Source organism: Neltuma alba, unplaced genomic scaffold, assembly GCF_004799145.2.
Source record: "Neltuma alba isolate B1F8T4 unplaced genomic scaffold, ASM479914v2 tig00007144_pilon, whole genome shotgun sequence".
NCBI lineage: Eukaryota > Viridiplantae > Streptophyta > Magnoliopsida > Fabales > Fabaceae > Neltuma > Neltuma alba.
This window is the reverse complement of record NW_021634688.1, coordinates 21,574-87,153: the sequence shown is the minus strand read 5'-3', so window position 1 is coordinate 87,153 and position 65,580 is coordinate 21,574. Positions and strand designations below refer to the sequence as shown.

The 65,580-nt window shown below is 32.1% G+C and overlaps 2 protein-coding genes and 2 pseudogenes across 2 annotated transcripts; 1 reads left to right on the top strand and 3 right to left on the bottom strand.

Annotated features, from left to right (window-relative positions):
- Positions 1 to 5,391: 5,391 nt before the first annotated feature.
- On the bottom strand, positions 5,392 to 17,428 carry LOC114751874 (cold-responsive protein kinase 1-like; the record flags this gene model as incomplete). The annotated part of the gene is made up of 9 exons (XM_028940562.1): positions 5,392 to 5,634; positions 5,731 to 5,881; positions 6,206 to 6,437; positions 6,551 to 6,764; positions 7,064 to 7,191; positions 7,366 to 7,482; positions 7,952 to 8,352; positions 10,817 to 10,857; positions 17,399 to 17,428. Coding segments are annotated over 9 exons (1,557 nt in total), but the record flags the coding sequence as incomplete, so codon positions are not given.
- Positions 17,429 to 17,431: 3 nt separating this feature from the next.
- On the top strand, positions 17,432 to 21,399 carry LOC114751873 (cold-responsive protein kinase 1-like; annotated as a pseudogene).
- A 12,757-nt stretch (positions 21,400 to 34,156) lies between these two features.
- On the bottom strand, positions 34,157 to 38,396 carry LOC114751872 (cysteine-rich receptor-like protein kinase 2). The gene is made up of 8 exons (XM_028940561.1): positions 37,972 to 38,396; positions 37,276 to 37,679; positions 37,010 to 37,150; positions 36,764 to 36,891; positions 36,370 to 36,583; positions 35,484 to 35,715; positions 34,995 to 35,151; positions 34,157 to 34,387 (listed from the first exon to the last, which is right to left on the bottom strand). The coding sequence occupies exons 1-8, from the start codon at positions 38,394 to 38,396 to the stop codon at positions 34,157 to 34,159; spliced, it is 1,932 nt and encodes a 643-aa protein (XP_028796394.1).
- Positions 38,397 to 63,320: 24,924 nt separating this feature from the next.
- The window catches only part of LOC114751876 (cysteine-rich receptor-like protein kinase 2), a 16,124-nt pseudogene continuing 13,864 nt past the window's right edge, over positions 63,321 to 65,580 (bottom strand).

The window sequence follows — 65,580 nt, the reverse complement described above, 5'->3', positions numbered from 1 at the left end:
AACGATTAAGGTACCAAATGATTGTGTATTTGTCGAATGCCAGGACCAGGTTACAAAGTTCCACCAATGCTTGTTTGTTTCCAATATAAGCTCATAAAGCTCTTCCTGAAACATACAAAAGGCATGACATTGGTCTGAAAGGTAATTTTAACCAAAAGACGGAGACAAATGATGTTATGAGACTAGCTTAGAATTAAGGCATGTGTAGCTTGGGTGGCTTTCATCTCAAAATTCACTAGGCATGAATGAAAAACAAAGACTTAGGCTCTGTTTCTCATCACGATTGAAATCACTTATAAGCACATTTCACGTAAACCGAGACAAAACTCCTCTCACATATTTACCTCGTATTCTGTAAATCACTGACAAACTCAATTATTTTTATATATTTTGGTATCTTTTATATGAGTTTTGTCAGCTTAATTGGTCTCTTTTTGCCTTAATTGATTTATTTTATTTTATTTTGAATTATTATTTTATAGGGGCAAAATTGTCATATTTTGGTTTAATTGTGAGTAATTGGTTTTTTTTAGGACAATTAATGCTACCTTACTTTTGAATTTTGTTTCAGGGTTTTTGGAAGATTTAAAAAGAAAAAAATATAATTAAATAAAAAAAGAAAAAAATATAATTAGAAAAAAGAAAAAATATAATTAAAAAATTAATATATAATATAATAAAAGAGGGAGCAAAACGTTGTGGTTTTGCTCCCCCAACCTAATATACTATAATCCATCATGGGCGGGAGGAACTCACGAGCTGGAGGCGGCGTGAATTGAAGAGACCAGCGGCGAGGAAGAGAGAACGAAGGACCATAGCTTCACGGCAAAATCACTCCTGCAGATTCCATCTTCATTGTTCTTCATGGCTGAACCGAATTGGAATTTTGGTGGAGCTGTGGTGATGGTTAGGAGTAGCTAAATCCTTCCAATTCTCTAGAGCAATGGTTATGGCTTGAACTTAGAGCTTCAAAGGGGAGTTTCAACTCTTCTAATCTTTACTTCTTTCATTATAGTTGTGATTTCTAGGTCTTAGAATGAATTTTATAATGTTTGAATGGGCTGTGATGATTTATATTTGTATTGAGATTGGTTGTAGTTGTTGGAATCTTTGATTAGCATTTAACATTATGCTATGATTAGCTTTAATTTCTTTACATTGTACTGGGTCAGACTATGTTTTGAAATTATTGTGAACATTTAGTGGTAATTCAAGGTGGCTTGGTTATTGGACTAAAAATGTTAATTGCTTTTCTTTGATTTTCTTTTTGGCTAATTGTGCTGAAACAGTTTAATTGTGAGTAATTAATATGCAAGGTGGCTTGGTGTTGATTATTCTAATTAAACCAAGTCTAAGGGGTGGCCCTTAGAGTCTTTTGAATTTAGTTAACTCCCAAATTAATTGAAGTAATGATAGCCTAAATCATTGTACTAGAGAATTGCTCTTCCATTTACTGTCACTTGTTAATTCACTTTGCTTATTTCATTCATATCCATTTTATAAACTAAAAATCCAAAAATTATTTACTCATTTTACATCCTTTTAAATTTTGCCAATTAGTTAGTTTAAAAGAAAATCAATCCCTTTTCAACTCAATTCTTTGTTTTTGATATTTAGTTGCTTAGGATTTCAAATAAAGGCTCCTCAAAGTGAAACGACCTGAGTTTTGCACTATATTGCATTGCTTGGATTTATTTTTGATTGGGAACCCCAAGGCAAACGACAAAGGCTCTCATCAATCACAATTGAAAAACTACTTATAAGCTATTCCAAACAGTCCCTTAGTAGTTTTCCCTGCATCCAATCAACAACAATACAAGGTAAGCATATCATAGGTGCTTGGTTTACATCAAAAGCACATTTGAAAAGAAATTCACACAAACCGAGACAAATCTCATCTCACATACTTATTTTGTATACTATAAAATCACTTTTAAAATAATGGTTTGGTTTTCATCTAAATACCTATTAAGCAAACTTCATCCATCTCATCAGCTTGCTTTGAATGAATATGGGGCCCATTCATCACCAACTGCCTGCTGATAAAGCTTATTTCTTCAAGTCTTGAAGCAGAGAATGTCCTCAACTAAGTGTAAGCACCCAATTACCAATCAATTTAAAGGTCTCCAAACTTCCCTCTATTATGCTCCAATAGCTTTAACTGCTATCAAGCAACAAGTGATATTAAATGGAAAATAGCAAACCATGTGCTAATTCTCAAACGAAGACAGGTTGGAATCATGCTGATTCTCAAATGACTTCAAGATTTCACACCAGCAAGAAACTTACAGTAGCAATGGCTAGGCCTTGAGAAGAATACTTAACAAAGTATCATGCAATCTCAAGAAGTTTATAGTAATGCCAAGAATGAGGAACTGAAAAGTCTCTTAACAATTTAAAAGAAGCAATCACGCACGCCCCAGCAATGAAACAACTAGTTGATATAAACATTCTGAAAATCAGAGCAGAAGTACAAGGGAGATTGACACTCCATATAACTTAACCTTTCGATCAGGGCTTCAATAGGCAATATTCATTCTTATGGTCTCGAATTGATGCCAAAACAAGACCCAATGGCTAATCCATGAAATGGCTATTAGAGATGCGAAAAGTCACGTGAAAAAGATGGGATTGCATAAATAATAAACCAAACTTTTAAAGAACTTCCTAGGATGATAAAGAAAATGAGATAAACATTTATTCAGTGAGACTGCAATAAATAGAATTGATTAAAAAAACTGGTTATTCTTGCCTTGGCAGACAAAAAGCTACCACAAGGTGGCCAAGTGCAGGTAAGGTCACTGGTATTCCCATGCAACTCACAACCAACATCCATCAAAACAAGATCTCCACCTTCAATCTGCCAGGCATGTGGTACAGATTCAAAAACAAGAAAAACCCACAAAATCTCCATCTTCAATCTGCCAGGCATGTGGTACAGATTCAAAAACAAGAAAAATCCACAACCAGGTGATCTCGTTTAGAAAGTGACTGACCTTTTGATCATTCCTAGAATAATGTGTAATACTTCCATTTGGTCCGCCACCAACCACAGGATTGAACCTGGGAAAAAAAATAGTTGGAAAAAAGTTGCGCATGAACAGAAGCGAATAGCAAACAAAAGTCAAACACCAAGAATTTGAAATTTAAAGGTCGAATTGTAGAATAATAAGAAGCTTACTACATTTGCTGAGTACCTCTCATTTTGCATTTATGTTCGACCCTTGCAGCCAGCATATTCAAAAGGGTACATCTTCGAGTGCAACATTGTCGAATGTAAACAGAAGAGCCTACCAAGACCAAAAGATATTAAGAATATCTCATCACAACTCCAGAAAGATTTCTTACTTGAAACGCCATTAGATAAGAGCATCCACAATCCTATAAAGTGGTTGACCATTGACGTCCAAGAATCCTCAAGCTGCCTAGTATATAGGCATGAAAAAGTAGTTGCAGATATCACATTCATCACACGTAGTTCAAAGTACCTGGCATGCAATTGATGCAGATTCCTTCATCATTACTCGATCTTTGCAGGTGACTTTATCCATCGTAGTTGATGGCTATAAATAGATAGATCCGATCCCTCGCATTGCTAGAAGAAAATAGCTTTTGGAAGGCTTCCAGATTGGTATATGCTGGAATTGCAGTCTGGACATTGTGAAACAATTTTGAGGATCCCCTTAACATATCTGAAAGAGTCAGATTACATTACTTAAATATGTTGATAAAAATATATTTTTGAAGAATAAAAAATAACTGTTTCACCTGGGAGATAAAAATATTTCATAAAAAAGTAAATGGAAATTCATGTTAACCACAAGCCAAAATGGAAGGTGTCACATCACGTTCTGGTGCCCTAAGTTTGAGGCACATAAGATATTCTTCCTAACTCTTACCAAGCTGCAGTGGAACTCTGATAATCAAATTTCTATACTTTGCACATTGATATCAAAGAGATAGTTTTGCTATTAATTAGCTATTTGTATCAGTATAAAAAAAAATGTTTAGCTAGCTGAATTTTGGAAACACTGAATGCAAGAAAATTGTGAATCCCAAAAAGCACTAAAAAAATACTTTCATGTAAGATGAGACAAAACTTCTCTCACGTACTTAACTAGAACTTTGTGAAATCATTTTTAAAAGCTAATCCAAACATGCCCTTCGACATCTATCTAATATAAAATCAATTATACTTTTTAATTTTTAGTAGTCAATGATACGCATGACTTACCTCATGCAATTTTCTCATAGGATATGCCATGTCAGCCTTGAACGCGTCTAATGCTGCATTAACTCCAGCTATTCGCCCTTGCCAAATCATATCCTACATAAATTGATGTTACAATTACTTTACATTAAAGAGTAGGTGCTTTGTCATTCTACAATTGTAAAAGAAGCCACAAAAGGAAAATCATATGGGGTGTCACAATGTTATCCGGAAATCACATATACTATTCACACCAGCCATTAGAGTTGTCTAGGACCCCCTTATATAGCATCATGGACCCTTCCTGAAAGCTACTAACTGACATAACAAGCCCTTATAACTAACTTCCATAACTACCTTACTAATATACTACCATGACATCTTAGCACAGAGGACAACTACATGCATGATGGAATATCAGTATGCATTCTCATTTGATGAATAATTGAGAAGGCTACATAAATTTCTATAGATGACGTACTAGTAATTAGGTAAACAAAATCATTATTTAAAAAAAAAACAACTGAAGAAGGTTACATGCAAATTTTTTTATAAAACAAAACAAGTTACGTACCAGAATTTGTGACAAATTAACAACGAATTAGTAAAAGAATAAAATTCCATCATTATTTTCCTCTTTTTTTATGTGCCGAAAGACTTCCAAGAGAGAATTCCAACAAGTGTATAAGCAAGTTGGACATCATAATTATCTAATAAGATCCAACTAGAAAAGGAGAGTGAAATCTTTGTTATTTTATAGTTTATCAGTATTTACTAGGCCTATATATTAAGTTTTTACTCCTTTGATCACCACAGGTAATATTCTAGCTCCGGTATTAATTAAGGATCTCCATATCTGATGGATAGATGCAGAGCTTACCTGCGACACAAAGTGTGGAAGAAAGAGTTCAAATATAGAATGGTTCTGTAAAATATACGGATCAAGATATTCGTGGGTAGACTCACAGTAGGTAAGACTATTAATTTAGCGTTTTAACACACATAATTCACAGTCTTTACTACATCTACTAATTTATTTTACATCACAGGCTCAAATGGCCACTATTTTACATAAACTTTCCTGATTACAGAATTTATGTTTCATTTTGAACTCAAATCTTCAGTGATAGAATGAAGGAGAACTAATTAAAAGATGAATTATTAGACTAAAATTTTCATCTTCATGGCCTCAAATTAGGATCGACATAGACAGGCATAGTGGGTCGCTTGTGATCTATCAAGCCACCCTTGCTTTCCAGCATATCAACAACTTCAAACATTGTTGGCCTTGCTGCGGGAGATGCTTGCGTGCAAAGCAATCCGATCTCTATGGTTTTCTTCACTTCTTCTGCATCGTACTCGTTTGGATCTAAGGTTTCATCCACAAACTCTATGTGCATTCCTCTCTCATATAGTTTCCAAGCCTTCCAAGGGACATCAAAGTGATAAAAGATAGAAAAAAAATTATTAAAAAGAAAATACTAAGGAAATAGGTATGTTAGTTTTGAGAATTTGCTCACTCTTTGAAGGAGGAATTGGCCTTCATCATCATCCTTCAATTCACCACTCTTCTGCCCACTTATGATTTCTAAGACCACAACACCGTAGCAATAGGTATCAACCTTCTCAGATAATTGTCCATGCATTATATACTCTGGTGCAGTGTATCCCCTATATAACAAAGGCAAATGATAAAAATTTAACATATATATGGCGTGAGACACAATAATGCATGAAAATTCATAGGGACAAATGATAAAACAAATTTGAAATGTTCATGTGAAACTTTTAAAGTGTTGTATCATATTTCTAGTGAGTCATAAATTGACACACAAGTCTTCATGCTTTGTCTAAACAACTGAACATGTGAGAAAAGATCTAGTTGTTAAAGTAGTGTCCCTTTTGATCAATATAAGGCTTCTGTTACAATCTTTTGTGTTTGTATGATATAAATTAAGTGCAGAAACTTGAATAGTTACATAAATTGTGACTTACATTGTTCCTGCAAATTTTGTGTTGAGATGAGATTGGTCCCTTGGCAAAAGCCTTGCCAACCCGAAATCAGCAATTTTAGGTTGGAAATCATCATCCAAAAGGATGTTGCTAGGCTTTATATCTCTATGCATAATGCAAACGTGGAACCCCTCATGAAGATATGCCAAACCCCGTGCAGTGCCTAAAATTATACCATAACGTTGCTTCCAGTTGAGTGAGCCTTTATGTTCACCTGTTTGCAACGCTTTAGATAGTAAGAGAAAGGGGACCAAAAAATAGAGAATAGAGGAAGTAGATTATTTTCAACTATAGAGGAAATTTATTCAAGTCTTTAATTGAATATACCAAATAAGAATTGGCCAACGTTGTTGTTCTTCATATACTCATAGACAAGAAATCTCTCTTGACCCTTACTGCAACACCCGAGAAGTCGAACAAGATTTCGATGATGAACATTACTTATTAGCTTCACTTCACTTTGAAAATCTTCTTCCATCTTTTTGGATTGCTCTAAATCCAATTTCTTTATAGCAATTACTTTTCCATTTTTCAGAGTACCCTGTTCAATGAAAAAGAAATCAGACTATAGAGCATGCCTGTAGGAAGTCCCATCTTTTTATAAGAATTAGACACATTTTTGTGTGTATTTTATGGAATCTAAGAAATGAATTGTGCTATTTACGACGTGTGAACAATAAAGTGGAACTATATATATATATATATGCTGGCAAACAAATTCTATTTTAACATGCTCACCTAAATTGAATTTAGACAAAAAGCCCTCTATACGAAAGTGTCTCTTGAATAGTGTATCTATTGCAATAATAATAAAAATGACCGTCTATATATATGACCTACCTTGTATACATCTCCAAAACCTCCTTCTCCTAATTTATTCTCTTTACTGAAATTTTTTGTTGCAGACTTCAGATCTTTATACCTATAGTTAACCGGGCCTTTCAACTCTGTTGCTCCCAAAATGTCAACTGCAATAGAAACCAGTAGAAATCTCTTAGTAAGTATGAAGCAGTTAGGGGTTCATCCCTTTAAAATTAAAACCGTAATATTTCCTTTGGTAGAAGAAATTAAAGGTAAGTCTAGCGCATCATAATGAATCATTATTTGAAGCTGAATAATAAAGATTTTTCTAGTTATCTTACCTCTATGGACCCTTCTGGACAATGATCGACTATACAAAGCAAATAATGCAAGGAGAACCAAAATAAAAGATGCACCACCGACGACTCCACCTATAATGGCCTTCTTGCTTGAATCTCCTACAAGTCACAAGACAAAAAGTTTATTTTTTTTTGTTATAATCTTGTAATTAAGCAACAAATCTCCTTAAACGTATCGATATATGATGAGTAAATGTATATTTCAGGTTTTTATAATCCAAGCGCATGTAAAATATGCAAGAGCTATAGCTATTTAACTACGAGAGTAGAAGCACTTCGTTCTTAATTGAGTGATTTGAATCTAAATAATTTGAAGTTTAATTGCACTATATCTGTTTATCTCAATTGTTAGTTTTAATCCCTCAAATTTAAAACCAATAATTTTAGTCCTTGAAATTTGATCTCATTTTGGTTTTGGTCTTTTTTTGGGGAACCAAAAACTCTATTTCCTTGATCAAAAATCTTAAGACAGACCAAAATAAAGTTAAATTTCAATGACTAAAATCACTAATTTCAAATTTCAGGGAGGTGGCTTAAAAATAGTATTATGCCAACTTTATAATTGTACCTGGTTTCAAGATGCGCTTGATATTAGTGGTCTGATTAGCAGCAAAAAATGCAGAAGTGGAGTATCTCATGAAACAACCAGCATAAAAAATCTTAGCATTTGAGCTGGGAAGACAAATTTGAAAACTTGTGAACCCAGATTCCAAGCAATCCTGGCAGCCACTTTGAGTGAGAGTCTCGAGACATTGAGCAATGGCGTAAATATTTGAATTATTACTGTTAGGTACTGGGGTTATAGTGGCTGCGAAGAAACCAGGTATTCTTGGTATTGCTTCTACCAGATTCTTTAGCACTTTCTGCACAGTTGAAGCAAGTTCTGTGGAGTTCTTAGCCACACGATTCCCACACACAATATGGTTCCCACCGTCTGTGGACTGGTCGAAGAAAATACTGCTCTCATACCTTGGAAAACACACGCAAAAGTACGTCATATGTAATAATTATGGGTCTTTTTTAAATGTGACTTTTATGATCCACCACATGAATTAAGGGATATAATTATGTGAAACAAGGAGAAAAATCAATAAATTGGGGGAGACAAAAGAGGAAATTAGGAAAGAAAGGGAGGCAGTAGAGAAAACTAAGAGAGAGTTAGTAAAATTCAATTGTATAACACAGTTTGACTACAAATGAAACCCTAATAATGTTTTATAACCTAAACCAATAATAAATAAAAAAATTAATAAAAATCAGAAAATAAGTAGTAGAAGAGTGGGGTTAAGATAATTGCCCACTAAGTCACTAATCACAAAATAAATAAATAATTCAGATAAACTGAATAATAAAAATGAAAATGAAAAATAACAGAAAGTCCTAGATATTTGCATCACATACACTACAAAAAATAATACACATGGATATGTGAAAATATATTACATTAATAAAAAAATTATTGCAAAAATATGATGGTTTTTTTAAAAGAAATTCAAAAAGAAACTGTCGCCATTGAAAGTGCTTTCCAATAGCGACTTTATTTTGTCTCCGTAAGTTTTGGCAATGGCATATGGTGTTATTGCTGAAAGTAAAATCCTTTAGCAGCAATACGAAAAGTTACCACAGAAAGTAGAAATTTTTGTGGCGACTACCTATATCACCACTAAAAGTCATTGCTGAAAGTCATATCTTTTGTAATGATATCGGTTACATGAGATGTTATAGATGTGATGTAATTATTTTATGGTTTACAAACTCTGCTGTGGAACCGCTTGAAGAATTTTATGAAGAGAAGTAGAGCAACTAGGAATTTTAAACACAACGACATTGTACTTTATATGTATAGAGTGCTTCACCTCCTTTATGCTATTAATCTTATGCCTTGAAGCATGAAAATTATTTATTTTAATTTATATTATTTACAAAATTCATAAAAAAGTGGTGATAATAACATATAGATTTAAAGATGTATCAAATATGGTATGCCAGGAAAATAAAATTTTGGATAAACTTTTAACAACTAAGATTACATATTCGTCTCTTGGTAAATAATTGAGATTGCGAATGAGAAAAAGTGTGTGATATTTTAAGAAGTTTCCATACCATTATTATTCCGCATACCTAAGTTCAAAAGGTAGTTAAACTAAATTTTGCAAATGTATTTATGTGACTTTATATATATTAATATGAATTTTGTATAATTTAACCAGAAAAAACTTATAGAAACTCACATCATTCATAAGTCATAAATATCATAACTAATATATATTTTCTTAAAACGTGGGATTATAAGTTTCCTAAAGTGAAGAGAGCAACAAACTTATAATAATAGTATATCAACTTCTGACACATGGGGCTATGTTATCACTTTTCTCAAGTAATTAGTAAAATAATTCTAAGGAATTTAATGACCTGTCTTTTTTTGACCAAAATTTAATGACCTGTCTTGAAAGTGTATGTATGGGTCTCATATTTTAGTTTCAATGAGATTCTTAATAACGACAAATTTTACAAAGGAAGATTCGAAATAAGTTATCGATGAAAGATAAAATAAATGGAGGGGTAACTCCCCAGTTCATTAAATACACATCTAAATTAAATTGATAATTATATTAATAACAGGGAGAACAATATAATAAGAATTTTGAAGTTATACTGACCAAGAGTCCAAGACCCCCTGATATATTGATTTTGAATAATCCTACTCAAGTGCTACAATATCTAGGTGGGATTTTCAATTCAGGAAAAAAACACAAAAGTACTGTTCATTTAAAACATAATAGTTATTTTATATCTTATTTTATAATATTTTAATTAAATAATTTGTTTCGTCATAAAAAAAATTTTAGAATTCAAGAGGTGATGAAATTAAACCCCACCTTTACCATTTTACCCCAAAATCAAATCCCTGTCACTGACGAAACCAATCTCGGCGTTCAAGTTTAATATGAACTACTAAGATTTAATTATTTTTATATTTTTTTAAAATTTTTTTATAAGTACATAATTCAAAATAAATATAATCTTCTAATTGTAGGTTTTTTTAAAAATAATTTTTATTTAAAAATTATTACTTAAAAAGTTTAAATTTAGATGATTAAAACTGTACTTGAATGATGTAGATTCCACTACAATAATAAGCATCGTAGTATTCAATACTATGTGATGGGTACCAAAACTGAGTCCGTCGTCAACAGGGACTAGCCACCGACTGCTGGTAGGGTAACCAACGAGGATGGCTAGCTAATGTGACTTTAATTATCATTTTTAAGTGAGGAGCATTTTCATCGCTTTTTGACCAAATTTCAAAATCCCATTACTATTTTTGGTAATTTAAAGTTCTTTTACTATCATTTCTCCTCAATAATATTTTCTAATTGATAAATATTTTTTGTTTTTGTTTTCCTGAAAAGAGGTCAAAGTTGGTCAGTACCTGAGGAAGCAACCTTCGTAAATGACACGGGCACCGGTGGCAGCGACGGAGCAGTTATTTTTTATTTGGAAGGCGGCGAAGTCGAAGCAAGCGAGGCAGTCTTTGATGGAGAGATAGTTCCTGCACTGAAAAACGCCGTACGCCGGATTGTTACCCTTCACTGCCTGCGCCGTGGCGAAGTATTTGCTCTGGTTGCTGACCTGCTCTCTCAGGCTTCGCATCGTCACGTTTAGGTTCTTGTTGAAGATGGTCACGTCACTGACGTTATAGGGGCTGCAACCTGATTTCACTTCACTGAGCTGTGGCTCTGAAACGACGCCGTCAAGAGTCCCCCATGACCAGATTGTGAAGCTCAACAAGAAGGTGAGGAACAAGGGGTTTTGTTGCAGCATGATCGAAGTTTAATTATTAGAAAAGAAAAGGAATTTGATCACTTTAAGGTTTCTGTTGTGATAATTCAAGCCACACTGAGAAGCTGAGCCTCTGGTGTTATATTTATATATCCAGTACAAGATGGTCAACAGAATAATATACGCTACAGCAGCCTAGCTACTAATTACAGGATTTATTATCTTAATTAATTAATTATATGCTTTAATAAACAAAACAAGAGTTGACATTGGGAGTGATAATTAAATAAGTTAATAATTGAGAAATTAAGGCATTATGTAATGTTAAATTGTGAAATTATGCACTCCTTCGTACAAGTTACGTTGTCAATTAGCCGCCTCATATCAATTTTTCTGGCTATATTAATTAATCTTGCTTATTTTTCCATTTCTGTAATAGTAATAATGTGTTGTCAGTTCACTAAATTATATATAAATATTAAATTACGAAAAGATCTAAATATTTTTGTTTATAAATGATATTAAGAATAAGTGAGATTCGGCTGCTTCCTTATGAACAGTTAGTCCACCAACAAGAAGTTTGACTTTCTTGTTTTAATAACAGAGCATCATGGAGATAAGGTATTTCTTAGGACATCCTCTTAATAAGTATTGTGACCTGGAGAGTAGAGGCAGCAGCCAGGTGGCCTTTTCAATTTCTTTAGGGATAGGGATGTCCATGAGACTTTAACCTTGTCCTTAATGTATGTTATGATTCAGAGTGATATTGACTATCTTTTGTTTTTAAATTTTTTCAACATTCATAATATGAGGACTAAGTCTAGTATTTATATAATTGTTTGTCATGCTAACTGATGATTAAGAATTTTGCAAAATCTCAAGTATCATTTTTTTAAAATTTTCATCAGGAGTAAGCTTAGTATTTTTGTTTTTGAGAAAATCGCCATGAGAGATTTTTAAAAAAATGATGATATGATTATAAAAAAAAATTTCAATAACAAAAGAGTAGCATGAACTTTGTGTATCAATTCTTGCATCGAAACTTGTTTTTCACTTATTATGAATCTTTTTGGTAATATATTTTTTTCCCAGAATACATAGTTATTTTCCAAAAATTTTTATGATACTTAACCACGAAAAATTTGGCCTTGATGAATGGGTTTAAATATTAGATTTTGAAGGTACTGGCTGCATTTGATCGCTGCATGGGGGTTCTTTGGAAGGCAGCCAACCTATAGATAAACAAAATGTATAACATTTGACAATTTTGTACAACAACCGTTAAATTGAAGCACATACTTGACTGTTAAAGCACTTAGCTATCAAATATGGCCCCGAATATTTTATGGTCACTTATTAATAATGATCAAATAAAGCTTCTTCCAAATATAATACGAAAAAACTAAGCTAAAGGACTTGTATTTGACGATTGTCTAAAAATTGTCAAATTTCTTGAGATTATTTTACGGTTAGAAAACCATCAAATAAGAGGGGGCCCATAAATGACATTTCATAACAATCATTTATATGGTAATTTAGTCGTCATTGTTGTGCTTTTTCTGTGATACTGTTGAACCAAATCAATTTATCTGATGGTTAATTATTTTTTTAATATTAATAATTTTTGTAAATAACCATCAAATAAGCATTTTTCTCAATCTCAGCCTCAATTTATATGAATTTTTTTTATATTTTACTGTTAAGAAACAGCAATCTGGACTTTTTTTGGAAAAAAAAAAATCAATTTTTTTGCCTCTTCATTGGTTCATCCTCCTTCGTTGTAACATCCATATATATGATTGCCTCCATCTTCTAGTCTCCGGCCGCTTTAAATCAGCCTTCTCAACAAGAGCTTAAAGCCTCTCCTAATCATGCCATCGTTGTGGCAAATCCTAGGGTTTTTGAACTCTTGACAAATTTGGTGGTGTTTCGTGGTCAATAATCGACAATTCATTGTGATTTGGGGTAACAACACATGTTTTTTTTTTAATAGATTTGTATAATAGCTGTATAACCTCTACTCCAATCTTATTCAGAGTATTGGTTGATTTACCATTCTTACTAAGTGTATTCAGTTATCTTCTTTGAACATGTTCGAACCATTCAAACGATTTTTTACTCTGTTTTTTTTCCCCCCAACAGTAGATGTCAAGCCAACTCTTTCGTATGTATGATCATTACAAATCTCTTTTTTTTTTTTTTTGGGTATCACCATAACATCCTTATCAGGACTATTCTCATTTTATTTGTATGCTATCCTTTAAAAGTCTAACATTCACTGTCATATATATGATATTGTTAGTCTAATATTTTCCTTTTACCTTGTTAGTTACTTCCCGATCACAAATAACTTTGATATGTATATATATAGTTTTTTTCCATTTAAATCACTCAATTTGAATTCCTAAAACTTATTTGAAAATAATATGAGAAAATTAATTCCTAGTAAAAAAAAGTAGGACATAGTGAAGAGAAGCTCGACATTTCAATTCTTTTTTAATGGCCAGAGACAGCTATATTTGGACATTAATTTATAGTTAATGATGGTGTATTATCATAAACGCATCTTAAATATAGGCAGCTCGGATGTGAGATGAGGATGGTCAAGTTAATAGAATATAGGTGCCAACGGCCGAGAATGAGATTCCACCCACTTAATAATTGGGGAGTGCCTTGATAATTAAGGGACGTAATATACCACTTTATTACTATTTATAGATCACTTGTTCCCCAAACTCGCAAATTAAAAAATACATTACTCCCTCAATTCCTTCAATTCAAAATATAAGCTAAACTTTATTTATTTATGTTTATCAAGAAAATCAGTTAAAATTAATTTAAAACAAGAAATACGTAAGGCATATAATTTTTTTCCCCTCAAATATGCCTTTATTAACAAAGTTAATGAGTAAAATGTGCAATACGCTAATCAAAGAGGAAATAAAATATATAGGAGCGATATTGAAAAAAAGAAGCCCCTCCACCTCCAAATTCCACATTTGTTCTCATTAAAAAAAAAGTATTAGAAATGTTTTGTTATATTTCCTCTTACCTATGTATTTATTTTTTACGTATATATTTATTTTTATCACTTTCTATATTTATGAAATCAACAGGTGAAAATAATAAAAACTCATTAATTACCCTACAAGTAACTTATATTTAGAAACAATTTTTTCTCTATAAATAATTTATAAATAAGATCAGAGTGCCATATGAAATAAAAGGCTACAAACGGATCGGATTAGCTTTACGTGTGATTATGAAGCTCAACAAGCAAACAATAAGCACGGCTGCAAATCTGACTTTTAACTTCAGTTAATGCAGGATCGTAAAAACAAGTGACATAAGTTTTTAAACAGTTTAATCAACGCAAAAACTCTATTTTTTACCCCATTTTTTAAAAACCTGATATACAGAATTTTTTTGTTTTTTTAAAAAAATCTCGTATTTTTATTTTCATCTTCCTTTATGAAAAATACCAAAACAAAAAAGAATCGAAACTCAAATGTAAAAACACAACATTCAGGAAAAGGATTCGTGCTAATAACTGTAGAAACACACTACCTCTTCGTTCCTTAAAAACACTTGCTAATTATGAATATTGGTTAGAATTACTATTTAATGAAACTCTTAACATGTATAACTGTTACAAAAATTATTTTAAAAAATAAACAAATATGAGAGACAAAGTGTATTAGACTCTTTTATTTAGAACTAAATTGAATATTAAACTAGATATATAAAGGACAAGAGGTAGTATATTACAAATAATATGATCCAAAATTGTGATTGCCTAGTGCTTTTTTGGCATTACTTATACAAGCACTTATAAGTAAATTTTGCGTGAGTTGAAACAAAATTCCTCTCACATATTTTTTTTATGTTTTATAAATCATAATTAAAAAGTTGTTTATTACTCATTTTAGACGGGCTGCTAGAGAATCTTGACGGGTACGTTACACTCAACATGTGCAGTACAAGATCAGCCTAATAATATAATATACCGTACAGCTGTACTTTATTACAGGATTCACTTTCTTAATTCTCTGATGTAACAAATAAAAAACGAGTTGACAATTGGGGTACTAATTAAATCATCTTTCAAGTTAATAATTGGGAATCGAAATTTGAGGCATCACGTGATGTTATGCCGGGACTTGGGACATTACAAGTTGTCATCCGCCTCATATTAATTCTGCAAGCTAATATATACTGGCTCTACTTTTTAATATAAAAGCTACTCCTCTTGTCCCACTCATAAGGCAGAGAAAAAAATGCATGTTTTGGTCCTATTTACAGTGTATTGAGAAAAAATTTTTTTGTATGGATATACAGTGTTAACCTTTATTTATTATTATATTGACTTTATTTACATGAGGTATAATATATATTGAATAGGGATAAAGTTAAAAGTTGTTGAATTTTAAATGAGAGCTAATAAAGTTTAAGGTTTTTATTGGTCTGTGTGAAATATATTGAAAGTAACTTATAAATAAAACCACAAAAGTATTTAACTACTTTGACTCGATTAAAAAAGTTATTTTAGTTAGTTATTTGTAATAAATAAATATTGTCTTATATAAAATATCCTTACTAATCATATACTCCTCTGGTTCTTAATATAGGACCTAATTGTTGAGTTAATTTTGGTCCTTAAATATGAGACTATTTCTCATATTTATCAATTTTTTCTAAATTACCCTTATGGATACTCCTTCAACTATAATCAAGTGGAAGAGGGAGGAAGGATATTAAGAAAGATGATTGTGATATTTTAGGAAAAGCATGTCATATTTTTTATAATTAATTAACTTACCTAACTTTCTTAATCTAATCAAATTAGTTAAATAGGTTTTATATTAAAGACCAGAGGAGTATGTTAGCTAGAATTACCATTTGATGAGATATTTAATATGTACAATTACTACAAGAACTACCTTAAGAAAAAATAGATAAATATAAAAGACAAAGACGACTGGGATTTTATATTTAAAACTAAATTAGATGTTAAACTATCTTTTATATTAAGAACAAGAGATAGTATTAATTAATCTTATTTTCTCATCCCTTTCCATAATTTTTTCCGCGCCCTAAGTTACCATATATATAATCAAATCACAAAAAGATCTAAATATTCTTTTAAGAAATGACTACATCAATTATATTTAGTAGGATTCGGATGCTTCCCCATGTACAATCAGTCCAACAACAAGCTTGACTTTCTTTTTTAAACAACAGAGTATATTTCTTGGGACATCTTTCTAATGAATATTGTGACATAGAGACAATGATATAAAAGAAAATAAATATAAACAGAACAAGCGAAAATAACATCTAAATTCCTTTATGACCCACTCACGGCATATATGATCACAAAACTTAGAATTCTAAATCATATGAAAATTTAAAATTCCTAATTTATATTATAAGAGATGATATAAAAATTTACACGTATTCATAAATGAATTTATAAGCATACATAATATTTTAACAACTCACAATAATAAAATAACAACTGCGATTAAAAAACTTGACTCAATAAATATACTTAACCGAATAAGTTTTGTCCTAATGTTACGCGTACCGATGTAGAAAATAATCAAAATAGGCGGATTGGATGTGATGGTAGGCGGCTAGATGCGAGAGTAGTATTGCGAAGTGAGTATGATTGGGGCTTAAAATAATGGTATTTGAATTTTTTAAATGCTTATATATGGCGAGATTATATATAATAACCCTTATAATTTGAAGGTATTAAAAAAACGGCGGCAAACAGAATAAATTCAATTAAGATATTCAAAACAAAGATATTATTGAAACACAACACCATGTTTATTTATATATATCCCCTCCCACTACTTTCCTTCCTTCCTTCATCTCTCATCTCTCTCTCTCTCTCTGAAAGTAAGAAAACATCATGCTGCTTCGCCTGCAACAGAAGCCCTTCTTCTTCTTCTTGTTGAGCTTCACAATCTGGTCATGGTGGACGCTTGACGGCGTCGTTTCAGAGCCTCAGACGATTTTTGTGAGGATAGGGTGCAGCCAAATCAACGTCAGCGATGTGTCCATCTTCCAGAACAACCTAAACGCAACGTTTCGAGACATGAGAGCGCAGATCAGCAACCAAAGCAAACACTTCACCACGGCGGAGGTAGTAAAGGGTGACAACCCCACTTATGGGCTTTTTCAATGCAGAAACTACCTCTCCATCGCCGACTGTCTCTCTTGCTTCGACTTCGCCGCCGTCCAGATACGCAACTGCTCTGCCTCCGTCGACGGTGCCCACATCATATACGACGGCTGCTTGCTCCGGTACTTGGCCAATTTCAGCTTTTCTTAAATCGCTTATGCACATAACACATTATAACTCATTTGCTATTATATATTTGAAGCATAGATTAGCACATCTAAGTTTGCTATGTAATTATCCTGGTTTATCACTAGTATAAATACATTATATTAATTAATGTAATACAAGAAATTCAGTTTCCCAAATATTCCATCACAATAAAATATTTTTGTTCCTCTCTTGTGTTTTATGCAGGTACGAGAGCAATACCTTCTTTAACCAGTCCACAGACGCAGGAAACAACATTTATTGTGGGAATGAAACAAGAAATTCAACTGAACTTGCTTCAACTGTGCAACAAGTGATAAAGAATCTGGAAATAGCCACCCCAAGAATCAATGGTTACTTTGCAGCCACTAAAACGAGAGTACCTAACAGTAACGGCTCAAACATTTATGCCTTTGCTCAATGTCTTGAGACTCTCACACAAAGTGGTTGCGACAATTGCTTGAACATTGCCTTGAGAAACTTTCAGATTTGCCTCCCAAACTCGAATGCCAAGACTTTTGATTTTGGGTGCTTCATGAGATATTCCACCACTGCCTTCTTTGCTGATAATCAAACCACTAACATCAATCTCTTCTTGAAAGAAGGTGGGTTATAATAAACTTTTGAAATGGCTTCCATATTTTGCGTATATATGCTCCGGTGAAAATTCGCTGGGTCAACATTTTTCTTCGTGACTTTTAGGAGATGCAAGCAAGAAGAAGGCCATTATTGGTGGAGTCGTGGGAGGAGTATCTACTATTTTGATTATCCTTGCATTATTTGCTTTGTATATTCGAGCAAAATCATCCAAGACGGTTCCTACAGGTATGATAACTGAAAAGGTCTTCATTATTTAATTTGAAATGATTTAATGTCATGCTTTGATTTTGTTGAGAGATTTGTCCACTTTGGTTTTCCTTACAGGTGATATTTTGGAAGCAACTGAGTTAAAAGGCCCGGTCAATTATAGGTATAAAGATCTAAAGTCAGCGACAAAAAATTTCAGTGAAAAAAATAAACTAGGAGAACAAGCCTTTGGTGATGTATAGAAGGTAAATCTTATAAATTAAAACATTCTTTTTCCGTATTTCAATGACATATCATTTAATGGTATAAATATAGGCTTGTTAATATTTGTCATACACTATGCTACGATTTCATCATACGATATCTGTAATGTTTTATTTAATATATTTTCTTCTTGTATGAATTCACCTCATGAAAGAAGCAAAGGTTGATCTTAGACAAAAAAAATACTATCCTTTGCTTGATAGTTAATGTGTATCGTTAAACATCACATTACTTCAAACAAAGATAGAACTTTCTATAAGCATGTTCTACCATCGTTAAGTATAGTGTCTTTGTTGAACAGGCACTACAAAAAAATTGACTTTCAGCGGCGACAAAAGTCGCCGCTGAAAGTACAAAAGTCGCCGCCAAAAGTTTTTTGCGGCGACAAGTCGCCGCTGAAAAGTCGTTGCCGTAGCAGCCGTGGCTGAAAACTTTCAGTGGCGACTAAAAAGGTCGCCGTTAAAAGATACTTTCAGCGGCGACTTTTAGAAGTTTTAGCAGCGACAAATGTCGCCGCCGAAAGTGTTTTCACCTTAAATGTGTCTTCTTCCAGGTTCGAACTTGTGACCGCCTCCCTTCGTGTCCAACCTTCTTGCCGCTGAGCCAGATTGAATTTGTTTATTAATATTGTAAAATAAAATATATATTATTATATTATACTTTCAGCGGCGACAAAAAAAGTCGCCGCTGAAGGTCCACTTTCGGCGGCGACAAAAAAAGTCGCCGCTGAAGGTCCATTTTCGGCAATTTGTTTATTAATATTGTAAAATAAAATATATATTATTATATTATACTTTCAGCGGCGACAAAAAAAGTCGCCGCTGAAGGTCCACTTTCGGCGGCAACAAAAAAGTCGCCGCTGAAGGTCCATTTTCGGCAATTTGTTTATTAATATTGTAAAATAAAATATATATTATTATATTATACTTTCAGCGGCGACAAAAAAAGTCGCCGCTGAAAGTCTACTTTCGGCGGCGACAAAAAAAGTCGCCGCTGAAGGTCCACTTTCGGCAATTTGTTTATTAATATTGTAAAATAAAATATATATTATTATATTATACTTTCAGCGGCGACAAAAAAAGTCGCCGCTGAAAGTCCACTTTTGGCGGCGATAAAAAAAGTCGCCGCTGAAGGTCCACTTTCAGCGGCGACACTTTTGTCGCCGCTGAAAGTCTTGGTTTCAATGGCGAACTTTCAGCAGTGACTAGAAAAGTCGCCGCTGAAAGTCCACTTTCGGCGGCGACACTTTTGTCGCCGCTGAAAGTTTTGGTTTCAGCGGCGACTTTTTGGTGTCGCCGCCGAAAGTGGACTTTCAGCGGCGACTTTTTTTGTCGCCGCCGAAAGTCGTCGCCTAAAGTCTATTTTTTTGTAGTGAGGGTACTCTGAAAAATGGAAAAGTAGTTGCTATCAAGAAATTGGTTTTAGGCCAATCCAAACAGACAGAGAAAGAATTTGAGAGTGAAGTGAAGTTGATAAGTAATATTCATCATCGAAATATTGTTCGGCTTCTGGGATGTTGCAATAAAGGCCAAGAGAGATTTCTTGTCTATGAATACATGAAAAACAAAAATGTTGGCCAATTCTTATATGGTAGACAAACTCAAACGCCTACATGAATTTCTTCTATTGTTTCAATCAACTTTGATTCCTCTATTCTTCTTTTTCTTTTTCTTACTCTCTGAAGTGTTGGAAATAGGTGAAAATAAAGGTTCTCTTAATTGGACACAACGTTATGGAATAATTTTGGGCACTGCAAGAGGCTTGGCATATCTTCATGAGGAATTTCATATTTGTATCATACATAGAGATGTAAAAACTAGCAACATTCTCTTGGGTGATGATTTTCAGCCTAAAATTTCTGATTTTGGATTGGCAAAGCTTTTGCCAAGAGACCAATCTCGTCTCAATGAACCATTTGCTGGAACAATGTAAGTGAATGCATATACACTTCATCCTATTTTACCCACTTTTATTATGTCAAACAAAAACAAGAGATATTGTTAAAAAAAATCATTTATTGACCACATGAAACCTTGTTACCTTTATTTGAAAACGATGCGTTTCAAATATGATGCAATATTTGAAAATGTGCATAAATTTTCAAATTTATTTTGCGAGTTCATATCTTTCCTTTTCTTTATTGTGTCCTATGTATGTTTGTTGTTGTTTTGAATCCCCATGCCACAAACGATATGTTTTTGCTAGGGGATACGTGGCACCTGAATATGCAATGCATGGACAATTATCAGAAAAAGTTGACACTTATAGCTATGGTGTTGTTGTCCTAGAAATCATAAGTGGAGAAAAAAGTAATTCATTGAAGGTTGATGATAGTGGTGAATATCTCCTTCAAAAAGTAAGTAAACCCTCAAAACAAATCTAATTAGAAAAGGAGTGCTTTTTGTAGAGGGAACTTCATGTGCAGCTCATAATGTATAAATTCAATGATCTAATGAAATATGCCTCACTTAACCCTTTGTTTCATTATATGATCATTTTGTTCCTAGGCTTGGAAACTATATGAGAGAGGAATGCATATAGAGTTTGTGGACGAAACCTTAGACACAAAGGAGTATCATGCAGAGGAAGTCAAGAAAATCATAGAGATTGGTTTGCTTTGCACACAAGCATCTCCTGCAGCAAGGCCAAAAATGTCTCAAATTGTTAGAATGCTCAAAAGAAAGAGCTTAATGGAGCATGACCTGCCTACTATGCCTATTTATGTGCATCCTAGATTTGGATCCAGAAGAGAAACCTCGGTGAATAATGGTTCATCTTCATCAAATGCTACTATGTCCACTTCCACTCTATCGGGAAGGTGATTACATCCCACATGATCATACAGTTAAGGCTCACTTGAAGTTTGACCCTAGCGAGTTTACAATGGTGAAAATGGAAAAGTAAATAAAGTGTTCTCCTTCTTTTTCCATTGTGCAAGAGTTATGAGAAATCATGGCAACTTGGCATTTGGTGTAAAATAATTTATTGAATATGAAAGCCTTTGAATCATGATTGTACTATACTATATGTGGTATTTGATATCCTAAAACTGCCAAATGCTGACGTGTGTTTGATTGTTTTCTGCTTCTATTAATATTATGAACTTAGGTTCGTTAATCATAGTTCATTGAAAGATAAAGAATTTTTCCATAACTATGCATCCTTACGCATCAAGTATTTTGAAGGATTTCAGGGCATACCAAAAATCTAATGTGTTGGTTTGCCCACGTAATGTGGAATCACCACTGCTAGAAAAAAAAGCTTTTAACAGCGGGTAATTAAGGTTTTTCACGTTGGTTTTAGAGGTGAAATGGATACTGTCGATATTGAAAGGAGAATAAAACATGACAGTTATTAATATAATCGCCATGATAAATGTTTTTAACGGCGGTTATACAAATAACCATCATTAAAAACTCAATTTTTTTAAAAAAAATACTACGAGAATTTCTTTTACTACCTCACTGCAGTTTACAGACCCAAATCAACTAGCAGAGCAGAAGAATATGCAGAACAATTTCAAGATGACTATATGAACACTAACATCCAATTCTTATTGAATCACCTAATATATCAACAAATAATCAACTAGTTAATAATTAAACAATGAATTAAAATGTAAGGAATTACCTAACTATTTCACATTTTTAAAATTCTGTAGCAATGTTGTTGACAAAGTACCCTTCATCAAGTTGATTTCCTCCATATCGTATGGCGTAGCATTTTGGAATGCTTGTAAATAAAAAATAACATAGTCATCAGTCAACTTGATTAAAAATGTAAAAAGAATTGAAAAATTACATGCAATGTAACCTATATTTACCACGTTTAATTTCTCAGTCACCCATGTCTTAATGATATCATTCATGTATCAGATGACATAATATCCACATTCAACACTCCTAGGTTGACAAAGGTACTGACAAAATAAAATATAAAATTGAATATCAGACTTTGATTATAAACATTAATTTTGATTATTGAAAAGATTTATAAGCATATATTTAGCTCAAAATAATATACTTGTGGGAGAATCCATCTTCGTGGTTGCCTATTTTGCTACTTAGCCACAACATTGAAACTATGAAAAGCCCTATCAGCAATAAAAAAAATGATATTAGAGCACGATTTTATAAACTTTACACATAATAAATATATAAACATAAACTAACATGTCAATGACATCTCTGGTTTATTTGGTTGGACTTCCACGGAGGGAATCGATCCAGTAGACTTTGTTATCAAAAGGAGTACAAACAATTAGGGTCCAATAATAACTACAAAATACAAACTATGTTAGTTATAATCCTAAATATACAACTTGTGTATCTCAAATACAATAATATACTTACCCTTCCATGTAAGATGCAAAATATATTTTCTTTTTCGTTTGAGTCATTGTAGTAATAATGTAGACCGATCTCGCTTCCACAGTATTGACTATTTTCTACACCATTTGAGGACACATAAAAGCCATATGTTCCTTCTAGTCCTCCCTACCGACAAATTTTAGTAAAATGCCTGTTGTTTAAATAAGAAACACTGGAACGTGTATAAGTATAACATGAAATAAGAAAATGATAATGTAACTTACAAAATAGCCAGCTACATGAAGACTATCTCTAGCTTCTCAAAGTTGAGGAACTGAATGAGGTCCTTCTTATCAATGGTGAAGTCGTATGTTACATCTGAACCCACAATCCCCAATAGTATCTTGAAAGTAAGGGACTTCTCTATGTTTGCTACCATGGAATAAAGAAGCGCCAAATTGGAATACATAACCACAATATCATCAGAAGGGGCAGGAGGACAGGATCTGATAATGCGCTCTTTGTCACCTTTTTTGTTGTCATCTTCTTTGTTGCTGGCTTTCCAACAAGTCTCTTTAGCCACAAAATGAAATATCCTTTAGCCTGAGCCAATAGTCGAACCTCATCAGGAAGGTTGGGCACTGGTGTACCGCCTTGACCACTATGGATTCTATCCACCGTCACCCTTACTTGATCCTTTGGAACTTTAATGCCGTGGATCATTGTGCCTGAGAATGCTTGATCATTAGCGACATGAATAGATGAATCTTCAAAGTCCACATAGAGAGCACACGGCATTCTATTGTCTTTGGCAAGGTCAAGGCTAGGGTCAGGGTCAGATACTGTCAGCTGCTGCATCTGATTATTGCTGCCCTTCTTAGTTTTCATCATAGGTGAACCCTGAAACATAAAAAGAAGTTAGTTAAGGCATATTAAATAAGTTTGAATGGATGAAATGAACTTTTAGAAGATTTAAGAAGATGTGTCATTATTACTTGGGAAGGTTCAGACACTCAGGGCATCTAGAATCCGATTATGCCCACCATCATCATAGCCTGTTGAAACTTTGTATCAAACTCCTCACGCATCTTTTGCCTCTCCGCCTTGTGTTCTTCATTGAGTTAAGATCGAACTCTCTGTTTCTTCCTATAATCACTGGTCGAGCTCCTCTTTAGATACCATGCTAGCAAAGGATGATCCAGTGCTTCTTTGTGAACTGGGGCTAAAGAACTGTTTAATGACAATCCCTTTAGGTGGTCCTCTGACTCTGTAATGGTCTGCCTTTCCAATGGTAGTGGCCAAGATATCCATTTATCTATGAGGAACAAATATACCTTAGGATAATTGCTCCTTAAGTGTATCATGTAACATTAAAAGAAAAAAATTCAATTTAAGATAATTGAAAAAAGTAATTAATAAAGCATAATGCATAAATATTACTTATAACCCTCTCAGTAACAGTAGCAGACTCTGGAGTGATATATTGACCCCTTTTAACCCTCACTGCCTTCCATTTTTCTTAGCGAGAAGGACACTCAATGGGTAAAATATAGCCAATAGGATTTGAAGCAGCAGCCATCTGTGCATTCTTTTTCTACTCCTCCATCATACTTCTTTCCCACCCACCGTACCCTGCACGAGACATGGTATGTGGATGCACATTCTGCTCAGATATTTGCTTATTCTTCCTACTTAATGCCTATGACAATGAAACAAATTCAGCAAAGTTAGTTTAGTTAAATAAAATATAAATTCATTAAAAACTAAGTTTGAAGAAACCAAACTTGAAATGCAGGGTCTTGACGTTGTTTCACAAACCTCTCCCATGCCTCATCACTAACAAAAGAATATCGATCCTTAGGATGCTCACCCTTTCTTTTTCCACGAAGATACTCTCTTGTAAGCATAGATTTAAAATCCCCCTACTTTTCATCGAGTTGCTTAAATAGATGGTCTCTCATTTCCTCAGTTACAAGAATATCAAATGTCAGCTGCAATACAATACAATAGAGTTACAAGTAAATAAGCAATTATAATTGAAACAAATAGAGAAAAGAATTCGTAATGTACCAAAATATTCTCCTAAATGGTTTGCTTCAAATCTTTGTCTACCATCCTCCAATTAGGAATGTTAATCCCAATCTTACTATATGCGGAATAACCCACATAACTAGTAAATTGAGCCATTTCGGGACCTACAACTTTCAAATCATCATTAAACTCTACTGTAATCCTCATGGACTATGTGGTCGCATCACGTAAAGCCAACTTCTTCATACGAGTTGGCCCTCTATCCTTTCTCTTGCTAGTAAAGAAGCTGCCATCGCTAGAACCTTGTTGACCAGATCCATCCATTTTATGTTCAAAGAATAACCAAGAAATGTAAGAATAAGAAACATAAAGTAAAGTTAACATAAAACATCAGGTATATTTAACCAAAAAAAATCACATTATGAATACATGATAAATATGAAATGAATTTAATAAGAAACATCAAATAATTTATTTAGGTCTTACAACGATTATCCTCTCAAATTCCTTTACAATGGTCACCTCTAACAACATAGTCATCATCTACCAATTCTAATTCAACTGTTTTAGGTTGAGTAACTGTGAAAGGTGAGGTTTCATCGAGATTAAACTCTGAGTTACTGTCATCTCTACCAACTCCTTGCCTCTTACCTTAGACCATAATAGACAACTTCTTCTTTGCTAGATCGGTAACATACAATACTTGTTTCGCTTGACTTGTTCAAATAAATGGCTTATCTCCATATCCAACACTCTCAAGATCGATCGAAACAAATCCAAATTCTTCATCTACTTGCACATCATTACTATTAACCCACTTAAATTTGAAGACGGGAATTTTGAACTTGATATAGCTAACCTCCCATATCTCTTCTATTGCTCCATAATAGGACATTGATACCAACGTTGGGTTTCTATCTTTTGAACTAGCAAAATGCATAGCTTCAGCAACTAACATCATCCCACTATTTTGCATAGTACTCTTATCATTTGAGGTTTCTATATAAAATAAATAACCATTTATGTCATATCCACCCTAACACATAACCTCAAAACAAGACCCTGTGGCAAGCTGTTGTATTGTCTCAGAAGGATTGCTATCTTTAACACTTTTTGCTTGAACCACTTTGCAAATGACTTGTTATGCTCATTAGCTAGTTACATATCATTCTTTCTTGGATTCAAGTTCTTCAGCATATTCTTGTGAGCATCCAAGTAAGGCAAAACTTCCTTAGTGTTATTTAAAATATATAGATGTGATTGCATTACAACTTCTCTTGGCATAGACTTCACTACGACACCCTGTGTTCCCTTGCTGCTCCTCTGATTATGTCAAGATTGAGGAAGTCCAACTATCTTTACCCTATCAAGATATGCATTACAAAACTCAACTGTCTCCTTAACTATATATCTCTCAACAATTGATACCTTAGGTCGATAAGCATTCTTAGAGTACTTTTTTAGGATTTTCATGTATCTCTCAAATGGGTACATCTACCTTAAACACACAGAGACACAAAGTCTTATCTCTCACATAAGAAGAGCTATTAAGTGGACCATAATGTCAAAAAGTGATAGAGGAAAGTGCATTTCCAATTGGGAGAGGATCACATAACCTTCATTTTCTAATTCATCTAACTTAGTAGGATAATGACTTTGCTGCAAATGGTATTGAAAAACATACAAAGTCTTGTAATAGTGCTTCTCATATCATTTTTCACAATACCTCGAATAGCAACTGGAAGTAATTGTTGCATCAACGCATGAGAATCATAAGACTTTGTCCCCGTTATCCTCAAATCTTGTATTGAAACAAGTTTGCTCAAATTAGAGGAATAACCTTATGGCATCTTAATGCTATTAAGAAAACCACAGAAACTTGTTTTCTCTTCTTTTGATAATGTGTGTATAGCTGGATGTAAATAAGCCCTCTTACCCTCTCTTTCTTTGGGTGGAAGAGTTCTTTTATTTCAATTTTGACTAAATCCTGTCTTGTGTTGATTCCATCCTAAATCTTTTCACTTATATATAAAAGTGTATCAACAAGCTCTCACATACATTCTTCTCAACATGCATCACATCTAGACTATACCTCACATTAAGACTTTGCCAATATAGAAGATCAAAAAAGATAGATATTTTTATCCATACATACCTCTCACCAGCAGTCTTCTTCTTCTTTTTACCGAAGACCACATTAATTCTCTCCACTCTCCAGTTAATGGTATTAGAGCCATTTGATATTCTTGTGAGACGTTAAATGCCTTCTTCAACCTAAGGTAAGGGTGGTGCTGACTAAGAAACTTTCTATGACCATGTTAGACTATCTTCCTTCCATGTTTAAGTTGCATGTAGAGAGTGTCTTCTTCACATATCGAACATGTTTTATGTCCCTTAACACTGTATCCTGACAAATTTCCATATGCCAGTGTTAACTCTAAGAAATTCATATCTTTTTTATCATATTTTCCTTCTTAACTTCTTGTTTTAAGAGTTAAATTGTGTATAGAAATAAAGCCTTTAAGGAAAATGTGTTTAGTTTAGCTTTTTAGAACACTCTTGAGATAATTGTGATTATTTAGAGTTGTTTAGAACTTACATATTTCTTTTTTAAGTAGGAGAATGGAGACCAGTGTTTTCAAGCTATGTAAGACACTCTTGAAAAGTAGATTAGCTGGAAGAAAGCATGAAAGAGCTCTAAAGACTAATGTAGAAAACTCTCATTTTTTAATACATTTGTTGTTGGTTTGCCATAGCCATTGCTATAGCAAACACAAGGAAAATGCAGCCCGAGAGGGGTGAAATTTGTGGCGATTCATTGTTGATTCGCCACAGCTAATCCATAGCGAGTGAAGAAAATCTGCTGCAGTGCATTTCAATTATTAACGTACTGTTAGAGTTAAATGGAAGGAGAAATGTGATGGTTTTGGCATTCTGGACTTCTTGGGCACTCTTGAGAGCTTTGTGTGCTAGGGTTTGGGTGTTGGAAGAGTTGGAAGCAAGGGATTGAGCTTTGGAAGAGATTTGGAGCTTCATCTTCTTGGTTTTTCTATTTCTCATCCATTCCCTCTCTTGTAATCTACTATGGCTGTGAATTTCCTTTATATTTATGGCTTGTGGTTGACTATAAATAGCTAAATACTTTGTTCTAGGATTATTTTGAACCCTTGTGTGGATTAACTCTTGATTGCTCCTCTCTTTTTGTGGTTAATGACATGTGTGTTTATTTTACTCTTCTCTTAATGCTTCCAAATGCTTGATCACCATTTAGTTGATTTGTTCACTTGATTGATACTTGAGAAGGTTAGATTAAGTGTAGAACTTGGGTAAAATTGTGCACAAATTTGAAGTTTGCTTGTTAAATGGATGGTTTTATTGGTAAGATAGAGATATACGTACCAACCTTGCATAATCACTTTAGGATTGAAGCTTAAAAATTGGGTTTTATTAATTGTAACAAGAGATTGAGCAATTAATGGAATTAAATACTTGTGCTTGACTTGAGAAAGCTTTTACAAGTACCTTTTGAATTTTAGACCAACACATATTTTCATTAAGAACATTTATGAGAGGAGATAATTCAAAGGTTATGAACTACAAGGGGGATGAATAATTTTGGGCCCTCTTATCCCTTGAAGTTTAAGAATCAATTACTTTTATTACTTTCTAGTTTTAAAAGTTACTTTCAAAATTCACTTTTCCCATCAAAAGAATTGGTTGGCTCAACTTAATTAAATTCACCTAGCCTTTTGTTTGGTCTTGATTTTTATACAAATCTCTGCGGGAACGATCTTTCTCATCACTTTATTACTTGTCACGACCCGTGCACTTGCGGTGCGAACAATGCTACTAAGATTATCATATAAATTAATTCCGTCCATACAAAGTCCTAGCCGAAGGTTTCTTGGCTTACTACCGAATTGAAAATTTTTTTGATCTATTATTTTCTATTGAGAAGAATCTGCTGGGTGACGAAGTTTTCCATCACATATTTTCTCATCAGAATGCCATCTCAAGTTCTTTGCGTCTGTGGCATTAGCAAATACGCTTAAATCATGGTATTATTGGAAGATACCATAGAATCTTCAAAGGAGGACCTTTGGTTATCTCATTATAATCACCATTATCTTTCTTAACTTTGTATCTTGAAGTCCCATATTTAGGGCACTTATTCAACCCTTCATACTCATTTTTTAACAATATACAATTATTAGAGCACGCATGTATCTTCTCATATTCCGAACCCATCGAACATAAGATTTTCTTTGCCTTATATATTCGTTTTGGAAGTGAATTCCCTTTTGGAAGAATATCACTTAATAGTTCAAGCAATTATGTGAAACTAGCATCGGTCTAACCTTGCCTTCAAGTTCATCAATTTCAACACGGTTGTCAATCTTATGTAATCATCTTTACACCCTGAGTACAACGGCGTCTCTGCATCACTACACAAGGTTTCACATGTGGGAGAGAACTGTGTAGAGGACTCAGACCGTATATGTCACAAAACATATCCAAAATTCTATCACTAAAGTCTTAATTCATAACCTTTTTCTTTCTAGATATTGTAGTCTTTCTAATTTCTCCATACCATATTTAATTTGTATATCTCAAATTTATCCCATCACAGATAAGATGCTCTCTTATCTCAGGAATACTCCGCCAACTATTGTTTAAGCATTTGACACAAGGACAATAATACAATCCATCTCTTTTACTAGGGGCATTTCTCTGAGCAAACTCAAGAAACCTTTCAACTCCATCCTCATATCATTTGCTAATTCTTTTAGCTTTCATCCAACTATGATCCATTATTCTACAGAGTCAATGAGCATAATTGCAATTACTTTTAAAAATTAGATTAAATAATTTCTAAAAAAAAAATAGTTACATATAATGAATAAGCAAAAATGTTGATAAAAATATATAATTAGACAAACATATATAAGTTTTGTAAAATAGTTAATAATAAATCATTTTTATTATTTTAATCAAAATCAAAACTATTCTTCATAACATATTTCAACATGCATAAATTTTTATAAAAATTTTAAATTAATTTAATATAATTTCTTTTAGAACACTTGCTTCTAATTTAATGTCATAGAAAAAATAAAATTGGATTTGTATATAAAATTTAGCTTTTTGTAAAAATAAATTAAAACACATACTTAAAGAAATAAATTTTTGTAAAAGTATTATTCCCTTTAGGTCCTTCATTCTAATTTTCCCTATAACAAATCCCAAATTATTTAAAAAATAGACAAATCAATCAACCAACCAAACTAACAATGTAATAAACAAAGACATGATAAATTTGAAGAAATATAACAAATAAAACAAAAGTAACAATTCAATCTCAAACCAATTCAGTGAATAAATATTCTTAAAGCTGAAACTTTTGAATCCAAATTGCGAACCAGTGAACAAAAAACCGGTTCGGACCGGCCGGTTCAACCGGTAAATCAGCGAACCGGTCAATGGACTGATTCGGTTTGGATACTAAACTGAGAAGGAGTTGAACTGACAGAGAACTGGTCAAACTGGTGTGAACTAATGAAAACCGAAAAAAACTTGTGTGAACGGGTAATAAACCGATTTGAGTGATTATGCTGTTATTAATCGTATTTTTTCTCATACAGCTCCTAATATATTAGCCCATATAAATTTAAATGAATTTTAATGATAATTTTGGTATCAATAATTATTAATTTTAATTAATGATGAACCATAAAGATATACATTTTCAATGTTGTGATACTTTGTTATTGTTACAATCAAATTATTGTCATATTTTCTTATATTTTGTTATTAGTGAGTGTTAATGTTGTTTTATTTTGCTATTTTTAATTAAATTATATTATTTTAATATGACTGGTTGGACCCTGAGTTGACCCCAGTCCGACCAACTGACCCTTGAACCACTACCTCAACCGATTTAGTGTCCAGTTTGGTTTTTGTTCCTTGGATGGGAGCACAAATAATATCCATTTACCATGAAATTTTAAACAAGAATTTATTATCAATCAAAGTTCACAATGAAAAAAAAGTTCACAAAACACTGAACAAATTATTTATTAGTAAATTCTCAAGTTTATTATAAAAAAATATCAAATTTCGAAATAAATATAAAAAATTATTAAAAAAAATCAAAAACTTCAAAACTAATCAACTTTAAATATTTACACATGTTTCTAATGTCGTATAGAGGAAGGAATTGAGGTTTTCTAACACGAAATGGCACCAATCAACACCTCAAGTACATAAAAAATACAAAATAAACAATGCAAGACATCTAAAATGTAAAACCAATCAACCTATTTGAAATACAATAGATTTTTATAGTTAAAACATCCAAGAAACCAAGAAAAAATGAAAAGAATGAAAGAAGAGGATACTCACTTAGTAGAGACAATTCAAATGCGAGAAGATGGGCAGCGAAGATGGCGGCAAACAATCACAAGTGAAATGGAGGACTTTAAACAGCAAGAAAGAGGGGGGAATGGCCAGCAATGGCAGTTCAGTGGTGGTGGGAGAGAGGGGGACCATAGTGCGCTAAGGGGAAACTGTGACAATGTGAAAAACTGAACCATATCACGGCATAATTCAAAACTTTCCATGGTGGTTATCAATAAAACCCTTATGAAAAGTGAAGAGCCACAACACTTATTTACAAAAATGCCACCACCTTTTTTTTCGTAGCATTTTTCTTCTTAACTGCTGTTGTTTTGCATCGTTATATGTATTTTTTCTAGTAGTACACATGAAATACCCTACAAGTTACAAAACAAATGTCACCAGATGAAAGAGATGAGAAGCTAACTGAAAGAGAAGTTGTATGAGAGTTATTCACCAGTCTGTCCAAAATTGACTCTCTCAATTAAATCAACAAAAAAAAAAAGACTCTTCAAATGCTCCCATGTCTTGCATATGGCTAGTTGTTAGGATTTAAATTTTAAATAAGGTAATACTTCCTCTCCGGACCCATATATATCGTCATTCATATAGTAGCCTAACTTTTATTGGGTTTAGGCTCTAATACACCAAAAATAAACCAGATATAACAAAACATATTTGAATACAATTCTTAACATGGGAAGATTCAGGCTGCTTTTGAAATTAATTCTAATGGCTCTGAAAAATATTATAAGTTAATTAATATTTTAATTATTTATTATAGAGTGGCTGAAAGGACAAGCTCGCAGTTAAGTGGCATAGCAGGTTGATAGATGTTCTATGGCCTTGAAATTTTATATATATATATATATAAAGGATGATGAGATGGTCATTTAATATTTTCATTAGTTGTTATAGATTTTTGACAATGATGAGATGGTTGCTTAGGGTAACAAAAAGGTTGTGTATACTTAGGGATCTTGAGTTCAAAATTTTTTCTCACTCTTTTCCTCCATTCTCCGCTTACTCTTCTTGGCTCGATATCCTTGCTCCTTCATCTACTCCTTTTCCCTTCTCGTCCGACTTGTCCTTGCTGTCGCCTAGTCGTGCTCGCCATCTCCAACTCCTGGCCGCCGTGGGACCATCGAGAGTAAAGTCATCGTTGTAGGTTGGGTAGCATGGAGGGAGATGAAGAAAAGGCAAAAAAATTTGGGGCCTGGAAAGTAATAAATAAAAACTAATTAAATAAAAGAGGTAGTGAATACACGTTGACATGTTTCAGTAGCTCTTTGTTTGGAGTTTCGTAGAGATATTTTTTTTCCCTTTTAGCATTTAATTCTCTGATATATGAGGAAATTTTTAGTTTAATTTAATCTAAATTCAAATTATTTTTGTATTAAAAAATATGTCCTGTAAATTTTTTAATCTAAATATATTTATTTCATTAAATGTAACTTCTTCCAACTTAAAATAGTTTAAAATTATTGTATTATGTAAATTGGTATCTTTTTTTTTCATTTTACATTATCTAATAAATGTCATACTCATTTTAGTAATTTTATAAACTAAACTTACTTTGCTCAATCATAATAAAAAAAACTTTTATTTTTACTCAATCTAACTTTTTCAAAAGTCAATCCAAATATAAATCATATTATCTAATCTAACTTTTACCTAATTTAACTTTTTTTTTTTTAAAAATCAAATTGAAGAGAAGCTACTTTTCTTTTTATTGCTATTCCAAACTGGCACAATTATGATTTTTAACTTGTCTGGCTTTAGGGTCTGTTTGAATTAGTGGTAGAAAAAATAATTTATTTTCAATTGGAATTTTAGAAAAGTCAAATTGTGTAAAAGTTAGATTGAGTAATGTAATTTATGTTTGGACTGACTTTTGTAAAAGTTAGTTTGTAAAGTAAAAAAGTTGTTTGTATTATAATTGAATAAGTTTAGTTTGTAGAATGACCAAAATAAGTATGATTTTTATTAAATAGTAAAAAAATAATTAAAAATATAATAATGTCAAAGTATTATAATGACAAAAAGTTATATTTAATGAATAAAATATATTTAAATTAGAAATCATAGTAATGTGGAAATTTTTGAACCAGATAATATTACATAATTAATTAGATGATGTACTCTGCCTAATTTATGTTAATATAAAATGAAAAATAATATTAAAAATTAAGAATATTATAAAAACTATTAAAAATTATTTTCACTTAAAAGAATATTAAAAATAAATAACTAAAAATTGATTAAGAAGGACAAAGAATATATAGAGAGAGAAATCTAAGAACAACATAAACATAGGGACAAAAATGCTTTTTAATTCCAAAAGGTACTTTTGTATTAGTCATAAGTTTTATGTTTAAAAAAGCAACTTTTGACCCATGAGTTAGATTAGATAAAAGCTGTGACAAACAGCTCTTAAATTTGCAAACTAACTTATCTCACCTATAAGTTACTTTTTTCCTCCCAATGCCTTAGCCAAAAGATAAGTTACTTTTTCTACTGCTATTCCAAACATGCACAATTATGATTTTTAACTTGTCTAGCTTTAGTTGTCTTTGATGAAATGATACCTTTATACTACTTGCGAACCGTACCCTTGCAGATTAAGCTAAACCATGAACAGATAAGCGTAAAAAGGGGAAAGAAATTAATGTATCAATCCGAATCATCCACCAAGCATGATGTTATGAGTTTTTTTTTTCCCCCCCTCCCTCATTTTTGGGTTCAAAACTTGATCTCGCCTGTAACACCTTCCTACGAGGTACAATTATCTTGCTAATTAATGATATAAAACGAAAGAGTTAAAGGTGGCTTCCGTGTACCTCTACTTAATTTCAATCAAAATAGGCATAGTGGGTCTTATATCCTCTGATAAACATTCTTGTTGGAGCAAAGCAACTACTTCAGACATTTTTGGCCTTAATTCCGCAGATGCTTGTGTGCAAAGTAAGGCAATCTTTATGATTTTCTTCACTTCCTCTGCATCATAATCATTGGGGTCTAAGGTATCATCAATCAACTTTAAATGTAAGCCTTTCCTATATAAGTTCCAAGCCTGCCAAGTGAGATAACAATGAAAAGGATCAAGAAGTGTAGAAAATTAAAGAGAAGGGAAAACTCATAGTAATTTTTTTTAAATATACTCTTCCGGTCCTTAATATAAGGCTTATTTAACTAATTTGATTAGATTAAAGAAGTTAGGTAAGTTAGTTAATTATAAGAAAAATGACATGTTTTTCCTAAAACACTATAATCATCTTTCTTAATATCCTCCCTCCCTCAGTTACTTGATTATAATTAAAGGAATACTATTGGGGTAATTTAGAAAAAATTGATAAATATGAAAAATAGGTTTTATATTTGAATCAGAATTAATTTAAGAATTTGAGTCTTCTATTACGGACCAAATGAGTATATTACCAAGTGTGCTAATAAAAAAGGAACGGCTCTTCTAAAGAGTTAAGATGAGTTGGGATAAAAATTATTATATAGGCCATGAACTTTATCAAAAACTATTATACAACTATTCGAGTTCTAAATATAAAACTCATTTTGTAGTTCAAATTACATTTTAAAGTTAATCTTATATTTTGGACCAGAGAAATACTATCTTTCATATAAGTTTTCTTTACAAAAAATGTGATTTTAAATAGTCATCTTACTTTCTGAAGGAGAAATTCGCCTTCCTCATCACCATCGAGCTTTAATTCACTGTTTCTTTTACCACTAATAATTTCTAGCACCACAACACCGTAGCTATAAATATCAACCTTCTCTGATAATTGTCCATGAATTGCATATTCTGGTGCTGCATATCCTCTGAAAAAATAGATAATATTTTTTACATCATGGATCATCACAATGGATCAAAAAACACACAATATTTGGAATAAACAAAATGTGTAAGAAAGTAAGAACCATCAAAATCTTAAATTGACAGCTACAAAGTATTGCATCAAATCCCACATCAACATGAATTCTTTCTTCATGAATTATTGCTTGTATTGAGGAAAAGTTAATTAAAAACTATCTATCGGTGTAATATGAGTGTTCGACTTGCTTATGCATACGTTGCATAATGCTTCAAAGAATCTGTGAAAATTACGAAAATTACAACCAAAAAAGAAGAAGAAGAAGTTATTTCAACTTACAATGTTCCTGCAAATCTTGTGCTAAGATGAGATTTGTCTTCGGGTAAGAGCTTTGCTAAACCAAAATCAGCAATTTTAGGTTGCAAATCATCATCTAATAGGATGTTGTTAGTCTTTATATCTCTATGTATAATGCAAACATGAAATTCTTCATGTAGATAAGTTAAACCCCTTGCTGTTCCTAAAATTATATCCCATCGATGGTTCCAATTAAGTGAACCTTTCTTTTTGCCTGGGAAAGAAAAAAAAGGCTAAAACTTCAAAGCGATTCACAAAATATTTCAATAGAAAATAGACAATATATTTATTGAGTTCTTCAGTAAAATTATGAGATACGAATCAATTTTTATTAGAGGAGTCAATGATTCATTGTTAAATTGAAATTATCCCATGTCACAGTAATAAGAAAAGCCTAAAGGACAATATATAAAAGGCTTTTTTGGTTGATATATATGAGATACCAAATATGAATTTGTCAACACTGGTCTTTTCCATGTATTCATAGACCAAATTATCCCATGTCACAGTGTTATTAAAACATTAAATAAGAAAAGCTTAAAGAACAATATATAAAAGGTTTTTTGGTTGATATATATGAGATACCAAATAAGAATTTGTCAACACTGATCTTTCCATGTATTCATAGACCAAATTATCCCATGTCACAGTGTTATTAAAACATAAAATAGGAAAAGCTTAAAGAACAATATATAAAAGGTTTTTTGGTTGATATATATGAGATACCAAATATGAATTTGTCAAGACTGGTTTTTTCCATGTATTCATAGACCAAATTATCCCATGTCACAGTGTTATTAAAACATAAAATAAGAAAAGCTTAAAGAACAATATATAAAAGGTTTTTTGGTTGATATATACGAGATACCAAATATGAATTTGTCAAGACTGGTCTTTTCCATGTATTCATAGACCAAAATTCTCTCATCGCCTTTACAGCAACATCCAAGAAGTCGAACAAGATTCCGATGATGAACATTGCTAATGAGCTTTACTTCACTCTCAAATTCTTCCTCCATCCTCTTTGATTGTCGTAAAGTTAATTTCTTCACTGCAACTACTTTTCCATTCTCCAAAGTTCCCTATACATAATGATCTAGAATTTCAATCTTGAAGGTTTTAAATTAGAGGTTCTACCTTTGTCCTTTAAAAAAAAAAAATTTTTACATGACTATGGAAAACTCAATTAGAAGAAACATCCTAGTACGTTTTGGATCATGATCTATGTCAAAATACTGATGAAAACCAAAATGTGTAAATACCTTATATACTGCTCCAAATCCACCTTCCCCAAGTTTATTTTCAATGCTGAAATTTTTTGTTGCAGACTTCAAATCCCTATAATTGTAGTTAACTGGGGCTTTCAACTTACTTATTCCAGTTACATCTCCTGTTAAGGACAACATTAGCCAATGTCTCATCATAAATTTAAAAAATCCTTTACTTTCATAGAGATGATAAGTCCATAACTTTTCTGTGAAAACCGAAGCACTAAATCATTGAAGAACTTTCAAGTTGTTTTACCTTTGGGAACTCTCTTTGGCTTCTTCGTGGTCTAATCCAGGCAAATAATGTCATAAGGAAGATCAAAACCAGCACTAGACTTCCAATAACAATACCAATGATGGCTCCCTTATTGCTTGAACCAGCTGCAGGACAGGAAAATTGTGTAATCAAGCCCTTAATTACATAAGACGTGTGTGTAACAAAAGATTTAGAATTACTCAACAAAATGAAGTCATTGTGTTTTTTGATGTGCTATATAATGTTTTACCTTGTTTCAAGAAGTGGTTGATATCAGTGGTTTGATTACCAGCAAAGAAAGAAGCTGTGGAGTATCTCATGAAACAGCCAGTATCGTAACTCTCAGCATTTGAGTTTGTAAGACAAGTCTGAAATTTTTCTGATACAGATTTCATGCAATTCTGGCACCCACTTTGTGAGAGGGTCTGAACACATTGAGCAATCGCATAAACATTCAAACCATTACTATTAGGAACAGGCGTCTTAGTGGCTGCATAAAATCCACTCATTCTTGGGGTTGCTACGTCTAGATTCCTCAACACTTGTTGTACAGTTGAAGCAAGCGCAGAGGAATCTATTATTGTATGATTCCCACATCTTATGTCGCTCCACTCGACTTCGCTGGCCAGATCAAAATGTTTGCTGCTGTCGTACCTAATCATTAATCAAATATGAAACTGACCAAGCATGTGTCTAGTGTCATTTTGGTATTGGATGGTCCCGAAACGAGATATAATGCAGCCTCTTTTGTGTGTACCTATGGCTGCTGAAGAAGATTAAATTGACATGAACTTGTTTCTCCAAGAAGAACATTTGAATTTAATTTTTTTTACTTATTAGACAAGAATAACGCATGGCCTTATTATCTTATCTCCATGATGCTCTATTATCCAAGATTAAAAAAAAAAAAAAGTCAAATTTGAAGTTGGTGGGTAGCTAATTGTACCTGAGGAAGCAGCCTTCGTAGACGAGACGGGCACCATATGCCGTGGTGGAGCAGTTGCGGATGTTGACGGCGGCGACATCGAAACAAGCGAGGCAGTCGGCGATGGAGAGGTAGTTTCTGCACTGAAAAAGACCATAAATGGGGATGTTAGCCTTCACTGCCTGAGCTGTAGTGAAGTGTTGGTTTTGGTTTTGGATCTGAGCTCTCAGGTCTTGAAGCGTTTCGTCTAGGATCCCCTTCAAGATGGACCCGTCGTTCTTTGTCCAATAGATGGATCCGTCGCCGTCGCCGTCTTGGTCACACCATAGTCGCACTAGATTGGCCTGAGGGTCCGAAACGACGCCGTCCAGAGTCAACCATGACCAGGTTATGATGTTCAATAAGAAGAACAACAGATGCTTTTGTTGCAGTAGTGGTGGCTGCATGCTGTTTTTCTTACTTTGCTGAAGCAAAGAAGAATGAAAGATGAAGGGGAAAGGGAAGCAATGGCGGAACTAGAATAAGGAGAGAAGCCCCAGAAATTTTGCAAAAGTATATTGGAGATCTATATGTACACCGATATATCGTAGTTTGTGTTTGATATTAGTTGTCATTAATTTTTAACGATAACTTTATATTATATTTAAGAGAGAGGTCACCAATATATAATTGAAATTTCAAAGTATAGTTTTGTTATCTGTGCCCAGCTTACCAAATAAGAGTAGTAATAGGATGAGATATTGGTACATGCAAATGTCAAAAGTTCAATTACCCACGTTTCCCGGCTAAAATAAATAAATAAATAAAGATACTCACATTTCGTTAAAAAAAAAAAATTCACACACCCCATCATATATACTAGTTTCCTTCTTAATATAAGAGTTAATTGACTAATTTGAAAAGATTAAAAAAATTTGTTAAGTTAGTTATTTATAATAAATAGGTGTTATCTTTTATAGAATATAATTACTAATCATGCATATTACCTAGAAATATCATTTGATAGAATATTTAATATATACAATTACTACAAGAATTACTTTAAAAACAATGAATAAATATAATAAACAAAGTAAATTGAGGTCTTATAATTAAATGTTAAACTAATTTTTATATTAAGGATCGCAAATAGTATACACAAAAAGGGTCAAACTTGTAACCTCTTAATTAAAATCAAGACTTAAATAAATACTTAATGTGAGTTGAGTCAAGCAGCTCTGACAATAATTATCATATATCTAATATATTAATCCTATACAAAGATTGTAATAAAAAAATTATGAAGAATAAATTAAAAATAATAATGCGTTGAAAGAACTAAACTGTAGACACATACTTCTGCATGTTATCCCAGATGAGTTACTTTATATATAATGGAAAATTGTAATAAGAACCCATCCAAGAGAATTAAATACAAAAAAGTCTTTTGAAATCATCAAATTATTCTGAAGTCTCAAGAGAATTTATTGCAAGAAATTTTATTTGTTTAATTACCAAATTATCCTTTTTTTTAAGTATATATTGACAACTGAAAGAACAGTCGTTAATAAGTTAAGGTCTAATGATTAATAGCTATCATGGCAGTTATTGACAACTCATGTATTATATTTTTGTGATGCGTTAAGAAAATGTGTTGTTAATACCTTAGGTTGTTAAAACCTGTACTTTTAGTTTTCAATATATACTTAAAAAAAAAAAAGATAAGAACAATTTGGTAATCAAATAAATAAAATCTTTGACAATGAGGTCCCTTAAGATTTTAGAATAATTTGGTGATTTCAAGTGACATTTTTGTATTTAATTTTCTTAGGTGGGACAGGATTGCAATTTTCCTATTATATAAATATATTATATATATAATATTTTTTTCAAGTATCATTAAAACCCCAAAAAGTAAAGATAAATAATTCGAATAGAAAATTAAGTTAAATATTTCAAGCATTTCTTAGAATTTTATTTGTTAGTTACATATTTTGTATTGACATTTTTTTATAGCTATGTTTGCTTGTTTCCATCCCATGGAATCCATATCTCAGGCGTCTCCTTTATTATACAAGAATTATCAGTTGAATATATTTTATTATTATACAAGAATAATGTATCCTTCATGTAAGGGTGCAATAAATCAATATAATATATTCTTTTTTTTGGCCAAAATCAATAATATTTTCTAAAAATTGGCATTTATTCCGACAAAATTATATGACTTAGAATTCTAGGTTTTATGATCGTGTGTCGTCTAAATAAAGGACTTTAGATGTTATTTTCGCTTGTTCTGTTTATATTTGTTTTCTTTCGTATCGTTGTCTCGATGTCACAATATTCATTAAAAAGATGTCCCAAGAAATATATTATCTCTATGATATGCTCTGTTATTAAAGAAAAGCAAGTCAAACTTGTTCTTGTTGGCACTAATTATACATGAGTAAGCAGCCGAATCCCACTTAATGTTAATATTATTTGTTTAAAAAGTATTTAGATCTTTGAATTAATTATATATATGATAATTTATTGGGCTAACAACATTATTACATAAATGAAAGAAGAAAGAGGGTGAGAGTAGCCGCCAAACTTAAAGCCTAACCTAGCTTATTTTATGACATTGTGCGTGTATCTTTTAATCATAGAATCATATATTCTATAGAAGTTAATTAGTACTCCATGCCATCTTAAATATAAGTTTGAAATAGGCCAACACCTTTTATAAATTACACTTTGTAACTTGGCTGAAAATTTAATTCACTTATTTTGTTTTTATTTTAATTAATTACATGTCTCTTTCATCTCTCTTTTTATTTATTTTCCCTTATCTATTTTTTACCCATTCTCTCTTAGTCATCCTCTACATAAATAAGTGTATATTTGGAAAATATTATAATACATACCTTTTACATGTTTATTGTCTTTAACCAACTTTTTATCTACATAGTATCACAGTATCTGTTATCCATTGTCTCTACTCTTTATAAGTCTTGTAAAAAAATAAAATAGATGCTTTCTAAATGTTTGCCATCTTTAGTATAAACCTGTATGATACAACAGTCATTAACAAGTGAAGTAGCAATACTCATAACTATCACGGCCTATATATATTGACAACTATCACGGCATATATTGACAATTCTCTCTTTTTAAAGCTTTTCTATCTAAATTACTACTCTTTATAATACATTTTTTTTTTTACATATTTATTGTCCCTAAGAAATATATTACTCTACTCCTATTTATAAGTCACTTGTACGTCAAACCTACAAACTAAGAAATACATCAAATTGAAAATTTTTTTTACATGTACTCTTATTAAAGAAAGAGTATTAATGTTCTATTTTATATTTTCTTTCACTTATTTGCTTTATCTCCCTATACATTTATTAAGTCAATAAGGATCAAATTAGAAAAATCTCATTAATTACCCTACAAATGACTTATATTTAGGAACATATTTTTTTCCTATAAGTGACTTATATTTAGGAATGTTTTTTTTTCTTACAAGTGATTTATAAATAAAAATAGAATGACATTATCCCTATGACGCTCCTTTATTTAAAAAAGAAAGTCAAACTTGTTGGTGGACTAATTGTACATGTGGAAGCAGCTGTATCCTAGTAAATATTAATGTAGTCATTTCTTTAAAAAATTACTCCCTCTGTTCCTTATTATAAGAGACGAATAACCGAATTACGTTGATAAAAAAAAACAGTTAAAATTAGTTAAGAACAATCAATGTGTAAAAAAGTATAATTTTTTTTTCAAAAATGCCCTCATTAATAAAGAGAGAGAGCATGAGAGAATAATTAAATTATTAAAATAGGAAATCAACACAAAAAAATAGAGACAACTTTTAAGTGTCTTTTATACATAGAAACATGTTATAAGTATCAAATGTCTTTTATAATAAGGAACAGAGGGAGTATTATGGAAAGGGAAGAGGACGAAATAAGACTAATTAAATATAGCTTGCAGAATTAATACGAGTTGGGTGACAACTTGGAATGTCCCAAGTCCCGACGTAACATCACATGATGCCTCAATTTTAATTCCCAATTATTAACCAGAAAAATTATTTAATTAGCACTCCAAATCTTGGTGTTTTTTATTTGTTTTAGATCACAGAATTAAGAAAATGGATCCTGTAATAAAGTAGACTTGCACATGAACTTGTCAAACTCGCTAGTAAAAGACGTGACTTCAAATCGTGAATTCGGACCATAAATTCATGGGAGTTTATTTTTATTAATAAGTAGCTATTAAAATACATGATTAAATAATTAAAATATAAAAATTGACCATACTTTTGTTTAAATATATTTCAAATTCAATATAGTGAAATCAAATCGATCAACATTCATAATTTATCATAGTAAACGAAATATTTTCATTAATTTCAGATATGAAGTCACTAATAAATCCAAAAATATATTTAAATTCAGCAAAAATAATCAAATGTAGGATTATCATAATTTCCATTGTCCTTAATTAAGTTCTTTATCTTCACGATTGTAATCTCCACTTGCCTCATCCCATCATCATTATTGTAAACTCACAAGAGTTTACTTTAAAAAAAAAATCAATACTAAATGTATGAACTTATTATAAGTGAGAAAAATATTATTTATACATTTTAATATATGATACTATTAAATTTTTCATTAAAATAATAGGATAAAAATATATTTATAAGAAAAAATTTTAAAATTAAATGTTCTAACTGTATAGATTCAATTCTAGGAGCTTCATTGGACTCGTGGATAGGCCACTGCACTCGCGAATTACAATAGGCTACAATTTTTTTTTTTTTTGAGTTTGCCACCGACTCAATTATTAAGTGGATGGAATCTCATTCTCAGCAGCAGTATTATATTAACTTCACAATCCTAGTCTTACATTGGAGCCGCCTATATTCTTAAATACACATAGTCACCATTTAACATTTTCCTCCTAAAAGACAAGGTCGTCGTTTTGCTACAATTGTGATTGGTAGTGAAATAAGCATCAATGTGACCTATTGATGTCAATTATTGACTGAATTTAATTTTGAGATGGTTTGAACATGTTTAAAGAAGTGGTTCGAACATTTTCAAAGATAATTATTGAATACACTTAATGAGAAGGGTAGATCAAACAGTATAAAAAAACCCTTTGAATAAAACCCCTTGAATAGGAAAAGAAGTTATACGGCTATTATCAAAATCTATATATGAAAAAAATTTCTGTGCTGTTACCTCTAATCACAATGACTTGTCAATTATTGATGACGAAACACTACCAAATTTGTCAGAGTTCGAAAACTCTAGGATTTGCCCCAATGATGGCATGATTGGGTCCATTTTAGTTTTGATTCTACTCACAAACGATGAATGCCAAGCGAAATCTGCAGAACTACGGCTTTTGAGGCCGAAATATTACGGGGAAAGGGATTGCAATGAAGATGGTGATGAAGCACCTGTTTGGATCAACGTTTAAAGTTCTGTAAACGTGCCTGAGAATTTGTGAAATGAAGATTTGACAAAGCTGTAATGAAAAAGCTCATCTCTCCCATGTCACATGATAAAGCCAATGCTACTTTTGTTGCTTTTCTCCACGCTAGCGCTACATCTAGCTTTAAAAATTTTCACATGCAAATCTTCTCCTTCACACTCATCGTCTCATGAATAATGGAGAAAATCCCTATTACTATTTTTATTTTGTTTTTAGTCACTATTATTTTTGTGCCCTAAAAATTTTTAAAAAATTCACTGATTAGAATTATAATTTTTATTCTCATTTTAATTTTTATGTTTGACCAATAAAAAAAATTATTAATATCAACTTTTTAATTACAATATGAAAAGTATATTTTACAAACTTTCCAATATTACATGGACTCTTTTTAATTCATTCTCATAATTAATTTTAATATTTGTCTTAAAATTATCACATTATATACATATAATATAAATATGTATTCTTAAATATCATTTATATCCTATTCTATCATTTTATATCTAAATGTACTTTTTTCATTAATTATCCAAGCAAGTTTTTAATTTTCAAACTTACTTTTTATAAACGTTAATTGAAATATAAATCACCGACTTTTACTCTAACTCACGTTTGCAAAAATTAGTTCAAATAAAAGTTAGTTTTACTAGTGTTAATCTAAACACCCGAAATAGGTGGTAGGGATGACGGTCATTCATAGACCACATTAGGAGATGCTTCAAGCTCTTGTTGAGAAGGCTGATTTTAAAGCAGCCGGAGACTAGAAATGCGGGCGCCAGGCAATCATATGGATGTTACAGCGAAAGAGGGTGAACCACTGAAGAGGCAAACAAATTGATATTATTATTTTTTTTCAAAAATAAGAAGTCCAAGCAAAAAAATGCACATTTGACGATTATTTACAAAAATTACCAAATATTAAAAAAATAAATAACCATGAAATAAATTGATTTGGTTTAACATTATCACAGAAAAAGCACAAAAAATGACGATTAAGGGCCTGTTTTTTTTTTTGGATTTCTTCTCAAAATAATTTGATAAAATTGTTTCTTAGAAAAAATTTGTTTGAATAGTAATTTTAAAAAAATCACATTTGAAAAAAACATATAAAATCACACTTAGCAGGTGATAATTATCACTAATAGTGATAAGCAGTGGGTAGTAGGTGAGAAGAGAAGAAAATTTCTCTAATTTTTCAAGACACAAAAACAAAAACAAGAAAACATGTAAAAGTTCTTTTGGTTTTTTTTTAGTTTTTAAAAACAGATTATTGTTTTTTTTGTTTTTTAAAACAATTAACTGAAAATAAGTTACAAAACAAGTTTTTATGTTTTTCTGTTTTAAAAAAAAATTGTCTTCAAAATAAGAAACTAGACAAGCCCTAAATTATCATATAAAGGATTATTATGAAGTGTGATTTGCAGACCCTCTCTTATTTGATCGTTTTCTAATCGTAAAATAATCTCAAGAAATTTGACAATTTTTAGACAGTCGTCTAATACAAGTCCTTTAGCTTGGTTTTTTGTAGTATGGAAGAGGTTTTATCTGATAATTATTAATAAAAAACCATAAAATGTTCGGGGCCATATTTTGATATTTAAGTGCTTTAACAGTCAAGTATGTGCTTAAATTTAACGGTTCTGTAAAAAATTGTTAAATATTGTACTTTTTTTTTAATATAGGTTGGCTAATTTCCAAATAGCCCGTGTGTGGAAGAATGATTACGTGATAGAAATAAGAATCCCTCTACAGCATCTTCAAAATCTAATATGAAAACCTATTTGAGGCCAACTTTGGGTAGTCAATTATTATGAAAAATAATGGAAAATCACTATGTATTCTAAAAAGAAATATAATTACCAAAAACAATCATAATAGGTGAAGGACAAGTTTCAATGTAAGAATGATACACAAAATTCATGGTACTCATTTATTATTGGAAGTTTTTAATAATCATATTATTTTTATTAAATCTGGACTCTCATAGTGACTTTTTCAAACAAAATACTAGACCTTAGGAAAATTTCAAAAAAAAAAAAATTACACTTGAATATCAAAACTTCTAAAAATTCACATGAATTTGAAAATTTTCGAATTTGTCCTGACAAAAAAAACTTATATAAATACTAGACTTAGTCCTTACGAAATATAATCACGTTATGAATGTTAAAAGATCTAAAAGAAAAAAAATAGTTGCCAATGGCCAGCAGGGTTGCTGGTGAGAATGATTTGAATTGTTTTTTACCCCAAAACAAAGATAACATTGTAAATTTATCAATATTTTAAAATTTTCAATTTAGTCATGTTAACTTATTTGAAATTTTGTATAGTAAAGTGTGTCTAGTACCTTGAACTATTTTCTTAGAAGCATCCAGCATCCTAAAGTAATAAGTGGCGCAATTTTGCCCCTAGGGTTATTAAAATGGTGCAGTCTGATCTACACCTGACAGAACTGTTAGTTTGACCATTAAAATGCTGAGTCAGCAGAGTTCGGCCCAAAAAAAATCTTATTTGGCATACGACATGGAATTTATGTGATCTTTTAAAAAGAGTTTTTGACCTAAAAAAACAAAAAGAATTCTTCAAGCTTCCAGAAATCGCATGTGCAACTACTCAGCTAAGGTTGAAGAAGAAGAAGTGAAGATTTTAAGGGGAGCTGGAAAAGGCAAGAGAGAGGACTTGCGATTCTGGGATTTGTTCTGAATAATCACATCTAGGGACCTTACTGCCTATCCTTAGTCGACCTGTTTTGTGGGATCACCACGGCCGCCATAGAAATTAATAATTGCTGCTAGATTTGAGTCTTCTTCATGACATCCATAATCCCTTTAGTCCGAATAGGCAGATAGGTATCAGATCTGGTAAGGTACGGAGCAACACATGCATTAAAACTAGAGTCAGAAGTAGCAGAAAGCAAGGCAATGGTAGCAAAAATAGAGGAAGAATAAAGACAATGTTGTGCGTTTGTTGAACAGAGGATGGGAAGAGATCGACGTTATCACAAATTGAAGTTATAATCAATATAGATAAAAAAGGAATCCCTCGATTTGCTCATCTTTGAACTCCATATTTGCTCATCTTGAAGCTTTATCTATTTAATTCATTCCAACTTTGTGAAGCTGATGTATGGTATGGATCTCCTGAATAGTGACTGATTTATGGTTCTTATTATCTATATTTTTTTGATGATGGCAAATCCTTTGTGAAAAATATGGATGATATGAAATCAAATCAGATGCAACATATTTTTCATGCCTATCTCTCCCCCTATTTGACATCAGCAAAAAGTTTAAACGACATAGCTCCCGTGTGGGGTGTAATCTTTCCTCCTATATCATTCTCATCTCTTAGTGCGCGCAAACTATGTAATGCATCAATATTCATAAACTATAAAAGAGAGGGTTTAGAAATGCTCATTTGAATTCGGCAGGTTGATAAATTGATCCATCAAGTCCATTGTCGGGCATAATGCTCATTCATATTGGCATTGGTGATTATGCTTAGAAGGTTGATGCCAATAATCTTTCTATCTTCAATCACTTTCTCTTTTCCCCATATCCTGATTGCGCATTAAATTATCAATCCTCAAATTTGATAATTTATCCTTGTAGTCCAGTGAGGAGTTTCTTTCATAGCACAAATTCTCCTGTTATGAATTCAACAACTTCTTCCAAGGAGAATAGTTAGTACAATCAAATATCAAATGTATACATAATCCTTTCCATAAATTGTTTTCGAATTGGATCATGAAAGGAAAATGTGAAAGCAACTCATCATCAAAACTAATCAATTGACAGTGAATGCATATGAGTATACTATTTTGACGAAGGAGACGAGCTTATAAGATACATGTGAATGTGAAGTTCCCCTTTAATCAGAAAATGATGGGATGGAGACTAAGGATGATTGAATAAGAATAGTAGAAACACAATCCATAATTATAGATCACGTTATCGAAAAAGCAATTGATCAAATATGTTATGAATAATTTTTTTTTTGCAGTGAGAAGTCATACCTGTCTAAGTTGATCGATCATGTGATCGATTAACAGTTATTCAATCAGTTAGTTGATAATTCTTACCAAATTGAGTGATTTGTCTCAAATCCTTGTTGCTCCTGATCGATGTGTTGATCTATAATTGACTTATCGATCAGCTTATTGATAATTCTCCCTCCAATTTCGTTCTTTCGCCTTACATACTTCATTTATCGATCAAGTGATCGATAAATTAACCTTTCCTTGTAGCATGATAATCGATGTCTTCATCGATCATTCCATACTCTGTTCACCTCTGTTTTTCAACATCAAAACAGAGCTTTCCTACACAACAAATTTAGCTCATTGTGATTTACCATTCCCAATTCTCTTCTGAAGTATTTGGACTTCTGCTGGTCGAGAGGCTTTGTGAAAATGTCTGCTATTTGATATTCAGTAGGAATGAGTTGTACTTCTACATCTTTCTTTTGAACATGGTCCCAAATGAAGTGATATCGAACATCAATATTCTTGGTTCGGGTATGATTGACTGGATTCTTAAACAGGCTGATTGTGCTTGTGTTGTCACACAGGATTGGGATTTCCTTCAACTTGATTCCCAAATCTTGTAATTATTGTTTTAACCATAAAATCTGAGCACAATAGCTGGCAATGGCAATGTATTCTGATTCTGTAGAAGATATGGCCACAGTGTTTTGTTTCTCACTAGACCAAGTATGTGCAATATTGAATTGAAATTTCACTAGCATATATTGTAAATGATTTTTAATTTTGATGTTGCACTAATGTGCAAATTATGTCATTATTGCCCATACTATGAATGCTAAACATAACAGAAATGCTTTTGTGGTTAAGAGACACATATTTGATGCTGATTTTATGGTTAGTGCTATCTCTTTTTTTAATACGTTCATATGTGTTGCTAATAATGCATTGAAATACATTGTCTTGTAATAAGAAAAATTAGGAAATTGACAATAACAGCTGGGGTATTTTTAAGGAAAGTTAAGATCTTAACAAATTAGTTAATGTTGTCCAATTTTGGCTATCATAATCAATAATGGCATAAGAATAGAGATCATGGGAGGTGGACAAACACCTAAAGAAAGTACTCCCAGAACACTCAGACTACAATTTAGAAGAATGTGAATATATTTTTACACTGATCCTATTTGCAATGCATTGGTTTTGCTTTGTGTTTGAATCAAAGACGTTGAGATTTTATTTGTTGGATTCCTTACGTGGTGGCAAGGATGTAACAAAAAAAAAAAGCAAAAAGAGAAAAAAAAAATCCAATAGATAAAGGCAGCAAATGATGACTCAATTTTGTGTTAGTTCAATCATCTTTCTTATAATTTTCTCACCAATAATGATATCCTTTGTTTGATGTTTATTTTTTATTATCTAGAAGGCACACTTTATTGATATACTAAGGTGAGTGAAGCATAAATTGGAGTCATTAAGTAATCCAAATGCAAACAATATCATCTTGTACCCCACAGTTCATGTCCAAGAGAACACATAAGTTTTCATTAAGGTTTTTGTGCTGCATTTCCAATTATTAACAGAACCTAATAATGTTGTGTGTTAATTTTGTAGTGACTATTGTGGGATTCATGTCATCACATATTTGAAAAAGTGGCCCCACATACAAGAGAAAGATTGAATGGAATATACAATCCCTTATTATACAGTAGTAAAGTCAAATTATGTGTTTCTCTATTAATGCATTATTTTTAGATTTCATTCTTACACTTATGTTAATTTTGTGATGGTACTTAATGTTATGCAATAGGAAGAACTCACTTCCCTAAGGTCAGACTTCTTGTGATGGCTCCTTACTCATGGAAGAAATGCAAGATTAGACGCTATTGTGCAACTACTTGCAAGGATACAGACACAACTGAAATGAAAGTGATGATGGATCAACTATTGTATGTCAACAAGTCTAACCTTAGAATGTGTCAAAATTTGTGCATAAGGATTATCTACAATTTCAATTTTGATGCAACGAATTCTATATTATGAGTATATTACATGCCCAGTAATTGTAATATATTTTCCCCCACAAATTTTGTACTTTCAATGCAAATATTGACAACTGAAACTAGGGAATTTGCAAGAAGAATAGCTGGGTTAATAATAGGAACTCGTCTATTCACAAGTCATTTTTTTTTAGAATAAAACTATCAAAAGTGATCATGCCTCAGTTTGTAGAGTATATTGACAACTAGAATTAGAAACTTGTAACAATAATATGTGCGCTAACAAGAGGAACTCATCCATTTCCGATTGGTCTTTTTGGAATAAAACTTGAACATGACACCAAAGTCTATAGAGTATATTCACTTTAATTCTTTCACATGTGTTCGCCATTTAGCTTAACCACAAGTGCACAGGTCACAAGTAGTATAAAAAGTATTGTTCCCTCAGAGACTAAGGGCAAATGAGTTAAAAATCGTAATTGTGTCCATGATTAGGTTAAGAGAAATTAATGCATAAATGAAGTTGTCTAAAGTACTTTGAAAGCAAAGGTAAAAATCAAAACAAAATAAAATTCACTTTAGGACAAATAAGGATCTAGGATTATTTCTCACTATTGTACTTCATTAAACTTGGTTAGAAACTTCTCATATAGTGTTTTAATGATAAGTTAAGTTAGCCTAAGGTTCACAAATATTGATTAAGCTTTCTCAAGTCAAAACCAAATTTTGTAATCTTAATAAACTTCACAATCTCTTGTTTGTTGAAAAGATTACACTTTGAAAACCAAAACCCTTTTGCACAATGCTAGGTCAATAAATATATCTCTATTATATCAAAAAGCCATCCATTTAATAGCATAAACTTCTAGTCTAGCATATTTTTACCCAAGTTCAAGATCGATTTAACTTTCTTAAGTTTCAACCAATCAAACAAATCACTCCAAATAGTGACCAATCACAAGGAAGCACTAAGCTTAAGGTAAAAACAACATAACATTAACATTAACACTAAAGAGAGAGTTAAAAAACTCTTAATCCATATAATAGATCAAAATAATCTTAGAATGACTATTCTAGCTATGCATGTTCAGTAAAGAGCCATAAATACAAGGGCATTTTGTAGCCATTACATAAATGAAAGAGAAAAGAAGAAGAAAACCAAGGAAAATGAGGAAAGAAGCTCCAAATCTCTTGCAAACTTCAAGCCTAAAGCTCCCAAGCCTTAAAATCTCTAAACCCTAGTAGAGAACTCCTCCAAACAAGTCCCCAAGTCGAAGTTTGACCAAAAATCATGAGTTTTCCCTTTTATATGTCCTAAATTTTAAGTTACAATGTAAAACACATAGTTGCGCAGGGACAAGCACTGCGGCGGATTAGCTCATCGGTCACGGCAGATTACATAGAGAGGGAACTCTTTACAAAGGATTGGGCACTGTAATAGATTTAGGCAGGTGCCATAGCGCCTAGTACAGAATGTCTCTCCTTCCTTTCTGCTTTAAAGGTTGTGGCGGCCGGATTGAGTGTTTTTTGCCTTCTTTACTTGGTTCTTTGATTCTTGCTCACTCTATATCCGTAATCTTCCTCTGATCAACCAAAGTAGGTTGAATATTTCTCCATATTGTTCATCTCTCAGCTCTCACTATTTCCTACACTAAAAATTTTAGAAGCATCGCATAAATAATTCCTAAATATTAGCACAAGTCAAGTTTCACATTTTCAAATCATATTTTTTTTTAGCTTTAAGGGTACAATTAGCTTCCAAAACCCACAAGAGATTGTTGAAACAAGCTAAATTGGTAGGAATTTGGAAAGGTTATCAACATGATAATAACAAAAAGTATGTCAATTTCCTCAAACACGGCTTGCATTGCACTTTTTATTAAGTTATACCTATCTAATGCTATCATTAATTCTAATGATCCTGTAATATCCTTTATGTTACCCAAAAAATGTGCCTACTCATTGAAAGTCTCACACCCCATAATTGCATATGCAAGTGGAAATAACTCATTGTCTGGATCATATGCTTGTGCTCCTAATAAGGTCCCTTTGTATGAACCATTCAAATGGCATCCATCCACATATAGTATTGGCCTAGCACCTTCTAAAAACCCTTTCGTACAGCAGCCATAGGCAATAAATACACTTGAAATCTATTATCTAATGATGTAACCCACTTTTGCTATTGTTCTGGATCACTTTCTTTTAGCCTTTCACATATCTAAGGGATTAACATATAAGACTCATCTAGACAACTATGAATTTGTGTCAATGCTTTCTCTTTCACCTTATATGCTTGTTGGTAGTTGAGGATTAATCCATACTTTCTTTCCAAATCTTGTCTAATATCGTTTGGGCATTTGTCTATGGTAGAACTTAACTCATCTACTATCGCTACTGAAGTAAGTTTGCACTTCTTCTTGTAGGGGACAACTAAGTTGTCTTGTGCATAGAGCAAGTGTTCATTGTTAAATCTTCTTACAACTAGGAATGCATTCTTCTTATTTATATCATATGCTGAAATTTCTTATGGGCACAATCATCCACACAACACTTGACAATAATCTTATGTTCATTATTCTTCACAAATCGGTATGCAAACTTATGTGCAAGGCTATACTTATATAATGATTCTCTTAAATGTGTAGCATTAACAAAAGTTTAACCTTTGACATCAACAAATTTGTCCCCTTTGAAGAATTCATCATCGGCATTGGGGTCAGCAACATTTCTACATCCAGACTTCTTATGTTTGAGCATCTTTATCTACTTTCAAACCTTATCGGTGTTGGCACAACTTCTATGGGAGATATGCTTAGGTTATCTATATCCAGATCTAATACAGTTGGAGATACTAACCTTTCAAAAAAAGGTATGACCCAATCATCTATCTTGTATATACAAGTACAAGTTTTGAGTATTACAATTTAATTTATGAAAATTAGACAAATTTTTTATCCTATACACAACCTCAATAAACCCAATTATAAACAACTTACTCTTGTGTGTTGTTCAACTATGACACTTGTCTCAAGTCTTTCTCATTCTTACAAATATAAACATGCCCACTATTATTGTTGTACTCAATTAATTATCAAACTCCAATATCATCAGCAAGATCCAATAATATTTTTCTATCAAAACTAACTGTGTACCTCATTTTATATTGATAACTCCCAAGCCAAACATCATTTGCTACCATGCTTTGTAGTTCTTCGTATATCATCCCTTCTCTAATCAATCTTCCACTTATAATACCCCTTTCATATATCAATTTTTCTTCTAAGTTCTTAACAAATTTTCCTCCCATATGGAAGATGCAAAATAATTGTTTCCAAGTACTGCTAGCCATTTATAATCTGTTGTTGTACATTATTCAAATATAAATTTCAATCAACTTTCAATAATTATAGATGGTACACGTTTACAGCAAGAATTTACAAATTGACAATAGAAATACAGGGTTTTCACAACACTAAATTGTCATTTTCCTAGACAACTTGATTTTGCAAATTTACTATTTGAATACATATTTTCATAACTTCAAGTTACTATTTCTCTTCACATTTAGCTTTTATATTACCTATTTTAGCACATTCACCTATTTCCCTTTCATTTCTCCCCTCTAAGTTCCTTCAATAGTGCATTACATTTAATATTCACCTATTCTCACCCCACTTTTCAAAAATCAAAACCCTTATGGACACCCTAATATTCTTGCAGAATTTATAGCGGGACAATTAAAGAATAGAGTTTCCTTTTGTAAAGCAATGAAAAAAGCTATTGAATTGGTCTACGTATCGAAACTGATAACATTCGAGATTTCCCAGTATTATACACGAAAGATCTTTTTTGGGCTCTCTCTTTGGCCCTAATACCCCATGTTTAATAACTTCAAACAAGAAGACGATAACAATTTCTTTCTAAAATCAAAAGCACCATCAGATTTTTCCTCATCACTACCTATTTACCCAAGCATTTAAACACTCATTTCTATATTATTCACCCATCACAACCCACATGTGCATAACAAGTCAGATCAAGAAAACAAAAATTTCAAAAAAAAATTTTTACCTCACACACCAAGTACCAGTGACGATCACGACGTGACACCGTAAGGCGGAGTTATGGTTTCTCTCACTTTCACCAACAGTGAAATTTCAGAATGTTTTGGGAGCTATTTGAAATAAATTACTGTGGTTCTTAATTGAAGTTTTCTCTTTAAAAATTATGCCAACTAAGGTTTTTTCCATGTTAGCTATCCTTTCGTATGCCAAATAAGATATTTTTTTGTCAAACTTTGTTGACTTAGCACTTTAATGATCAAAGTAATGGTTTTTTGTCATAGATAGATAAGACTGCACCATTTTAATAACTTCAGGGGCAAAATTGCATCACTTATTACTTTAGGACATTAAGTGCACATGGAAAAATAGTTCAGGATACTAGGAGTACCTTAACCTAATTTTGTAAATCCAGATATCTTTTTAGGATGTTTCAAATTCCAGTATCATTTCATTCTCTCTCTGTTTTTTTTTTAATTATATGCCATATTTTACAAGCCGACTCTGTTGGGCTTTGGCAAATCCTATTTGGCTCGTTTCTACCCATGTATTTTATAGTCCTCGACTCCTCATCAACTTGCATTATATTGCTGCTAGGTCTTCTTTCTATAGGTGAGCTTCCCCTCTTGTCTGTTAACCTTTTTTCTGTAGGAGATTGTGCTAGTTATACACAAATGATCTATGCTTGATGTTTCTTAAGGCTGATTCCTCTGGTAGATTCTGAATGAGGTGCTTTTAACATGAGAAGAAATTTGAGTTGTGTAATACAACCTCTCGTTCTTAATATAAAAGCTTGTTTGAATTTTATTTTAGTCCTAAATATAAGAATTAATTCAGTCTACTTTGTCTTTTATGTTTATCCATTTTTTCTAAGATAATCTTCGTAATAATAGTAGTTCTAACCAATATACTTGCTTGGTAAGGACATTTTAAGAAAGACAATATCTATTTATTACAAATAACTAACATAACTAATTTTTTAATTTACTCAAATTAGTTAACTAGTTCTTATATTAAGGATTGAAGGTAGTACATATTAATAGTGCTAGAGTTTAATTGCAACACATTACTTTCTATATATTAATAAGGTCATTTTATTATTTGTGAATCACTAAACGCTAGGTTTCTATGTTGGAATAACTAGGATTTTTTTTAAATAACCTTTCAAAACTCATCATTAAAATAATTTAGACTTACAGAAATGCTAACGAGTGATTCACAATCAATCTTGCTTTGAACTTAATCTATTATCACCTAGAATGATTTTATACTGTGAAATCTCATAATAGTAGGTGGAATTATATTAACCATCTTAGTGCTCTCCTCCTTATAGAGGATACAAAATAATATTTACATAAAGCAAGCAATAGTTACTTGCCCATATAACATATATTATAGTATAAATATTAACTTATCAAGATATTCTACTATATATGCACAGAATATAGCAGGCATCCCTACTCTTTAACTAGCCCACCTTCTTATATAACTTTCTTTTCCTTGGAGCTGCTCGCTTTTGCTGTATATCATGGAAGGGGGTGATATTCTGGAGAATCCTTATAGTAATATTTTTTGTTAAACAAATGTGCATATTACATAAAGCATACAAAACAAGTAATATGGAACATAACCTTGCAAGCTAATGTAGTTAAGCATTTATACACAATGACAAATAGACAAGCTAAATAAATAATGCGTAAATAATTAGTAGATACTGTCCTGTATCTATTAGCTACACGTGATCACGATTAAATAATCTATGCAAAGAATTAAAGATTACATGTTCTCATGCTTTAAACAACAATATGGCGCAAATATACATGTAGCAATCATACACAAGTACAAGGTGGGAGAGAACTAATACCGGGTCCACTTCCCTCCAAATCAGACCTTACAAGTTTCTTCTTCTTCTGCTTTCTTTGTGGGTTTAAGCAGATATCAAAACCTATTATATTCGTAAGGATATATCAATACTTGATCCCACTGTAATTCATAAATTAAATAACTCTATTTAAATCCCAAATCTTTTTTAATCTCTACCCTTACTTAATAGTTGGTCATCTTAGACAATTTTTCTCATTCAAACTATTCTCTTTGAAGGACTTCCTTCCTTATCTCAACCCATACCACTTTACTTAGTAACTGCTCATCTTGGTCAAGAATATTTTTTAGTTATTACTTTTAAGGACAATGTCGTGTCCCTAACCATGCTGGTTCCACTTCATCAAGTAGCTGGTCGTCATGAAAAGTAAAACACACACACACACATATATATTACCGGGTTAATCCTCACTGACCCACCTTAACAATTCACAAATCAATTACACACTCACATATATATCACATTTATTCCAATTAATTTCTTCAACTTCACGCACACAAATATATACATATATATTAACTAGCCTTTAATCATCTCCATTCCATTGAACCCTTCCTCCAAGCTATAATTCCCAAACGGTAAGTATTTCAACACCCTTCCCTTCAAACTTTAATTCTAATCTCTAAACAAGTCCAATAACATGAAATGGCATGCACACACATGCATCTATAAACATGCCTAAATTTCTCCCTTAATCCAGCGCCATATTCACACCTATAGTATATATAAACACACACACAAATACTTTCACTCTTGCCACACAAATTCTACGGTCATACTTAACATGATAAAACAAAGTTATATATTTTGTAATGAAATTTGTTTATGACTATGTATGCTTGTTTCCATCCCATGGAATAATTGAATCAGTAGATTGTCATCTAAATAAAGGATTTTAGATGTTATTTTCTCTTGTTTTGTTCATATTTGTTCTTTTTTATATCATTGTTCATAAAGGAAATAATATTAATTAGAGTAAAATACACTGATTACCATTCTATTTTATCTCTTAATTACTGAAACCTTCCTTTTATTTTGAAAACGTATGTAAACCTCCTTTACAGTTAAAACATAAGCTGCACAAACCTCCTTCTTATATTTAAGATTTTATTTCCATCCATCCAAATCGTTAGTTGACCGTTATGTTTGACTTTAAATTATTTTTTGACCAAAATGCCCCTTTTTAAATTAATAATTATTTAGACATTTATATTTTTTAAAAAATGTTTTTATGAAATCAAAAAATAATTATCTTTAAAATTTCTAATATGGTATAAAATTTATTAATTTTGATCCAAATCATAAGATATTATAATTTTCATATTTTACTTTAAATCATAAATTAGTTAAATTTTTAATCAAATCTTTTATGTTTACCTTAACTGAATGAAATTGATGTAATTGTAAAAATATAATTTAGGAATTAATTAGAATGAAGAGTAAAATAATAAATAAATTTTATTTTGATATAAATTTCAGTTAAAAATAATATTGTTAATATTCCTAACGGTATTAATTAATTGGACTAAACTATATGTTTTTAAAATAGAGGGGAGTTTTGTGTAATTGATACAAACTAGAAGAGTCGTCAGAGTATTTTACTCTATTAATTAATATAGCTTGCAAAATTAATATTGACAACCTGTATTTCCCAACGTAACATCACATAACGCCTCAATTTCCCAATGATTAACGTGACAGATTATTTAATTAGCACTCCAAATGTCAACTCTTGTTTTTTTTTCATTTGTTAAGAGCATCGAATTAAGAAAATGAATCCTGTAATTAAGCTACTGTGAGCTGTACGTACGGTATACTCTTATTCTCCTATTTACTGGGCAGAGGAAAAAAAACATTTTTTGATCTTATTTTATTTATAGGGTACTGAGAGAAATTTGAGAAGATTAAATAAATTAGTTAAGTTAGTTATTTGTAACAAGTATGTGTTGACTTCCTTAAATTACCCTTATTCATTCATATACATTAGAACTACAATTGGAAGAAATACTTACAATTAATAGGGAAATGTTTCAGAGCACATTATAAATTTGTCAGACAAGGTAGATTTGAATATTATATTTAGATTGCTAATTAGATCTTATCTAGGACCAGAAGAAACATGTTTATTTTTGTACTCTTTTTGAATCTGAACCCGTTTTTTTTGGCAATATCGTTGTGTTTCTACAATTGAGATTCGATTCTTCTTTGTTTTGGTATTTTTGATGGGAAGATGAGACTGAAAAAAATGAGATTTAAAAAAACATAGGCGCGCGCACATTCTATATATGTCAGCTTTTCAAATATTGCTGTAAAAAATAGAGTTTTTACATCGACTATTTAACCGATGCAGAATTACATTCGTTATTTTTACGATTCTTCATGAACCGACGTTAAACGTCTGATTTGCAGCCGTCCTTGTTGTTCGCCTGTTAAGCTTTGTGTGCGCGCGTGATTTCAACATGTAAGGGCACGAAGGCGACTCCCCAGTTAGCTAGTAATTAAGTGATGGAATCTCATTCTCAGCACGAGTATTATATTCACTTTGCAACCCTAATCTCACATCCTAGCCGCCTATATTCGCAACGACATGGTCATCATCTAACTTTTTCCTACTAATTAATGTGACCTATTGACGGTCAATTATTATTGATGACTGAATTCAATTTGTTGTCTTTTCTCTCTTGGTCATTCATGGAATTAGATATGTAAGATGCGTTTATGATACAGTATTAGTATTGGCACGGTGTGGAACCTCTCCTCTCCCTTATGGTTATCTTATCATCCTCTTCTCTAATCCTCACCCTCCATTTCATCTTACGGTCATGAAACACCTAATAAAATGTTGAGTACTTCATGACCGTAAGATGAAATGGAGGGTGAGAATTAGAGAAGAGGATGATAAGAGCACCGTATGGCAGAGGAGAGGTTCCTGTCGTACAACAAAGGAGGATGAACCAATGAAGAGGCAAACAAATTGAATTTTTTTTTTTTTAAAAAGAAGTCTAGATGGCTTGCCAAGTCGGCAATAAGCCAATAATGATGAATTAAAAAATCTCTCCCATGCCGAGTTGATGGTCAACGTTTGCAATATATCAAAAGTGGGGAACATTACTGCACTGGTTCCTTGCTATAAAAATCACCTTCTTTAATGATGCTTAAAATTTACCGTAAAATAAAAAAGTGTCATACAAATTGAGGTGGAGAACTGGAGATTGAGAAAATGCTTATGCTTATTTGGCGGTTATTAACAAAAATGATCAAATATTAAAAAATAATTAAACATCAAGTAAATTAATTTGGTTTAACATTATCACAGAACAAGCACAAAAAATTACCACACAAATAATTGTTATGAAGTGTCATTTATGGAATCCGCCATTTATTTCTTTGTTTCCTAACCGTAAAATAATCTCAAGAAATTTGACAATTTTTTCGCAGTCGTCAAATACAAGTACTGTAGTTTAGGTTTTTTTTTTTTTGGGTAGTATGAAAAGGGCTTCATTTGATGATTATAAAAAAATAAGCATAAAATATTTGGGGCCATATTTAATAGTTAAGTGCTTTAACAGTGAATATATGCTTAAATTTAACGGTTGTTGTACAAAATCATCAAATATTATATATTTTTTTATGCTAACTTCAATCCTTAATATAAGAGATCAATAATTAATTGATAAATTAAAAAAAATAGTTAAGTTAGTTATTTATAATAAATAAATGTTTCCTTCACTAAAATATTTTTATTATTCATGTGCATTTGAATCCCTTGATTAGCTAACTTAATAACTCCTCAACATGTGTAAGCATAATAGGGATTACTTGAAGGCGATAAGTATCAGAGATAAAGTAAATTTAGATCTTATATTTAAAAATAAATTTTAATTCTAATTAACTCTTACATTAAATATCAGAGTTTCTTAGTTGGCTGCTTTCCAAATGGCATATATGTAGAAGAATGATAATAGAAATAAGAATCCCTCTACAACAACTGAATTCAACCAGTGCCTTCACAATCTAATATGTAGCTATTTATGGCCAAGTTTTTGGTAGTTAAGTATTCTTTTGGTAGTGCTTAATATAAGACCTCATTAACGAATTTGGGTAGATTAAGAATATTAGTCAAATTAGTTAATATGATATTTTTTTCTTAAATACACTAATCTTAATTCCCTCCCTCCCTCTTCTACTTGATTATTGTTAAAGGAATATCAATATGATTAATTTGAGAAAAATTGATAGATATGTGAAATAAATCTTACGTATACGACAAATATCAACTCTCAAATTAGATCTTACGGTAAGAAGTAGAGGAGTATAATAAAAAATTTGAAAAACACTATATGTCCTGAGAAAAGAGAATATAATTAGCATAACAAGTGAATGACAATTTTCAGTGTAAGAATTGACAATAAGATTCATGCAACTCATTTATTATTAGAAGTTTTTCATGATTATGTACTACCTTCGATATTTAATATAAAAGCTAGTTTGATATTCAATTTGATTATAAATATAACACTCCTAATTCATTTGGTCTATCGTACTTATCTATTTTTTTTCCTGAGGTACAATCTTCAGTGTAAGAATTGACAATAAGATTCATGCAACTCATTTATTATTAGAAGTTTTTCATGATTATGTACTACCTCCGATATTTAATATAAAAGCTAGTTTGATATTCAATTTGATTCTAAATATAACACTCCTAATTCATTTGGTCTATCGTACTTATCTATTTTTTTTCTGAGGTACAATCTTTGTAATAGTTGCAAATGTTAAAGTTTTCATCAAATGATAATTTTAGCTAATACATATGATTAACAATAGTATTTTATGAAAGACAACACTTATTTACTATAAATAACTAACTTAACTATTTTTGTTAATCTATACAAATTAATTAATTAACTCTTATATTAAGAATTAGAGTAATATTTTTTTTAAAAAAACCTCATAGCAATTTTTTTTCAAAAAAAAAAATTATATAAATAATAGACTTAGTCCTATGCCATACCATGCAGGCCGAGTCTGTTAGGCTTTGGCAAGTCTTGCCTGGTTCGTTTCCACCTTTTTTTGGACCTCAACTCCTCATCAGCTTGCTGTCGTACCACCGAGTCTTCTTCCTACAGGTGAGGTTCTCCCTGTCGTCTGTTAGCCTTTTTTCTGCCGAAGATTTTGCTAATTATACGCAAATGATCAGCGCTTGATTTTCCTTAAGTTCCTCTGGCAGATTCCAAATGAGTAGCGTTTGTCATGGGAAGCAAATTGAGTTGTGTGATACGTGCTGATGGTGCTAGAGTTTAATACTTAACTCTGCAATTACCCTTGAGCATAGGATAGACGCCCCATAATTTTCTCTTGCCGTTGCTCAGAAAGAGCCACTTGTGGAGGAACACTGTACTACGAAATTTTTGTTCGTCAAGCTCACAGGTAAATGCTGCAGCTTTGATGTGATATGTGTCAGTATTTGCTTCTGATGCAATGTTTACACATCAGACAATATAAATAATTAGTTGGTGTTTCTTTACTAACTTTTGTGACTTAAGTGGTTATGTTGGCTTGAACTGTGATTCATAAAAGAAAGACAATGCCAGAGAAGAAAACTCCCCTGGTTTTTATGGATATCTCTATAGAGGGCGAACCTGCTGAAATGATTCTTTTTGAGGACCCTTTTGTTTCTTTTTTGATACTTTTGAATTCCAATGCTTGTCATGACTAATGATGAATTTTTCTTTGTTTCTTTTTATTTCGCAAGTTTGACTTTGAGGAGAGTAGAAATGTATCCTAATGAATTCTTTCGTCCTCCCAGCTATTCTGTGACCTTGCCCCCCTTGATCCAGAAAATCCCCAGCTATGAGTATACTGTCCTAGAAAAACCCTCATGTACTGCAATAACAGTCTGACTAATTGAACAAGCCCTTGGACATGCTAATTTATTTTGATGAACAGAGTTTTGTACATTATGCTTGTGATTTATTTCAGTTGAATCATCTGAGCTAAATCCTGGTGTGGGAGGTCTTTTGTCCTTGCCAAAGGAGTAATACTTGTGGTTCACATTTTGTGATCACACTAGTTGACAAGCTTGGTAGCTTTGTTTCATGGTCAACTCTTGGAGGTATTTATCACTTTGTTTTGCTTTTTCCTTTTCATTTCTCCTGACCAGTTGAGGTGTCGATATAAATTGCTCGGTGTTGATATAGTCATTTGAAGAAGTGTATAGTTTACTAATCCTGCTGTTTGGGCAGCGTCTTGAAGGAGTTTATACACTGAAGAGGATTGGAGCTTGTGCTGTTGCCCGACGTATTGAAATTGTTAGATGTGGTGAATATTATAAAGACGACATTCATTTTGGCCATCTGAGTTCTATGAAAAATGATCATAATTATGCGTGAGATGTTCCACAAAATATTTGCATTCGCCAGGACCAAATGTTAAAGCATAATGCATGATCATTCACAAAGAATGGTATTATTTATAAAGTAGATAACGCTTAAGATCACACAATGAATCGGTTTACTTTTGGCCACTGTTTTCTTATTAATGAAGCAAAATCATGAAATATAGGCTTATCTTATGAGAAAAAGAATTCCTTAAAGATTGATTACTTAATAGATTAGTGCTTTTCTCTTACTCCTACAGTGCCATTATGTTTGTGTTTGCCATTATTTTTACGACCCACTTTTAAACAAAGTAAATGGTTTATCTCGTACCTTTTTATTGTTAAAAAATTTAATTGCTTTAAATAACATCATACTTTGTCACCAAAGTCAACTGTTTTCAGTTATGCCATGATACGAAGGGATGATTTTTAGAAATGTGATGGGATAGAATTGAGTGGATTGTAAACTTATATGCTCTCTTATTGCTTTTTCTGCCTAATGTTTATCTCTTTATATTTCGGGTTTTTGCCCTTAGCATCCATTAAAAAATGTTCTAAAATAGTCAAAAGCGTGATAGATGTTATTCTATGAGTCTATGACCTATGAATATGGATAGCTCCAATACAGCATAGCACAATATGTGAGATGCTATATTTGACACCATAGCTAATATTCTGGTTAGGACCAAAACAAACGCCTAAACTAGTTTCTACATTTAAGATTGGAGGGAGCGTTATATAAGAAAGTCGAGAAGGAAGAAATTTAGGAATGCTCTTTGGTGTTGTAGGACCAAACTAATTAGCACCATCGCATACCCAAGGTGCACAATTTTTGTAAAAGGACCATTTTTAAAGCTGATACACAAGATATCAGGATCTTATAAGATCCACCACTAGGGTGTAGAAAATTAGTACTCTCTGATGTGACCTAATTTGTTTTCCTTTGCATGGCTTTTGTGGCCTTCTGATCCAAAAAATTTGATACACGAGGGTTTTTTTAGTATTTCTGTGTTTTTGACGATTTCTAAAGGTCCAAATGTGAAAGGAGGCGCAAGAGAGCTTGGAAGGAGGCTAGATTTCTTGGGAATCAAAGCTTGCTTTGAAAATTATATCAATTAAGTTTGTTCTCCTCCTTTTTCTATCTATTTTGATGTGTTTCTCTTGTGATTTGATGATATATACGTTTTCTTTTTATAAATGTTTCTGAAATGGCTGTAAAACTTTTTGAGATATTCTGAACTCAGAATATTCTGTTTTTCCTCATCTGTTCTTCAATTATTTCCCTCTGTTCTTGGAGGACAAGGTAATAAGTAAGATCAACTTAATTCTTGACACTGAACTGAGGGCATAAACTGGATTAATAGACTAACTATTTAGCTTCTCTGTAAGCCTTGGGAACTTCATTACAGATCATAATTTAGATAGTTTATACTAAATAGCAGGTGCCAATATAATGACCATCTTTCACACAGACTTTCCTACTTGTAGATTTGATGTTTCATTGACCTCAAAATTCTAGCACACGCAATGAATGAAAGAAAACACTTGCTCTATTTTCTTCATTATTATTTTCTCTAGGTTCACAAACAAAATGAACCTTAACAACACGTTCTTGAGTGTTGTAATCACCTTCCTGATAGAATGGACTGGGACACAGTGGCATTTGATGGAGCTAAACTATTAGACGTGGGTGTGTCTCTTCTGGGCCTCCAATTAGGATCAACATAGGCAGGCATGGTGGGTTTCTTGTGCTCTATTAAGCCTTTGCTTTTGAGCATAACAACAATTTCAGCCATTGTTCGCCTTGCTGCAGGAGATGCTTGAGTGCAAAGTAATCCAATTTCTATTATTTTCTTTACTTCTTCTGCATCATACTCACTTGGATCCACAAACTCTATGTGCATTCCTCTCTCATATAGTTTCCAAGCCTGCGAAGTGGGATCAAAGTTATTCAGCACAGAAAACTAATGAAGTAAAATCTGAAGGTTTATTTGATGACTGCTGTTAAATACTTCACCACGGAACTTATACCTGAAATATATATATATATTTTTTGTGATAAATGCCATTGCTGTAATGTTGAGCTTTAAAAGTGTTCATTTGTCATGTTATTTATTGAAAATTGTTTGAACACTTGAAACTCCAGTAGAAGTTTCTTCAATAAATAGCAGCTCTTTATTACATTATTAGTCCTCGGAATTTGCTTACCTTTTGAAGGAGTAATTCACTTTCATTATTAACCTTCAATTCACCACTCTTCTGTCCGCTTCTGAGTTCTAAGACTACAACTCAATAGCTATAAGTATAAACTTTCTCTGATAATTGTCCATGCATTGTATATTCAGGTGCTGTATATCCCCTAACAAAACGGAACAAAAAGACATTGTATTTATGGCATAATGGATCAAAACAGATATATGGGACACGACAGAAAATGAAGACATAGATGAACACTGACAAAATAAAATTCCAAATGTTCATGTGCATCTTTAACTCTTTCATCATATTTGAAAATTGAAATGCATCATACATGGATACAAAATATCTTTCTTGAAACGTTTGACCTTTGTAGAAACAACAGAACATCATTGAAACGGATATAAAGGCGTAATAACAATGTTCCGTTTTGCCAACATATGACTACTTTTACAACCTCTTGTTTTCCCATGTGATATAATATTTGAAGTGGATAAGCATATGCATTACCCACATTGTTCCTGCAAATCTTGTATTAAGATGAGATTGGTCTCTTGGCAAAAGCCTTGCTGGTCCAAAATCAGCAATTTTAGGTTGAAAATCATCATCTAAGAAGATGTTGCTAGTTTTTATATCTCTGTGTATAATACAAATATGGAGCTCCTCATGTAGATAGGCCAAACCCCTTGCAATGCGCAAAATTATACCAAAACTTAGCTTCCAACTGAGAGAACCTTTATTTTTACCTGTTTCCAATACTTTGAGAGTAAGAAAAACAGAATAGAAGAAGTAATGATGATCCTTAAAGCTACTGATGAAATTAATTAAAGTATATGATTTTGTTATACCGAATAAGCATTGGCCAACATTGTTTTTCTAGTACTCGTAAACGAGGAGTTTTTCTTGTTGTTTGCTACAACATCCTAGAAGCCGAACAAGATTCCGATGATGAACATTACTTATCAGCTTCGCTTCACTTTCAAAATTTTTCTCCATCTCTTTGGACTGGCCTAGAGCCAATTTCTTAACAGCAACAACTTTGCCATTTTCCAAAGTGCCCTGTTCAAGTAAAACAAGAAATTATGCTTGATTACACTATATGTTTGTGGAAATTATAAGTTTTCCTCCCTTTCTTTCTGGGATTGACCTTAAACAACACATTTATCATGAATCTAAGTACATAACATTTTGTTTTGGGCGTGGGATCAATCTTTTGCTCCATTCATAAAAAATATTCATATAAGAATATATTTACAGATGTTAGAACTATAGTATGGTGAAAGTCTCATCACGTTGTGAGACAAACGTTAACTGATAAGCCTACCTAGACTGAATTTATACTAAATGTCTGTGTGGAACAGGCCTTCGTCTCTTCAGAATGGATATAAATTTTAATATTGAAAGTGAATGTTTAGAAAGCTTACCTTGTACACATCACCAAAACCTCCTTCTAATTTATTTTCTTTACTGAAGTTTTTTGTGGCTGCCTTTAGATCTTTGTACCTGTAGTTAACGGGGCCTTTCAACTCAGTTGCTCCCAAAATGTGAACTGTAAGGAAAAACCAACTTCAAATGTCCCTATAACATATCCTTCTAATTATTAAAGCCATAGCATTAATTTCCCTTGGGAAAAAAAAAAGGTGAGA

Bases quoted from the DNA above. Each gene is read 5' to 3' on its own strand.
- LOC114751872 (XM_028940561.1), bottom strand. From the start codon at position 38,396: ATGCAGCCACCACTACTGCAACAAAAGCATCTGTTGTTCTTCTTATTG. The intron at 37,680-37,971 runs GTACAATTAGCT...ATTAATGATTAG, and splicing joins TACGAAGGCTGCTTCCTCAG to GTACGACAGCAGCAAACATT. The intron at 35,716-36,369 runs GTATCTCGTATA...TTTCTTTCCCAG, and splicing joins TCTTGACAAATTCATATTTG to GCAAAAAGAAAGGTTCACTT.